Raw genomic sequence first — 72,089 nt, 5'->3', positions numbered from 1 at the left:
ATGTGATTGTGTTAGATAAGAAAAAACAAAGCAGAAGGATATATTTTTTTTCATATTATGAAAAGACCTTTTGAGGTGGATTCACTTGTGGGGTCTTAGAAAGAGCATAAACTCCCCTTCTTCTTTTTTTCATGTTAATGGGGGCAGTAGGTAGGAATGAAACCTGTGATGTCATGTTGTGGTTTTGCTCCCTTGACCATCCTAACCTCGGGCCCATTCCTATAATCTCCCAATCTTTTATCTTTTTCTTTTTGGTCGTTTGCTTTCTCCCTCTGAACTTCATCAACAATTTCTGGCAATGGCCAGGCCAGGTAGCCCATTGCCAGCCTTATAATAGTGGATTATGAGAGAGAGAGAGAGAGAGAGAGAGAGAGAGAGAGAGAGAGAGAGAGTTTTTACATGCAGTTTTTTATGGTTTATGCAATACATATGTGCATGGAACATTATACATTTTAGAAGTGAATTAGTGGTGTGAGGTTCAATGACTAGTGTATGGCTAGTGTACATGCATGCTAGTCATTTTTACTCAGCTTTGAGTTCTATATAACACTCGCTTTAAAATTTTTAGATGCATTTTAAGATACCTTTTAGAAGAACACGAGCTGTGGGTGGACCTGGCCATGGACCCTGTCCTAGGACTGGTCTCCATGCCAGATTTAGGGACCAGTGCGCTTTTTGTGTTGGGCCAGACTGGGCCAGCCGGCCCATTGCCGGGCCTCTGTTTACCACTTTTCCCATCACATTTATTTAATATCATGGGCAGGATTAATTTCCTTTATGATGGCAGTTATTCTTGTTATAACGGTTTTGAAAAACGTGAGTCATATGATATCATTAAAAGCTTTTTACGTTATAATCGACTGCTGTTCTTGAGAATGATCAGTAGTTATTGTCTTCAAGTCTTCAAGTCATCCTGTAAGTAGTGCTTAGATATTAGAAGAGCTAGTGGAAAGATTTATTCTATTGAACGATCTAAAGAGAGTTTTCCTTGTGTGCTCCAATTGAACCTATGCTGATTGTTAAATCATAAGGGGAAACGCAGCTTCCCATTCGAGTCTCAGCTGGATAACAAATCAACGAACCTAGTTAAAAGCTGGAAATGTGCTCTTTGTATTCTCTCTCTTTCTCTCTCTCTCTCTCTCTCTAGAGAGTGACCATGCCCTGACTACCACTATTTGCCTCTCCCTCTCTTTCTCATTTGATGTGTGTGGATAGGTGTTTCCTGGTGCATGGACGGCAATTTTAGTCTCTCTCGACAATGATGGCATGTGGAACTTGCGGACACAGAATTTGGATTCGTGGTACCTTGGACAGGAGACATACATGAGTATTGTCAATCCAGAGATAAATGGCAAGACCGAGATGCCCTTGCCTGATAATGCCCTATATTGTGGGGTCCTCTCAAGCATGCAAAGGTATGCTATGTTTCGGCTGCTATTACTACCATTCTAACCAGTGACATGCAGCTTGAACTCGGTCAAATTGGTTCCTTCAGAAACCTGGGCCCCAATATAAACAGTCCACTTGGTAAAACTCAAGCAAGTTTTTCAATTTATTTGATCAGTATAAAAAGGTACCGTGAGTCAGAGCTGGGGTTTCGCCCTTTGTTTTGACTCCAAGGCCACCCCCGTGTGGGCCAATTCAGTGGAACGCATTGTTAGGTGGGAATTTCGGCTGGGTCCGCATATGTGTTTGAAATGATTAAGAATAGTATGAAAGAAGGTGTAGTGTCCACCGTGGGATTTAGTTCCATGTTTTCACCATGTTTTTAAGACCTCATTACCGCTGCAGAAAGGACATATTATGTATTAGGGTAATGCAATCTTACGTTAGGGGCATATCTTTCTAATTCACATGACTTGGCAACTGGGCAACTCAATTTGACTTGGAGAGTTTATTTGAAAAAGCTTTTCCATTCAGTGATGTAGTTGCCAACTCAAGTTGACTTGGAGAGTTTCTCTAAGTTGAAAAAGCTGTTCTATTCAGTGATTGCAACCAATACATGTGGAGAACCTGGTCCTGTCTTGTTTGCCATCCAGTTTCTTCCTTTTTACTGAGTGCTAGAATTACTGTTACTACTTGTAGCGCCATTGCTACTTCTGCTGCTACTATTAATGCCAATATCTCTATTTCTACTATTTGTCTATATTTAATATGTCATGAATCGGCTTTTATTGTGTGATTGAACAATGCTGCCTCTTTCATTGTCCTACATTTATATGGAGGGCCCAACAGTTTAGTCCATATTCAGTCTAGATTATGGGGAGCCATATTGTGGTGTTTTTGTAGGCCACAGTCACACAAGTGGAGCTTCTCTCATTCAGCACCAATTCTGAGACATCGAGTTTTTATGACTGCGCTTCTCACTACAGTAGCCATAATGTTTGTTTGAGATCCTTAATTTTCATGTGCTAGCAATGTTAGTTTCGTTGTACCAATAGACTTTTTGTTCCTTATGTTTTACATTTACCAATGTACACATTTTTGAGAAATGAGAGACTTGGAGAGATTGATAATTCCTAGTTTTGTATACATTAGCATCTAAGAAACACGAAGTTGTGATGTGATTCCAAAAGGTGGCAGACATTTAAACTGTTTATGTCAAAACTTTTCTACATTTTTGCATAATCAAGATCACATTTCAACGTTCTCCCATATTCTGAGACTCGAAAGCATCTGAAGTTTAATGTATTATTTATTTTTCTTAAGGCTTCTTGTTATGGCATAAAGCAACATGACAAAAACTCCCACTACTAGGAAAGGCAACATTTTGCACAGTTTCCCAAGCGTTCATTTTCTTCGTTTATATCTTGAAAAAATGATTGCTCTATGAAGTTTTCGAAGCGATCCTCTTCTTCATGTATTCTAAGGACAAATCGAAAACTGTACCCATTAGCTTATAGCTAGCAACGTTACCAGGTAGTGTTAATTTCCAGGCCCGTGGCCGATGAAGACAACATTGATTCTTTGAGCAACCATAAACCAAGGGAGGTTGGTCTAACATACGATATTATGAGAACAAAAACAAGGGAGGTTGATATGACATACAATATTATGAGAACAATTGTGAAAAGCTTGAAACCCCTAAATCCTACGTAGGTAGATGTAGAAATAGGGTTTAGGAACAAGCCTTTTTTTTTTTTTTTGCTTTGTTTCTTTCCCTGCAACGACGAGCAACCCAATGATAGTAAGGGCCAAGTAAATGTGTTTCTTGAAATCCTAGAAGGATAGAAACAAGCGCTTGGGGAATCAGCAACGCATTGCCAATCCTCCATATTAGATCCCAATGGAACATTGTTTTTGGAGCAGTTCTTTAACAAAGTAGACCACTTAAAGACCAAACATGCATATGGTAGTAGTGGAATCGGAAAAATGATTGCCAGGGCACTCTAATTGTGTTAGAATCTGTGATCCGAGACTCATGACCCACAGTCATTTGCAGGATAAGAAACCGGTGCATCTAGGATGTGAATTATAGGATCTCCCATAAGAGCAATTCACATGCACGTATCACTATAGTACAAGGGGGATTCTGATGTAAAAGGAGTCTGGAAAATTAAATCCGGTATTCTTTCGATCTTAAACAAACAAAAAATTAATAATAAATCAAGCTATGAGAAGAAAAAGCTATCTTTCTTCATTCATAAACAAATTCTCTGTAAAAATATTGAAGTCTCTTCTAATGAAGAGGTTACCCATTTTAAATTAAAAGAAAATCTCTCTCACTCTACAACACACGTCTTAGAAGAGGTTACCCATTTTAAATTAAAAGAAAATCTCTCTCACTCTACAACACACGTCTTTCTCTCTACAACCTATGTCTCGCTCTCTAGATCATGCAAACCCAATAACTTCCATCCCATGAATGTAGGAGCCCCTTATCCTCACGTTTATCTACTTTCCTCCCATGGATCTTTATCATATTTATTATCCCATAAAATATTTCTTTAAATCTTTAACTTCCCTTGATCCTCTTTTCTAGGAAGAATCTATACTCCCACTAAATTAGGCTCTACTTGAGATAGGAAACTAACTATATCAAGAGATTAGGCTTTAGGTGACTGTCCCATGGGAATAGAAAACTAACTAAATCAAGAAGATTTATCATAATCATAAAGAAAGGGAATATTGTAAAATGACTATACAGCCCACAATAATAATAATAAAATCTTGTTTTAAACCCTTACACTACCAATATCTCAAATTTAACCCAACAATCATATAAAAAAAAAGATAATAATAAAAATAAATAATACAACGCGATTTGCATCATACTCCCTTGGTTGAAAAAAAAGCTCGTATCAAGTTTTTGTTGTGATATCGTTGACCTCCCTTAGCTAATGATGAAGTCCAACATCTCCACACAAATATTCTTTGTAAGGCATGAGATTGAACACTCTAATGAATGAAAAAATTCAGAGCATGAGATTGAACACTCTAATGAATGAAAAAATTCCCCATCTACCTAGCCATTTTCAGGACAAACATCCAAATATATTCAAATACGGGCCCACAGAATATGCTCTTCGATTAATTGTAACAGCCAATTGATTCCTTACAAAAAAACATCTTTATACCAATCGACTTTCTTCTTCTGAGGCTTCTTCTTTGTCTTGAACTCTTGTGATAACCATGCCTTGACTTTTAGGTTATCAATTTGCTTAGAAGGTTGCAACTCTTGTTGTAGATCTGATATGAGCCTCGTCATTTATTGTATCTCATTGCCACAAGGTCAACATTACTATCAAGATATGCATAGTTGACATGGTTTTGCTAAAGCCTGTGTAACCAACTTTCACATCAATCGTCTCAAAAATCTTGTTAAAGAGTGAATTCCCATGTGTAATTTCTAAAGGAGATTTTCCATGCAATAATAGCATAAAAATCACATGAATATCTTTGGTTTTAGCAATTATTAAGCCCGTGTTTTTAAGAGAATAATAACATGGAAATAACTGCATGAGTTTCTATACTGTCCCCTTGAAAGTTATCACCAACATCCCTTGCATTCTCCAACCATACAACTGGCATGTGTACAAATACGTTGTTGATCAACACCAAGGGCTTCAAGCACACATCCAATAAGCCCTTCCCATTCACATCTCAAACCAGAAGTAGATACTTAAAACTCATACGATTGTGCTTAAGCTGACAAGCTTCCTCAATGAAAAATTTTAATACATCAAGAGAAATTTTCAAAACATGCGTGGCACTTGGAGATGTTATCTTTACAATAGCAAGATCATTGTCTCTTGCAATAATTTTCTCGATCTCTACATAAGCACCTTTCATGTTATTTCCCATAGACATCAAGACTTTGATTGCAAAACCAGCCCCTTCACTAGTAGGGTTATATAAGATTTGATCAGTTCCAACAAAGCTGACAAAGAGATGACTCGTATATTCTTGTACACACATAATAACTTCATTCGCCATTTTAATAAGCTCTCAAACAATTTAATAACTTCTTTCATGCGCCAAATGCCATCAGATGGTTTCCGTACTTAACTATGAGGCTTTTTGCCTTGGTAAATAACATCAAATCTAATTCTAGTGCATTGACCAAACATCAACATACTCCCACCGTAAATTATTAGCCCCACATATCTTGAACATCCCAAATCAGCAACATTAATAGGCAGATGCCACACAAAATGCAACGGGTAGCCTAGTGCTAACGTTAGCGTATTCGTTTTCTTGCTTGCATTCGTTGGTTTGCTTTTTTACCCTATAGTTTTCTCGCATCGCATCTCACGCTTCTTTAACTTTAGGTTTGACAAGACTTCGCTACGTAGTGGAGCGAGTGCTTCCTTTGATGTGTAGTTGAGCGAGTGCTTCCTTTGATGTGTAGTTGTTGCTTGCTTTCGCTTCCATTGTTATGTTAGCGTTCGGTATGCTAGTTGTAGCTTGCTAGAGTTAAAATGAGAGGCTAGCTTCGCTTCCTCAGATTGTTGAAACCATAATTCAAAGATTTCACACCAATTATGAAATGGTTTCCACAAACAATCAAATCATCCAAATTTATCATAACGATTCCACACATCATGATTAAATTTTTTCAGAACAGACAACCAATCACAACTCACCATGTTTGTACGAACACTATCATCATCTCTATTAGACAACTCCAATGCACACACATAATTTTTACATTGGCACCAACATTAACCACATCATCAAGTAAAATGTGGATATTATCGACTTTTTCCTTTATACGTTGCCGAATAGAGAATTGAGCCACACCTTCCACTTTAAAAGATTCAGGTGGAGTCCAATCATTTAATGGCAACAAAGATTAATTCATGTCTGACCGTCGACAATTTATTTTGATAAAAAACCACCATCTTGGTTTTCTCATTCAATCCCAAATAACATTTCATTGCAGTCAGGGGTTGGTCTTTGTTCACAAGGAGGGAATCATTTGAAAATCCAATTTTGGCTTAACAGAAATAATGTTAAACATTAACATTTCATTCTGATTGATACAATACTGATTTTTTTCATTATCAAACTTAGAATCCTCCATACTTTTCATCCATAAAAATGCTAGGCATGTCCTCAATTATCCCTACTTTTTCAGTAGATTGATCTCTAAATACATCTATTCGTTTCTCATTAGATTTACGACCATTTGTGTCTTTCAAAGCATCAACCACTCTAGTGAAAACCTTAAGATTTTCATTTATCAAGAAACCATATACCTTTCTCTATTTACTTATGTGATGCTTAGGTTTTGTTGTAGGAATGAACAATCTCAGAGTTGGAAGCGTCAATCTCCTAGCTTGGGATGATCCAGCTCTAGGGGTCGATCTGGATATAGGAAAATTCTTTCTTTGCTCATCTCGATATTGATTTTGGTCTACTCCCCTATGCCAAAGCCATCGGCTTTGGGGTTGTTAGTCGCCCAACTTTTCTCTGCATTCATGCTCATTACGATGCTTTCATGCATCGAACCTATAAGTGCGAACAAGCATAACACTAGGCCGTTCTCACTCAGACTCGTACTCTGATTTACGCCGATCTCCACTAGAACTCCCACAATATGGATCGAACACCATAGATCTCATCTTGTTCGATGTGTGATGTTGGAATCTTTCTTTTTGCAACAACTTTTTAACCATATCCGTCGATTTGTCGATTTTCTTGTATATTTGGTTATGCTTGGTATTCTTATGGTTGTGACCTCCACGACAATCCATCGTAGTCACTGACCCTTTTCGAACCATGCTCTGATACCAAATGATGCAAAAGGAGTACGAAAAATTAAATTCGGCATTCTTTCGATATTAAATAAGCAAATAGTCAACAGTACTAGAGTGGAAAATATGACTGTAAATCAAACCATGAGAAGGAGAAGCTATATTTCTTCATTCATAAACAAACTCACAAACTCTCTCTAAAAATATTCAAGTCTCTTCTAATGTGAAGATTACCCCTTTTTATATATAAAATAAAAAAACTTAAAAGAAAATCTCTCTCTCTCTCTCTCTCCCTCTCTCTATAACCCACGTCTCTCTCTACAACCTACGTCTCTCTCTCCATGAATCTCTCTCTAGATCATGCAAATCCAATAACTTCCATCCCATGAATATTAGAGCCCCTTTCCATCACCTTATCTACTTCTCCCATTGACCCTTATCATATTCATCATCCCATAAAATATTTTTTAAAATCTTTAACTCCCCATAAATCCTCTTTATTAGGAAAAAAAATCTCTACGCTAATTATAAAATCTTTAACTCCCATAAATCCTCTTTATTAGGAAAAAAAATCTCTACTCCAACTAATTAGACTCTACATGACTTTTCCATAGGAATTGGAAACTAACTAAATCAAGAAATTAGGCTCTACGTGACTTTCCATAGGAATAGGAAACTAACTAAATTAATAAGATCTATCTTAATCCTAAAGAAAGGGGAATATTGTAAAATTACTACCCAACCTATAATAATAAATAAAAATCATGTTTTAACCCCTCACACTACCAATCCATCAAATTTAACTCAACAATCATAAAATAAAAAGATAATAATAAAAAATAAATAATGGGATGCGATTTGCATCATGTTCTCTCTATGTACATGTAGAGGCACCCCTCTATAGGGTTCCTCCCTAGAATGAGGCTGTCATACACATATGTCATGTGGAGATTTGTTGATGATTTGGTTGTTGCTATCACATGCCCACAACTGCACGTAGGAATTCCAATGGCTTCCTGGCCTAGAAACATCATTTCTAGGTATTTCTCTGACCTCAACAAGAAATAACCCTCCAAAAAACCCTCAACGGTAGTGCGCCTATACATAAGGGAACTGGTTTTGGACATGACTTAGGCAATAGACTGCTTAAACCTAGGTCAATCGACCAACATACACTCCCACTAAAGTAAATAATTCACTATCATTATTATTTTTTAATGCTCTCACAAACTTTAAAGGCCACAAACCCCAATACCATTCACATGTATTAACCTTTTTAGAAACATGTATATTTGGATTTTATCTGCTTCAAAATACTTCCAAACATATTAAGGCAGATCTCTAGCAAAAAAAGAGCTCAGCTTGACCAACTTTACCAGCCATAAGACTTTAATTCATAGCACAACCCTTTTGACATTGTGTGTACATGTAAATTCCCTATTATATCAGTATAAAATTTCAAGCTAACATTCAAAAAATAAAAAGATAGGAAACCATCATGTCTTGGTTAAACCATTTCATCTAAATGTTGCATGATATTTGCAAGAAATTTTTGGAATAATGTCTTCTCTTCAACCACCCAATTAAGAGTAATAAACATCTCAGCTGGGCCCTCAACCACAAAGAGGGAGCCTATCTTTTTTAACATGGCTTCATCTACAAGACTCTGTCAAGATTCATTTTAGTATGAAAAATAAAACCAATAAATCCCTCTATTCTTGAAATGCTAATTAGGGTTTTTTAGGGTTGCCTATTAATATAAGCATACCTATTTCTTTGATATGAATACTAGGTACCCAAATGAATTAGGTGAGTAATAGGGTATCAAATTTATGTGCAAAGTTTTTTATAATGCCTCCATAGTCAAAAGAATTGTTGCTTGTTCTAGACTTGTTTAGTTTCATATATTTGCTTCCTCATTCAACTCTAAAAAGCTTTCTTTGAATACGGTCACAGTTAGGTTATGATTGCAAAAGATAAAATTTGATTGTGAAAGCTAGTCATTTGAGAATGGAGTTGGGGTCGTGGTAGTAGTATTATTTATACCACAGCTAAGGTCTAGGCTTTCATTCTCACCAATGCCTTCAAAAACCACTAACGATTTTAAAAATGGGTAGGGGCTTGTCATTCAATCTAAATGGACATTTGAGATAACTTTACTAGTTTTATTTTCAAAATTTTAATAAATCATATGAGTATGAAATTTAATTTATGTGCACTTCTTATAGGGATGTACCTAATGAAAATAAAAAAACAATTTTAATAAAACAAAATGATCAAAATACTTGTTAGAAAGTATATGAACATTTGTTTTTATCAGAAAAAGCTTCTTCTTATTTCTATTAAGTGCACCCCTAAGAAAAGACGGCGCACCCTAAATTTCATGTCAAAATGATCAATAAAATAAAAAATAAATATAAAAATACGTGAGCTCTCCCTAATTCTATGAAACAACCAAAAGCTTCCTTTTTTAGGCCAAAACGAATAACCTTCTATGGCGAATCTCCTAACATTGGTTATACTTATACTACCCATTATTTAGATTAGAGTGAGATTTGTATAAGGTGTCCATCTTATATATACAAGTACAATGCACCTCTACGTATAATTTCGGTATTAGAAACCTTATGATGATTTGAAAATCTATGTTTAACCTAATTATGAAATTTAAAATTTCAAAAATGATGCAAATCGAGCAGATTTATACACTTAAAAATCTTGAAGGTGGATAGTATAAATAACTTGTTAGAAGATGTACTTTTTAGGACTTTAACCTAATTATGAAATTTAAAATTTCAAAAATAATGCAAATCGAGCAGATTTATACACTTAAAAATCTTGAAAGTGGATAGTCTAAATAACTTGTTATAAGATGTACTTTTTAAGACTTAAATTTTTTCCTTTATATCTATACATATCAAGGTCAAGATGATCAATTGGAAAGTTTTTCAACTTCATAACACTCTTTTTTACTAAATTTTTGTACACCTTACTTCTATAGCATAAGGTTGCAACCTTTTATATACTTTTTCCTTTAGATTAAGGCTTGGTTAAGTACATAATAGAACCCCGGAACTTAAAACAATAATAATAAAAAATAGACTATCGAATTTCAGCTTGGATGAGCATTTGTCTCTCATAGACAGACTCCATTCACAATATTAGTCTTTTTTGCCAACAGTCTAAGAGAGGTTGAAAAATAAGAAATACTTTGACCTTCCTGAGTTTAGAACTCTACTTAAAAATAGAAGCACGCCCACTTTGATGCTTTCTCATTAGTTGAAGTATCATGTTTCTATAAGGCCTAGGCTTTATGAAAACAAAATAAAACCTCACCTCAAATCCTCATCCGAAAAGCACTTTCAGCAACAAAAATCTCCATGATGGTTCTAAACTCAATTTCCAACACCGACACTGAAATTCAAATCCTAAACTCTAAACACGACAATAAAATTCAAAACTCAAAAAATAGTAAAGATCTTGCGGATCTATGAACACTTACTTTTAGGGCGAAACAAAAAGTCTAGATAATTTGTTATAATATACAACACTTTTAGAGTTTGAAATCCTTTTTTTTTTTTTTTACAACCATAATGTTCAAACCAAGATGATCGATGTAAATGTTTTCAAATACTTGAATTGCAATTTTTGAGGAGTTTTGAGGTGAGGCTTTACTTATTTTAATAGGGCTGCAGCCCTATCAATCATTTTCCTTAATTAAAACCTCTACTTTAATTGCTCTCCAAGTCACTTATTATGTCTTTATAGTGCCTCTTATGGATTGAGGTCACCATTTGGATTGCTTTTCAAGTCACATTTATGTTAGGGTCCTTTATGCTATTCATTATGCAACATATAGACACAAATGAGGATGTCACCCCATAAGCATGTCCTATGGTGGAGCTCATTTTACTCCCCACCGCATGTACTTGGACATAAAGGGCCCCAAGTACACTTTTGTGAGCCAATAATGGGCTCAATTTTGATCAAGATCAAAGCTTACACCAAGGGGCCATGTTATGGGCCTGCCATGAGGACGAGAGCATGGATCGATCATATTACCCACCTAGTTGATCCATGTCTAGTATTAGGAAAACTTAGTACTAGATATTGAACTAGTATATGGTCCAATCAAAAGTGGTCCACTTGTCGGTAGATCTGGTTGAGTAAAAGACTGGTTGGACTGAATTTAAAAAATAAAAAAAGATAATTAGAATAATCTAAAAATATGAAATATATTGCAAGAGAGTTACAAAACATTTTTTAGCCAATCCAAATATAGCCAAATTGATCGGCCCAACTGACTAAAACTACTAAAACATTAGTTTCACTAGTTCTTGAGAAAACTTAAGTTTTACTTTTGGGCTATACTAGCCAAGACACCTCCTAATGGGCATAGGGGTTCCTCCATTCCAATGTCAATCGTCTCAGCAACAGTGCAATTGAACAATCCATTTTAAGCACTTATAAATGGCAATTTCCTAACTTCGGTGGCATTTTATAACACGTAATTTGCTTGTTTTCCTCTCAAATGTACAAAACGAAATTTGAGTCCTCTTGCTACTATTGAATTTAAAAGGGAAATAAGAAGATTAGATGGATAATTATGTTGTGATTTCAATTTTATTAGTTTTGGTTTCGTGCCTTCGCCAACTTTAGGTATAAAATAATGCAATTGTATATTCTATTTATTTTTGGGACTACAAGGAGGTTACAATCACTTGTATTAGTTATTACAATTACTTTTAGCTATTGGATGTAAAATCCAATAGATGAAAGTGTATCACAACATTCAAGAAATTTTAGTTTGAATCGTATGCCCAAACAATGATATATCCTCAACTACCCAATTTCAAATTTAACGGTCAACAATGATTGTAACTGTTAGTCCCAATGAAAATAATAATAATTATATAAACTTGAAAATGATAAACAACTTACTCGGATGTGTCCTTAAATCACACGAGGGACCTAATGTTCCATATCAAATCCTATAAACTAAGCCATCCGGTGACAGGCTACCTTGAGAGTCCTCTTGGTGAATCTCCTTCACCTCTTTTCTATCATTCTCTCTATCTTACTTGAGGGGTTAACATCTTTTTATAGAGAAACATATTTTTGTAACTCTCACATTCATGGTTCATAAGAGTTGAGATCCAAGTATAACTCATGCCTTAATTTCCTTAAGTGCAGCCAATTAGGATTAATAAGTTGTCACCAAACTGTTAACCCTATGCAATGAGCTAAACCTGTCATTAGTGCACTAATGACTCTCATAATAGGATGTCATCCAAGCATTCTTACAACTTGATAAAAGATATTTAGAAATTAAATAATTTTGTACATCTATAATATAAAAAAAATTCTTACAAAGAATTCAAACACATCACTGAGTTTTTCCCTCCATTGACACTGGGTTTCCCTTTAGTGCAACATCCTATAAAAGCTCTAAAATGGATCCTAGTATATGCCATTGCCTCATGTCAACCACATGGGATTTTATATATACTATTCAGTATGGCTTTTGTACCATTATTGAAAAAATAAATTCCCGGTATAAAAGATAGGCCATTTTTCCAACGGTAACATCCTTGTATCAAATATAAATGGTCTCTTTAAATACATTTCCTGAACGATAATGCATGGAAGGTTTCAAAAGAAATGAGTTAGAAAATGCAGAGTACTTAAATTTGAGAGCAATACTGAAATTTAAAGGAGATATATGCCAAGTCAATTTAATAAATAATGGACGGAAAAAGCATATATAAGGTGTCAGCAAGTAAGGTCCACTCAAAAAAATCCACTATGAAGGTTTTTTCTCTACTACAAAATCCTCAAATCAATCATCTCGACTACGACATTCATAGATATGAAAAAAAAAAAAAAAAGTTGATGTTTTGGTCTTAGAAATACTTCATCTTCTAACACATTGTCTGGACCATCCATTTTCAAGTGTTCATAGATCTACTTAATCGTTACAATTTCTGGAACATTAAATTTCATAATTGGTAGTAATAATAAATTTTCAAACCATCACAATACTTTGCAACGCCGAAATTATATTTTGGCATGGTTTTGAGTTGCACCCTACTTCAATAGAATAAGGTTGATACTTTATACAAACCTCACCCATAATGGAAGGGTCAAATTTTGATTGGAGAAAGTCATGGATCATGTAAATGTTGGATGACTGTGGCCATTAAAGGCCTTATGAGTGTTTGTAATAAAACTTTTTGATATAATGGAATATGAACTCAGTGAGAGTGTGGTCATTTATGGACTATACTAAGCAAATAATGTTTACTAATACCGGACTGAGCTTGACTAGCTAGGCTAGTCAATTGGGAAAACCTATGTTACCTGGCCATAGAAAACTATCTGATACGGTTCTAATAGGTCATCCCTTGATGATACCGGAGTATGCACGGATAAGTGAGCCGAGGGACTGTATGACTCTTGTGAGTGATGGTGGCCTTCAGAGATGGGGGCCTTCAGATATGGGGCCAAAGTCTCATCCATGTACCAACACGCGGCATGCATAATAATAGCTATTTCGGGAAAGCGAATCACCTTTCAGAGTGAAGCTTATGCATGTACAAGAGGTACCCCTGTGCACCATAGGAGTTGTGGTCGCATCAGGTCTATGTGACCTTGGAACTTCTCTAAGGGAGAACCTATAATCTACAAACTAGGATTACGACCCCTTGGCTCATCGGTTGGACTTTGGTGACCCACTAATAACATCGACTGTGGGTTATGGGAAACACTGGGTCGGTTTGATAAAGCAAGTGTGGTCTGTAGTCCATAGTGGAAGGTGGAGTGCCCCAATCTTTATTGATTTAATTCTTAGACCATATTGATCATTTTCTCATCTAATGAATTTAATTATGTTTGTTTTATGGTATACATCACTTTAGAATCGTTATTTGAATTTTTATAATTATCTGGGTATTTTATTTATCAATTTTGGATTTATAAAATCAAATATGTTAAATTTACATTGATCAAATAAATTCTAAAAATTCTTTTATTAAATTTTAAAATAGTCAAAATTGTTTGGAGGCCTATTGTGTACATGGGCCCACCATGGCCTAGATGGTTGGGCCCATGAAACCCTCTCATGAGTGGCACGCCCCACCCATTTAGGGGGCTTTCTTTTTTTTTGAATAAGAGACTTTGACTTGTAGTCAAAGTATTATGTGTTTTGAAACGGAATTGGCTTGATGAAGCTTTGAATGGATTTTTGGAAAGCAAGAAAAACTTGTGCATTATTTAGGAATGCATAATATTTTATTTGAAATTATTTTATTTAATTTTTATTGATGGAAAAATGGTTTAAGAAATAGGGATAAGGGTTCTAGCACCTTCCATAATATTGATGCTTCATCTATGAATTAGAGGGTTCAAATCTCTCACCCCACAAGTCATCTAAGATCAATGGTTCATATTCAATCTCTCAAAAAGAGACAAGCCATTGAAAACCCTAAAAAACCCTAATCCTATTCTTACTCTATAAATAGAAGACATCTACCCATGAAATCTCTACACCAAAATTTTTCTTTTTTTTCTCTCTCTCTCTTGGTAGCAATAGGGGGCACACCCCAAACCCTAGAGCTCTCTCTCTCTCTAGCCTATTCTAAAGGGCACGTCCCACCTATTGGAGTTCTATCTCTCTCATCTTGCTTTAAACCTAAGTGTTAGGTAGTATTAAGAATATGATATCATTGACTAGGTCTTGAGGGTTTGAACCTAAAGTCTATAGTCTCGTGATCAAGAGTTCATAATTCCATTGAAGGGTTTGGCCAAAACTTGCTTTTCCAGTTGAGATTGAAAATTGATCATTGATCCCGCGCCATCGGATGGTGAGGACTCGGCGTAAGGTGTAATTAACCCGATTTAGGTAATCTCCAGCATATCTTCTGTTTCTTACATATTCAATTATACTGTCTTTATATTCCCAAGCTAATAGTTGTTTTCTTTATTTTAAAAAAATTGGTTTAGTGGTATTAAGCTTTTAAGATCTTGGTTTTATTTATTTTGAAGCATAATTTATTATAATAATACTTTCTTTAAAATGAAAGGGGTGAAAAATAAAAAAATATAAATATAAATTCCCCCGATTACATTGGTCTTTCTTTTAGTGAAAGGCATCCATGACAATTATGAAAGAGGGTGGTCATTTTGATAATTTCCAAAGGAAGAATGAGTTTGAATAAGAAAAAGGGCAGCTATCTTACTAAGTCTTCGTGTGTACAACAAGGAGGACTGAACATACAGTGACATGTCAGTCTCTTCACATGGGGAGGATTGCATTGCCCATTCAACAGGGAAATTATAAAACAAAAATTTGTGGAAACTGAAAGTGACTCTTAGAGACTGACACCATTAGAGAGAGAGAGAGAGAGATAGTAAGTACAAATGTGAATTTATTATGGAGAGGGAGATTTCATAAAGAGAGTGGGGGCACGCCAACTTGATGTCGAGAGAGGAATGACAATAAAAGTGAGAGAGAGAGGGAGAGAGGTTGGAGACGATGGTAGAGGTTGAAGACGATGTTTTCAGATTCGTTTAGGATTTTTTTTTGGTTTGGTGCAAAAAATGAAACAATTCGGTGCATTGGCCAATTAAGGAGAAAATTTCTGAATTTTTAAAAAATATACAATAAAAATAATATATATATATAATGAAAATTCAAAAAAAATTTAAAATATACTTTTATATAGATATTTTTTTGCTTTTGACCTTCAGGCACAGAGGCTGAAGCTTCAGCCGAATTGACCCGAAGCAGACCCATAGCTGACCGAATCAGCCCGAATCTGACTCAAGCGGCATTACCAAGCTTCGCTTTGGTCTAAGCCTATAAATCTGATAACACTAGTTGGAGAGTGGATAGGACTAGTGTCTAGGGTATCACAAACGGGTCACGTCGACCTACGGACCCGATGAGTCGACCTCCTACGGGTCTAGGTCAAGACACAAATATTGGACAGGGTATGGGTGTTGTCGGATCAGGGTGTGGGTCCATCCCAGACTTTATTAGATCAAATCTGATCCCGAATCAAGGTCAACCTAGCTCCACCAGACATGATGGATATATATAAAATATAGGATAAGGTTTCTATAAGGCCTAGGCTTTATAAAAACAAAATAAAGCTTTACCTCAACTTCTCATCTCGAAAGTACCTTTGGCGACAAAAATCTCTATGATGGCTTTAAAATCAATTTCCAACACCGACAATAAAATTAAATCTAAACAAATGATACAAATCTTGCAGATCTGTGAATACTTATTTTTAAAGAAAAATAGATAGTCTAGATAATATGTTATATAATATACATTATTTTTAGAGCTTGAAATCCTAATTTATAATTTATTTTCACAACCATAATGTTCAAGTCGAGATAATCAATGTAAAGTTTTTCCTATACATGACTTGCAAATTTCCACTAGTTATGAGGAGAGGATTTACTCATTTTGATAGGTTTGCAGCCCTACTAAACCATTTTCCTAAAATACATGTATGTATGCACTATTATTTATATATGGGTGTAATTTGTATAAGGTTGAGGCCCTAAATAATCAAAGTAAGGCGTACTTTCAAATAGTGTATAAAAATGTTTCAATAATAAGAATCTTTGTGATGGCCTTAGAATTTATTTTCGTCTCTAATTAAAATATTTAAAGCTTGGAAAATAGTGTAGATTGAGCATATCAACGAGTACTTGAAAATTCAATATTCGAAAATGTATTATAAAATGCACTATTTTTAAGACTTAAAATCAATTTTTTTTATATTCCTTACATCCAGAGGTCAAGTTGATCAATTTGAAAAATTTTGGGTACAATCTCTTCTAGTGATTTTTTAAGATACGCCTTAATGTGATTTTTTAGGACCTCACCCTTATATAAACTTTCTCAGTTATATATTGTTCAATTTTTATAGTAGAATTTGCTACTTTTTTTTTTTTACTTTACCTTGATAGACGGGTTGGGTTTGGGTCCAATGACTTAGACTTGATATGGGTCCAGGTTGTGTCTGGGTCCAATTGGGACCCGTCAGGTCGGGCATGGATCCGAGTCAACTTGAATGCAACCGGACCAGTTAACACCTCTACCATTGTACGATAAAGTGTTGTCCGAGTCTTCCCGGAGCTGCCCAAAGAGCTAATATCTATCAGTGCAAGATAAAGCGTCGTCGTCAGAGCGATTCATCGAGACATGCCAGAGCTGCCCAAAGAACTAATATAGACAAAGTAGAAGAAAATCTGAATATGGGTAAAACAAAACACAAAAACGTGGTAAAAAAACATAAAAAGTATAAATTGTGAGGATAATTTTTAAAAGAGTAATGATCGAGACCCTCCAATGTTTACGTGGGTAGGACTTCAAAAGATCACTATTAAATTTGGCACAGATCTCTAAAAAAGTTATCACATGAGTGGGGACTTGACTTTTTTTAGAGATCTGAAAAAAAAAAAAAAAAAAAAAAAAGCTACAAATTATTTTTGTAAAAAATAATATAAAAGTTAAAAAAATATTTTTTACATACCAGATCAATAATAAATCAATTATAGTTGATTTAGCCAATCACCGAATGAAACTATGAATCCTTTATAAATGTGCAATTAATTATGGGTTTTGTTATGCTACACCACTTGTGGCGTACATCCTTAAAGTCTACAACATTTTTTTACACTTAGATATTATTGAATTGTAATGCAAAATTTTTCAAACAACGGTATTTTTGGTCATTTCGATAAGTAGAATGAATATTTCCATAAAAAAATAGTGACATCCTATTAGCAGTTAAAAAACAATTAATGCATCATGACATGATATCACATCATGTTGATGATGTCATTGTTTACTGTTGTTAATAAATGTTTTTGTTCTATTATAAATTTCTACTTTATCCTTGACTAATTACTTCAAATACCCGTAGATAAAAAGCTACTCTACTATAAGATAATGGTATCTAAGTGTCTAAAAATGTTGAGGACTTTAAAGGGTCGTTTAGATACCTGGAAATATATTATGTGTGAAATATATTACTAACATAATACATTTCTACGTAATATATTACGTGCAAATGGATTGTTACTGTTTAGGTAGTATTTAGATGTAATTTGGAAAATACATTGCTACTGTTTGGCTATGTCAAGAAGAAATATGAGAAATGCTTTCTTATAAACTATCATTTCTTTCTTTTTGGTCAAAAAATTTCACTGAAATGTGGAAAGTCGTCATCATACCATTCCAAAAAGATTTTCTAATAATAACATCATCACCATTCCATTTTTAAAAAAAATAATAACTGGTACTATTCTAAAGTCATCATCACAGCATTTCCTACTTATTCCTTTGGCACTTACATGGAATTACATGTCTTCTAACATGATTAGACTTTGGTTTCAATGAATAATATGATTGGAATAACATATTTTTATTGTGATAAGCCTTATTTTTATTTATTTTTTATAGAAGTCTTTCAAATGTCTCTATCTAATTTCAAATAAGTAATAAATTTATGGTACTAAATTCAAAATATTTATGCTAAAAGTTAAAAAATAGAAAAAAGTTTGATTAGTAAACTAGAAGTTTTGGTAATTGCAATAGAAAATTTTGAAGCACTAGAGGAGACTGAAGAGGTAGGACTTATCCACACCAAAATAACTGGTTAAAAAGAGGGGTATTTTAAGCAAACCAATTATTAGGGCCCAAGAAAAAGAGGGGGCAGGCTTTAAGAGGGAGGGGGACCGTTATTAGGGCTAAGAGAGAGGGGGTGGGCTTAGAGAGGGAGTGAGCACCTATACAAACCAGTTATTAAAAAGGGAGCACTTATACAAACCAGTTACTAGGAAGGGAGCACCTATACAAACCAGTTATTATGGCTCAAGAAGAGAGAGATTAAGTCCTATTAGTGAAAAGAGAAGTGTCACTTTGGTAAGTTACTCAAACAAGTTTAAAAGAGGGAAAATAACGGGTTGGCATTTTTTTTAAGGGAAGATGGCGGGTTGGCATTTTTTTTAAGTGGGGAATAGGGGAAATGGCGGGTTGGTATTTTTTTTAAGCGTGCAATAGGGCAGAGAGACTCGCGATAGATTTTACAAAGACTGCTCGTCAATGGGGGTAATAGATTTTTCATCTCTCAGCACACGTAATGAATTTGGTGATTTTTTGAAAAATTTCGGGTAATCTCTTTCCATATTCTTACTATTAAAGTGTACCCATACAGTGTAAATCTCATATTTCCTTGTAATCTATTGTCATGTAATAGATTTTCAGATACCCAAACGGCCACTAAGGGTATACACCACCAAGTGGTGTAGCCTAACAAAACCCATTAATAATTATAGGGTTATGTTATGTTATGATGCTCACACTGTAGTACTTTACATTTTATAATTATACTCAACAAATATATATATACATATATATATATATATGGGCAATGATTTCATGCAACTATTATATAGTAATATGATGCAATAACCTTAAAAAACCATCTTATGGCCATTTGTTTGATCCAAATGTTGAAATATACACTCTTTTCCTTCTTATGAACAATCACAAAAAAAAAGAAAAAACTGAAAACACAACTTAGAAAATATTTTTTTGGCCCAATTAACATAGGTCGTTCATTTTGGTGAGATGCTTAGATCTAGGCCTTAGAAGAATTTTTTCATTTCCAATTTTTTTTTGGATGGCTTTATTATCATTAGATGAAAAAAAATTTAAAAAAAAAAATGATTTTGAGTTTATAAAGGATAATATCTTGAAACTCACAAAATGAATGGTTCAGATTCGTTTTTGGACGGGACTCATTTTGACCATATTTAGGGTTCAAATTAAAATTTTTATTTTGGGGGGATTGATTATGGAGATGAAGAGAGTGTGTGTGCAAAATTTGAGGTCATACAAATACCACAAACATGGTTTTCAAGAAGCATCGTTCCATTATATTATAATACAACCGTTACATTGGATCATTGTTATATATATATATATATATATATATATATATATATATATATATATATATATATATAGGAGAAGGATGAGATTAGCCCACTAGCTCATATGAACATATGAGCCCAACGGCTCAGATTGAATCCAGGCCGATCTGACTATCACGGATGTCCGGTAGTGCTTGAATTTTTTTTTTTTTCTAAAGATCCAAATCACTTAAAATTTTTTGTGTATGTTCTTCTCATCAATTTTAGCCTAATAAAAATATTAAAAAAAATTATTCGTGAAAAAAATGACCAAAATACCCCTCAAAATTTTCAGGGGTATTTTGGTCAATTTACTTCATGTAAAATAATTTTTTGATATTTTTCAAAGATTCACCTATTTTTTATGAACACACACTTAAAATGTCAAGTGATTTGAATTTGTAGAAAAAGAAAACTAAAATTCAAATACTACAGGACATCTGTGATCGTCAGATCGGCCCATAATCAATTTGGGACGTTGGGTTCATATATTCATATGAGCTAGTGGGCTAATCCTATATTTTCCCATAGATATATATATATATATATATATGTCCTTGTGTTGTACATGAACATTTTTTTAGTAAGGATCTTTTTGGTCAATAAGAGAGATGTGACATCATCCATATAGACTGTGACATTACCCACATGGAGCACACAAGTTATATCCATGTAGGTGACGTCACACTCTATGTGGATGATGTCACACTCTTCCTAATGACAAAAAATACTCTTACTATAAAAAAAAAGATATTGTATTACAAAACAAGAACATATAAGTTTCCAAAATTTATTAAGTACAATTCTAAAATGCTCTATAGTGTGAGCACCCTAACATAACCCTTAATTACAAATCAGTTATAATTAGAAAAAAGTTTATATATAGTCGAGGCTCTAAATAATTAAATTAGAGCCCACCTCAAAAATTTCACTAGAAGAGGTTGTTTTGAGGCCTAAATATCCTCAAATTGATCATATCGACATCAAGATGCATGGACATGAGAAAAAAATGGATTTCAAGTTTTGGAAACATTGCACCTTATAACACATTTTTGGACCGTCAATTTTCAAGGTTTTCAAGTTTTCATAAATTTGCTGGATCTTGACTATTTTTGAAGCTTTAAATTTTTTAATTAAAAATGAAACTATATTTTAGGGCTATCACAAAGATTTCTAGTATTGAAACTACATTTCTCGATACTATTTGAAGGTGCGTTTTACTTTGATTGTTTAGAGCCTCGACTCTATACAAACAGCACCTTATAATTATCCCAAGTTGGGGGATGTTCTCAACTTGGCAGCCTAATGACCCCAAATGACCCTGGCGAGTCGCAAAACCTAATTAGCTTGACTTTGTTGTTTGTTTACCAATGAGATTATAAATATAGGGTGTGGTTTGTATAAGGTATCAACTTTATTTGTCAAAATAAATATGTGATTTTCTAAACTGTTTATTTAAAAAGTTGTACAATATAGATTTGACATGCCTTTTGAATGACGTCAAAAAACTAACATGTTTTTAAGTTAGTACGAATTAGCACTATCCCAATAATTTAGCCAGTGTGAATCAGTGCAACATTACTTCTACAAATAAAATAGGATTACAACTTTATACAAACTTTCTCGATAGATCAAACATGTAATTTCAGCACAAGTATTACGCATTAAAATACATTCTGAGGTACTTCATTAAAATACGTTCTGAGGTACTTTCTGCTGGTGGGTGAGGCCATTAGGGCTCTAAATTTCTATTATATTTTCATGAATTAACTTCTTTACACAGTACAATTGTGCGTATACAAACATATTTATAAATATACATTCATGGATGGTTTATGGAAGGCATGGTGCGAAATTATACTGAGGCATCCATCTTCGCCCCAACCCCATTCCCTACATGTGGTATCAACCTTAAACCATTAAAGTAAGGTGGTACTTTAAGATGCAGTTTCAGTACTGAAAATCCCCACGATGACATAAAAATCAAGTTTTGTACCTACTTATGAGATTTAAATTTTCAAAAATGGTACAAATCAAGAAAATCTATTACCATAAAAAAATTCTTGAAAAAAGACAACTGTGATAATTACACGATGCACATAAAGTTTATATAGAGCCGAGGCTCTAAACAATCAAATTAGAGCCTTCTTAAAATATTTCATTAAAAGAAGTTGTTTTGATGTCCAAATATCCTCAAATTGATCATCTCGACATCAAAAAGCATGAATATAAGAAAAAAATGGATTTCAAGTTTTGGAAATAGTACATCTTATAACGCATTTTTGGACCGTCAATTTTCAAGATTTTCAAGTTTTCATAGATCTGCTTGATCTATACTATTTTTTATGCTTTAAATTTCATAATTAAAGATGAAAATATATTTTAAGGTTATCACATTTCTTGACACTATTTGAAGGTGTGCTTTACTTTAATTGTTTAGAGCCCCGGCTCTATACAAACCACACCCTTGTTTTTATGATTCAAGATCTTTCTTTTGTCATTTTCTTTTAATATCCACGTATCTCAAGGTCAATTATTGATTGAAGGGTTTCTAGCATTGCAACAACCTCTTCGCATAAGTGTTTGTGGTATGCCTTACTTTTGTAATATTTGGTTGGATCTATGGCTTGCAACGAGGCAGACCAACCTTGGCCTTGGAGCAGCCCTAATCCTGTAGCCCAAACCTTGGCCCGGTCCTACCGTAGTGGCTTGGCCATGGCTTATCCCTCGGGCCACATTTTGTGGCACCGGCCTTAGTTTTTCTTGGCTGGACCAAAATGGCCCATTGCCTAATTCAAAGCTCTATATTAAGGAAATGTGTCTAATGAGACTATTTATCTAGGTAAAATTACAAAATACCCTCAAGATCACACTTTCTATGCCCCTTACCCCTACCTTAACTTTTACTCTCACTTTTTTCCCCAAAACAAACTTGATGCAAATACCCCCCAAGGGAAAAAATTCATTTTTTTTAAACGGAAATGCCCTTTCCGTACACAAATATTTGGAAAAATTTGATGTTGACTTTTGGACCCCCAGTAGCACATGGCCAGAGCGCACAATCACATTGCCAGAGCACACAAGTGTCGGACTGCCCTTTGCAACTATCGGACTACCCTTTGCAACTGCCCGATTGCCCTTTTCAATTGTCGAAACGCATTTTACACAGGGTCGGAAAGGACCGCATTTTACACAGTGCCGGAGCCTTACAACCAGACCGAACTTTACACAGTGTCGGAGCACTACTACCGAACCGTACTTACATGGTGCTGGAGCGCCCTATTTTGGTGTGATAGAGGAGAGAGGATAAAAGTAAAGCAGGGCAATTTAGATATTTATTTATTTATTTATTGGTTGGGGAGTTTTTTCATAGAATGTATATTTTAGGGGAAAAATGTGAGGGAAAATATTAACTTGGGGGTAAGTTGCATAGAAATTGTAGTTTTGGGTTTTTTTTTTTTGTAATTTTTTCTCATCTTTATACAATGTCACAATCATTATTGACCGTTAGATTTGAAATCATGTCGTTAATGATGTATCATTGTTTTGGCACAAAATCCAAAAAAAATTCCTCAAATATTGCGAAACACTTTCTTCTAATAAATTTCGCATCCAATGATTAAAAGTGATTGTGGCCTCCTTGTATGATGAATAAATGGTCTCAAAGTATACAACGAAACTATTTACCATTGATACAAAGAAGTCACAAGTACTTCCAACCGTCCGATGTGAAATCCGACCTTAGAAGTGATACAAAGTTCGAAAAAATTTCTTTTAATGTTTGAGTATGGTCAACAAAATAAAAGCGACCATTTAATTTTACATCGAATGATCAAGATTAGTTGTGACCAAAGATAAATAATATTATTATATACATTTCATATATACATATATTATTTTTTTCCGTACAAAGACAAAATTATCCATGTGAGTGGGTTCGTTCGGTAGGAAGCATGTACCCCTCGCTCTTCTTTCATGTGACTCCTGCGCTCAGTCCCCTCTCTTCCCCTCCGCTTAATGCTCCCATGTGCCCCTACCACCTCCTTTCTCTCTCTCTCTCTAAATTTCGCTCTCTCTCTCTCTAAGTCTATAAAGTAGTGTCTCAAGAGCCACGAAAACTTCAAACTCCAGAAGAAAATGTCAACTACTGCAACTGCCAAATCTGCACTCTGGGTGATCCTTGCAGCTGCCCTGCTCTTCCAAGGTCTCTCTCTCTCTCTCTCTCTCTCTCTCTCTCTCTCATTTGAACTGACATTAGTATGAATGTTCAGGTGGGGGTGGGGTGAGGTGCGGCAAGAATGGTCCTTCGGTGCAGCAAACACAGGTTGGTTATGGAGCAAAGCCCAAATTTAGGGTGGAGGTTAGGAACAACTGCCCAATGTGCCCTGTTATTGATGTTCACTTGAAGTGCAATGGCTTCTCTCAGGCCTTAATCCCCCCGAAGCTCCTGAAGCTCATCGCACCCAACGACTGCGTCGTTAATGGTGGCCTTCCTCTTGGTCCCTCCCAGAGGCTCGCCTTTGCCTACTCCCATACCCACCCCATCTCCTTCTCCCCCCTCTCTTGGTCCCTCCAGTGCGAGTGATTCTCAACTGCTCTCTCTCTCCTGTTTTAGTACTGTAGACTAATGTCCTCCTCTTAGTTTTCACCATCTTTATTACAGGGCTAATGTTTTTGTGCATTCTAGCAAGTAAAGTAGGTGTTGAAGCTGCTCTAATGGTGGAGAGAGGGGAAATGATAATATTTCTGGGTGTTTATTTATGATGATGATGGTGCAATATAAAATTACAATATTTTTGACACATGATCAAAGGCGTTTCTACCGTTATATTTCAAGTCTATATTGATGTGTTGTGTTGGACGTTCGGAGGGGACACATAACGATCTTAAGATGGATTTTGATTACATAGATATATTATGTAGGTTATTGTGATGGGTGTGGTTTGTATAGACAAGTAAAGCGCACCTTCAACTAGCGTCGAGAAAGGTGGTTTCAACACTGGAATTTTAATTTCGAAATATGTTTTCATCTTTAGTTATAAAATTTAGCGTTTTAAAAATAGTATAGATTGAGCTTATTTACGAAAATCTTGAAATTAACGTTCCAAAAATATGCTACAAGATGTACTACTTTCAAAAATTGAAATCCATTGTCTTCTCATGTCCATGCCTATCGATGTATAAACTTTTTCCTGTTGGGTTACAGAAGTTGGGATTAGGGCTGCTGGACAATGAGCGCAATTAAAGTTCTGATAGAAAATTCAAATCCTCCCAAGCCGTCAGATGTCAAAAACTATGGCTAGGTGCATCATTCCACAACTCGAATTTCTTATTTGACAGTTGAGCACAATATTATTATTCCATCCAAAAGATAACCTTATTCAATATAATTCAAATTAGGGGATCTCTTTGGCAATGATTATTATCATTATTCAAGTTTTATCCCAATTATTTGGGATCGACTACATGAATTATGTCTTTCCATTCTTCTTTAACTTTTACCCAAAAAATAAATAAAAAATTATGGATACCCCCAAAATAAACTTTGTAGACATTTTAACCTAATACTTTTAGTATCACACTCATAATCTAGTCACTATTTTATCTTGCTTCTACCCCAATCAAAAAATAAATGTTTTAACAGCTTAACTACCTTTCCCCTCCCTTACTCCCTCCCTCTCTCTCTCTCTCTCTCTCTCTCTCTCTCTCTCTCTCTCTCTCTCAATCTTTCTTTATCTCTCTACCTGTGCTTTTTTTTTCTCTTTGTACGTACCTCTCTATGTCTCTCTCATAGAAAAAATGTAGTCTGACACAAAAGCATGTCGGACCTACCTTTTGCTTCTGAAAATCCATAAGCCTCATGACTGGTTCGACGTACATTTGTACCAGACCGAAGAAAAAAAAAAAAAAAGCGGTCCAAAAAAAAAGTGTGCTGGCCCGGCTTCTGGAATTCTAGAAGCCTCGTGGCCAGTCCGACACAAAGGTACACTTTAATGCCAAACCGAAGCAAAAAATTTTGATCCGACATAAAATTGTACTAGACCGACCATGAGGCTTCTGGAATTCTAGAATCTAGAAGTTGGTTCAACACACTTTTGTGTCAGACCACTTTTTTTTTGCTTCAGCCTGACACAAAAGTGTGCTGGACCAGTCATAAGGTTTTTGGATTTCCAGAAATGAGAGAGTGGTCCAACACACTTCCGTGCCAGACCGCATTTTTTCAACATATGAAAAGCGAGAAAGAGAGAGAGAGAGAGAGAGAGAGAGAGAGGGAGAGTGGTAGGTTTAATGGGTAAGGAGAGATTTAGTAGGTAGGAAGTTAGGGAGGGGAAGAATAGTGGGTCTTTAAAACATTTATTTTTTTTACTTGGGATAAAAGCAACAAAAAACAGTAATAGAGTTATCCGTATGATACAGTATTGGGTGGTAGAATGTCTACCAAGTTCATTTTGAACGGTATCCATAATTTTCCCATAAATAAATTAATACATTTCCAAGAGAAAGAACAAGTGTGCACTCATTTTATTTGAGATGCACTTTTACCTCAATTAGGTGTTAGCTTGATGTTAGGGTTATTTGGTTAGTGGGTTGGTTTATTATCAAAATGATCAAATTTTCTAAGAATCTTTTCATTATAGTGCGATTATGTCAATGCAATACCATCTAGTATAATATCAAACCCTTCTATATCTTTAGCTTCAAAACTTGAAGATAGGGACTTAGTTTTCTGTATAACCTCTATAGTACGAAAACATGTTATCTAAACGTAAGCATGTAATTACGCATACATCACCATCCATTTTACCGTGCATGCACTTTATATAAATTATAGAGGAGAAAGCCATTTGAGAGAATCACATGTTCTAATTTTTTATATCATTTAATAACTTGTTTAAGGTCTCCCATAAAGGGTTTTCTAGTTTGTATACTTTATTTTCTAGGCCGGGTACAACAAAACCATCAGGTTCTATATAGATTTCCTCATTTAAGTCCCCATCAGAAAAAGTAGTTTTGAAATCCATATAATGAATTTATAATTTATAAATGCATGCAAGTGTAATTAATTGAAGCTATTCTCGCTACAAGTGCATATAATATTGAAAAATTAAAAACTTCAGTTTTTTTTAAAACCTTTGTCAACTCATCTCACTGAGCCTAATCAATTCTTTACCAATTTTTTATTATTATTATTTTTTTAAAGAGAGTAAAAAGCTAAGGAGAAATACATGGTTAGGCTAGCTGCGCTCGTGTGGAGCTTGGGCCGTTGTAGCATTAGTAAGACATTCCTCTAACCATATTTTGTGGCCCAAGCCCTAGCTTTTAAAGCCGTAACACCCTGTTTATAAACTTTGTTTAATTCTAATGTACTTAGGTCTCCTAATTAAATTTGGGAAGGCTTTCTATGTGACCTCGTCCACATATATAGTATATGTGACCTCTAGTCTCAACCATCAGATCTGAGTAGATGGCTAAGATGACGTAAGTTACAATGTCACAAACTGGCTTTTAACCGTCGGATTTTGATCGGACAACTCAGAGTTTTTTATTTTTAATTTTAATTCTATAGATCATTTTAAAGTAAAATTTGGGGCCTGCATAGATCTAACAAGGGCACACATGATAATAATAATAATAATATATTTTTTATGATAAAAAAGTACTATAATACCCCTGAAAATTTTAGGGCCATTTTGGTCATTTATTTTCATAGATAATATTTTTTTATAGTTTTTCAGGTTCACCCTAATTTAATGATGAGAAGCGAAAAATTTCATCCAAAAATATTTTATAGAAAAAAATAAAAAATAAAGTGTTTGGCATGACATTGGGGTATGAACAATCGTAGCCGTTTGATTCATATCGAATGGCTAGGAAATGGAGTCACATATAACTTATATATTGTTGGGGTCTCATAGAAACATTTCCCATTAAATTTAGCCCACGTTTGATACTATTGACCTTGCCAAAAGAAAATAAGGCAAACACATTTAAAAATGATACCCCAACTTCCCGTTAGGGTTAATTTTTCGCCCCGACATTGAAATCAGGCTTATGACACCATACTAGAAATGGTAGCACAGGCCCTATAACCTAGAAGCTTGCTTTGTCAGTTTTCTCGAGCAATCCAGGCCCAAAAATGCCTTTAAGCCCCGAATATTAGACCTAAGATTCGGTGCCGAAGTCAGCCTACATTAGTCTCCATTGGTTCGAAAGAACTCACCCTAGAGTTTTGATAATCTATGAATTTATTTAATGCTCCCTTCATCAATTCTTTTCAACTCCTCTAAAACACATGAAATCTCTAACTCAGGGTTACCTTTCTATTGGACTAGATACGAACTCTATGATCCACAACTAGTAGTAATAATCTTAATATTAAGAATCATATGGATCTAATCACCAACCTGCTTAGGTATCAGCACATTCTGCTCAACATTCCCCACATGAATGGGCTCTCCTTTATACAACTATAATCATGAATCTTAAAAAAAACAGTGAGATCTCATACCCTTTGGAAGTCGATCTTATGTGCATTATTGTCGCTTCTGAAGAATATGGCAAGGGTCAATCTTTTTATTTGAGCTTATAATATGTTCTACCAGGAATATATTATAGACATAGCATCAACAAATCACCTTTGCTAACCGCTTCTAGGCATTCATGTTGGTCAGCATCATTCTTGTACTTAACATAGCTCTCCTAAAGGATTCCTATACCTGTTTATGAACTTATTAAAGACGCATGGCTAATGCTTTAGTGTCATCCCTAACTTGCTCTCCCTCTACAAGAGGCAAGAAATCTAATATGTTGTTTGGTTGTTGTCCATAAACTACCTCCTAAGGTCACATTATTGTGTATTAATTGGCAATATTTATAAAGTCAATTGGGGGTAAAATATGATCCCATTGTAAATGCTTGTTTCCCATAAACTTGTCAATACATTAAACTCAAGGCTTAGAACTTAAAAGAATATAAAAATACTAAGAAAACTACTGAACAAATAGTAGGTAAGACTAAACTCAAGGCTTATGATAATCTATACATTAAACTGGGAACAAGAAAAGGTGAAAAATACATCTTCAAATTGGCAAAAATGAGAGAGAAAAAGTATAAGGATCTGGACCATATTAAATGTCTTAGGAGTGAAGACAAAGGGTCTTGGTGCAGGATGAAGAGGTCAACGAAGGTAGAGAGTTTATTTTTAAAAATTATTAAATGACAAACACAAGGGGAATAGTGATAGAATGAACAATTGGCATAAATGAGGGTAGATGTTATAGATACATTCGTAGGATTAAGATATCAGAAGCGAAAAAAGCTTTGATGATGATAAAGATAGGAAAAACTTTAAGACCAGTTGATATCCCGATAGAAATTTGGAAGTGTATGGGGAAGATCAACACTGACTGTCTAACCAAGTTGTTCAACAAGGTGTTGAGAGCAATAAAAATATCAGACGAATGGAAAAAGGTAATATCGCCTGAAGCCATCACCATCATTAAATTATAAAGAGAGAACAAATAAAGCAGCAGATGCTTCCTTGAAGCAAACAAGTTATCACATTGCTAACTCGAGCAAAGGATTCAGTCTCGCATCATCATTCGCTTGGATGCAGAGCTCTTTTGGTTGCAAGTTCTAGATAAATTGTGCTATGTGTAGCAGCTGCACCCAATTCCTTTGGTTGATACTCACAAAGTACCAAGAGGTACCCCTCCGGCTACGCATTGATCCTTTCTGTTTGGCCATCATCTGTCTGTAGATGAAGACTCGTGGAGAACTTCAGCTTTGACCCCAAGGGTTTGATATAGTAAATATGTGCTGCAATTACAAAGAGGAATGAACCGAAAGGGGAGTCAACCTCCTCCTTGCTCCTCCAGTAGCACACACCATTACAAGTTGGAGAGATCTATCAATATCATACTTAATCAAATAGGTTATTTTCTTGCCTATGAACTGAAAATCCATATCCAATTGCAATCAGAATACATTTTAGTTGACCTATGCATGTTTGAACAACATCGGTTAAACATGTTTGTCTTTGATAAGAATCGATACAATCTCTACAAAATTCCTCCTCCGAATAAAATTCAATAGGACCCGTGGAGACCATGTCTTCATCCATCGGTTGCCAAGTGCTGCAATCAATCGAAAGTTTGATTGCATCTTAACTACTCATTTTCAAGTGATATCCACATTGCTCACAAACATTCTATTAATAATGTTTCTTCCCATAAATTTGTTGGCAAATGCAAACATATGAGTAATGCATTCACCATTTTGACTATAATGCAATTTTTTTCTTTCCACCAAACCATTCTATTGCGGGGTGTAAGGTGTTGTTATTTGATGTATAATCCCATTATCTTCACAAAATTTAGAAAATTCATTGGAAGTGTACTCATCTTCTCTATCACGTCTCAATATTTTGATTGAATTTCTATTTTATTTTCTAAAATCATAAAATTTTCAAATGCTTCTGTTTTATTTATAAGTAAACATAAGAACATTTAGAAAAGTTAACAATCAATATAATAAAATATATCTTACCCCCACAAGTCATGATATTGCTTAATTACAAATATCATATTGTATTAATTCAAGTAACTCAAAATTCCTTTCTACTTTAGGAAAAAGATTTCTAGTTATCTTAGATTCAACATATCTCGTATTTCTCGAATGCATGAAAAAAATAACATTTTGAAAGTAAATCTAAACTAGTCATATTTTCAATAGATTTAAAATAAACATGACTGGATCTAACATGCCATACATTCAAAGAATGTATCGTATATACAGGAGAACCACTTTTATTCATATCCATTGAGTTTGAACATATCACACGTGGTGTTTCCCTTGCCTACAATTATACCGTTCTTCGACAAGATTACCCTGTTAAGACTTAATTGCAATTTTAAACTCATATTTCATATTTATTAAGAAGGTAGATTGATAGATGATTCTTATGTATATCGTGTGGGGGAAGTACATGTGTTAGGGTGAGGACTTTGCTTAAGGTGAACCAATGTTCGGCACTCATTTCCTAAAACTTGCTATAGAGCAAAGTCCCATGCAGAATTCATGGTTTTCTTCCACTGGTTCATAGGCCTTAAACATATCCCTTATTAGAGACATAGGCCAGTGGCACCAAAATCAAACCACCACTTAATGTCACTCCCCATAAATGTTAACTCCGACATTATTGCTGCCATTTTCTCCTCAACTATTTAGCCACATTTGCTCGAGAATGTTATATTTTTCGTTTTCTACATTCTCTTGCATAGTGTCTCGATTTTTAGAAAGTAGCACTCAAGTCCTTTTTCGTAGGCTGTGCTAGGATCTGCTTGCTACTCAAGCCTTTTTTTCGCAGCTATTTTAGCAGGGTTCAAGCCATTGCCTCTGTTTCTCTTCTTTTTGTCTGTCTCTCTTCTTGTTTTCTTGATATACACACACCCTCCTTGACACTCTCTGTCCTTTGCTCTTCGCCTTCTTTTAGCACTTCTTCCCTTCCTCTCAACACTTCTTCCTCTCTTTTAACTCTTCTTCCTCTTTCTTAGCCCTCTCTTGCTCATTTTTCTTTCTCAGTAATCGAGGTAGTAGGTTGTGTGTGTGTGAGTGGATGGTTGCGGCAGGGTGGGTTTTTTGTTCCCCTTTCGTCTCTTCTCTCCACCTCTTTCACCTACTACCCCCTTTCCTTGACCTCTCCTAGTGCCTTTTACTTTTCGCCCATGACCATTTCTTTTGCTTTGGACATTTCTCTTTTTTCCTCGACTCTCAACTCTCGAAGAGACGTTAATGCCTAAGACAGGGTTTACCCTTCCTCAAGGGATTGACACCCTGTTGTGGGGCTTCTTAGGCCTTTGGGGTCTTCTCGAGGGCCTGGAAGCCCCATGTATTTGACCACTATGAGTTAACGCTGAAGATGGGGAATGGCCTGGTGGTGGGCTATTGTGAGCCCTGTCGTGGAGGTCGATACTTTCCTTTGGGAGCTTAGATCTCATTGTGTATAGCCTCATACAATACCTTTGGGGAGTTCACTGAATTTGGTTCCTCTTTCACCTCTTCTTGGTTCTCTCTATGTTCAGAGCCAATTCTTCCATCTCTTTCGCTTTTTTCCTCTCCCATCTCTCTCCAATCCATTTTTATAAAACCGTATATGTCAATCGCTGGTTGTGCTCCAACCCCCACTGGCATGTTGCCAAGCTCTTATTGATCTTCTTATGAGTGCCACCAGACTGGTGCAGGTTGTACCTTGGCCCCAACACCAGCTCATGAGGTTATTGTTTGAAGGGATAATGCTTACTGGGGGTGTTTGTGAAAGATTTGGGGTCGAGCGGAAGAGATCAAAGGGTTCGATGGCTAAGGAGGTTTTGCTTTGTTGGGGTCTTTAGATAGCTACTGATGTAGGATCATTAGAGGTCAAGGGTTGTCCGTTCTTCCAAGTTACGGACTTACATCTCTCTATTTCTTCTTCTCTTTATTTATTGCTGTACTTGTGGATATTGGCTCTTTGATATAATGGAAGTAATAACATTCAAATGAAAAAAAAGAAATAAAATAAATTGGAATCGCTGTGTTAAGAATATGAAAATCTTGATATATGCTACTCAAAAACGTGGGTATGGTTTTTATGAGGCATTTGTCTTAACCGATCAAAGTAAGGTGCACTTCAAACCCTGTCGAAAGATTGAATTTTAGGAGGTGTATGCCTAACAAGACTTGAAAATCCATTTCTACTACCAAGTACAAATTTAAGCTCCAAAAATGTTGTAGATCAAACAAATTTATACAATTCAAAATCTTGAAAATAAATTATCTAAATTATATATTACAAAATATGTCATTTTTAGGTTTTCTAGCATCCGAACGACCTTTTCCTTTGGATTTTTGAGTTGCCTCATACTTTTACAAGACAAGGTTGACACTAGATATAGGAATTCTATACTACGAGGCCATTTATTTTTTTACAAGGAGATCACAATTACTCTTAACCATTAAATGTCAAATTGTATGAATTGGGATCTCAATAAATTCTTTTTTGAACTTTGAATCTAATCAGTGACACACTCACAACCACCCAAAGAGATCAGATGGGCAAGAACATATATGATCTCCTTGTACTAAAAGTAAATAACCTTTTTTATATACTTTCCCCCATATATAAACTATTTCTTTATTTAATATTTATATAACTTTATTTGAGCTTTTCCTTGTATGAACTTTTTCCTGTAAAATAACATGAATGGGCAGTGCACTTACTGCTACAAACATAAGGTATATTTATGTAAATTATTTAATTATTAAATATTAAATTTTTGGTTGAGGTTTATCCAAGGGGGCACTTCATATTATGCAAGGCGCACCTCCAAAAAAATTTCTGAAAGATGTGGATCCACAGTTAGAAACGTTATAGTGACTTGAAAATTCCATGTTACCCTAATAATGAAATTTAAAAATTCTAAAAGCAATACAAATCTAATAGATTTATAAATGCTTGAAAATGTCGAAACTAGACCGTACAGATACAAGATGTACCATTTTTCAGACTTGAAATTCTTTTTTTCTTTCAACTCATACATCTTAAGATCAAGATGATCAATTGAAATGGTTTCCAACTTCAAAACACTCTTTTTTACTATATTTATGTATTACTTATGTACTTTTTTACTTATTACAACCTCATCTAACCGTGTTCTACTGTATCTATTATTTAGAAGGAGAACTAGATGAAAAAAAAATTTAAACACCAACACTCGTGGTGGTCTCCCTATGAAGATGGACACGCATCACCATATATAACATGAATACAGCCATAGTTATGCACACACTTCATTTATGGATGTGGGGTTTCTGTCAAATAATGAAGGAAACGAGATAAACAAATTGAAAAGATGGAAGCTTATCACGTTCGAAAGTTGGAACAAACATGATGGAAAAAGCACAAATTCAAGAGGAATTCAAAAACGCATTTTTATTAAAAGAATTAATACAACAAACCCAATTGAGGCGCCACACACTGTTGCTGTTTTTTTCTTTTGACACGGTTACATAGGAATGGAACTTGAGACGTAGTGCTATAAAAACCAGCTACCATCGTGACCCAAGCCGGATTCTATCTGCTGCTGTCAATGAATTTCAGATCATGAAATATAACAATGAGGCTGTCAATAATGATAAAAACAATCTAAATCTCCCCAGTTTGATGTCATAAGCAAACGAAATGTTATGAGCACCCACTTCATAAACAGCTCCTGTCTTGTCATCTTGCACTTTGATGCTAGAGGAACCTGTCGATCAACCAAGTATAAACATGAAATGAAAATAACTTCTTCTCTCTCTTATGGCGAGGCACTCGGTTGAACCGATCACACTGCACATGCTATAGCAGTGCGACATTTTCAATAGTAATTGGTCTTGGTGTCGAATGAGCAAGCTTGACAACAAATAGCATTTCAATTATGAGTAGCCTAGGCCGGTTCAAGGTGTTGCATAAAAATCTTCCTTGTCAAAAATATATAATCACCACCAAGGAGGTGTAAAAGCAATTAACTCAACCATGACTTTGAAACTAAGAAAAGCTTAACTCGTTTTGAGTACCATGAGGATCCTTTCTGTTGATACCGAGTACCATGAGGACTCTTTAAAGAGTACCATGAGGATTCTTTAAAGTAGGCTTTTAGAATAGAAGTTTCAGAGAATTCATGAAGAAGTCTGCTGAATCCCCAAATATTTGAGAAAAGGCTGTCATGACAGTGATGATGTTAAGTCTGCCGAATAAACGAAGAAATTGAGTTTGTTAACAGAGCAAACAAATTTCTAATCACTTACAGTTGTAGTCAGTCCAGCCAATAACTTGATTCTCAAGGTCATAGACCACCAGCTTGTTTCTCAACACCAGATCTACAAAAAAAACATGAACAGGTGAGATACTCTAAATTATCTCAGAAAGAGTTCAAGTAGTCGAGATATGAGTTTGATAATTGGTAAGAAATCAAATAAACCACACTCCTATGAAAAGGATTATGAGAGTTCATGTCATGTTCCCAACAGGTAAACTAGGGTTAGAAATTCACAGTCCATACATGTCAGAACACTACTCGAAGTAGACAACTACATTCCTAAGAAAAGGAATTAGAATTTAATATCTATATTATAAAATATTCCGTAAAATAAAGAAAAAGCCAATAATGGGACTGTATCCTAAACCGAACATAACTTCATACAGTAGCGAGAATACTAAAGAATTAAATAGCACATTACACTTCACGAAGCATACAAGTGCAAATGATAACTGTTCAGGGTAGAAAACATCCCATAATCTCTCATATGCATTATCCAGAACTCCCATCCATGAGACATGCACACGTTAAAAAGAAAAAGAAATAAATAAAGAAAAAAAAAAAAAAAAAAAAGAGCAAGGTAAATCCTTCCAACATTTTTGCCAATGTTGTACAAGATCTGTTATTATTTCTTTACTCCTTTCCCATATCTTATGTTTGGAGCTGTTCTCTATTCCATTCTACTTATCATCATTATTTTGTCGAGATGCAGCAAGTGATGCAAATCATTAAGGTTGATATCATGGATTGGTTCTGCAACTTACACTATATTTAGTTTTTCAAAAGACAAGTGTAGTCATTAGTATTGAAATCAGACTGGTAGGGGGAAATAGGTTCGCAAAAAAATAAATAAATACTCTGATAGAAATAGGGCAAATGCACAAGGAGTGGCAAGTACTGCTGATGAACATTCAATATCTACAATGACAATTCAAAGAAGAAACGTTAAAACTTCAGAACTAGGCAGGTCTTTAGAAACCCATGCTGACCTCCTAGAATGGTCATCTGTCTGCTCTCCTTGGACTGCATTCCGCTATTTTGCCATCCAATACACCAATATGACTCCTGCATGGAGGCACACATCAGATCTAATTACAATCTAAAAAATATTCAACATGAATACTAATAATGCATGTGACTTGAATCAATATTGAGTTAACTGTCCACAATCTGAATAAAATGACGCATGTTAACCAATTAACCACTGAGAATGTTAATGCATCACAAATAAAAAAGGACTCAACTTTTCAAGTCATATATTAGATTACACCATGCTCTACTAGATTCTTCAAGATCATTCATGCTCACGCAAAGTTCACGTCCAACTTAGCTTCACTAAAAGGTAGACGAGCAGCCAAATCGCTACATCAACCTATGTACACATTATTCCAGACAAGACCTAATCAGCATCATTGTTTATCTCACACGTAAGTAATCTTGTAAAACTAAAGTGATTCATCACGGAGCATATCTCTTTCAAGTCTTGCAGCTCCATCTCCCATCCCACAGTTTTATTCTTTACATATATATCACCTCATGGGAACAGGGTAATCATAACCAGTTAAAGGAAAAGGAGCGCCAACAAGGTTCTGCAAGAATATTCCAACTTGTAATAGACAGGTGAAAGAAGTCTGTGGCGACCAAGGGAAATCAGATCCAAACTATACCATAACCAATTGACAAGGGAAGAGTACAAAACGAATGTCATCTTCTAGAATATCAGGAACAACAAAAGCACATTTTCAACAGAATGGAAAACTAAAACATGTACATAAATGCAGATTTATGGAGTTCTATAGAAAACTACTGAAGAAAACATTAAGATTATCAGTTAACCAGAGAAAGAAATGTACAAGACTAATGATGCAAAATTTTATACGCAATATAACTTACAGAAGCTTCGAAGAGATAGTCACGAGGATAGACCCTCAATGAAAGAGAATCTTCAAAATATAAGGTGACGGATGGAAATGCATCATCCACACTGCAATAAAAAGAAGAGATTGTATTCCATTATCTTAACAACAAATATAAGAACCGAAGATGCTTCAAATGAAACTACATTTCATCATGCAGGAATCGCCTCAACATCGCTAATAGCAGCTAAAATCACAAAGTACATGGTTGAACCCAGTATAGTAGAAAATGCTAAGCAGAAATTGTATATTTCTTGTATTCATTAAAAAATGAATATACCAATATACTATTCAGTATACATGTAGACATAACACATTTGCTAATATCATGATCAAACGACAGCTACTTAGCATCTTTTGAGTGATATTGTTACATGGCTGCCATATAAAGTGTGTGTGATATCAAAAATACAATCACAGTTGGTACACTATTCAAATCATTAAATTATACAAACGCTTTGCCAAAAATTTTCCCCTCTGAGAAACTGATTTTAATCCCAGTTTTTGCCCTCACAAGTGTTTTCAAGGAAGGGGGTTTGGAAAATAACTATTTTACCCTTGAACCAAGGTTCCATCAAGTACAGTGTGGACCAGGGAGGCACTTGGATTCCCAGGCATCCTTACCTGCTTAAAAATGGGGAAATCACTATTTTACCTTTGAACCAAGATATTTTCGCTCCTCAGGCATCGGGTGCTGGGTCTCTAGTCACCAGATGATTGCCTATGAGGCTATGCCTACACATCTTCGTTGATAATTAACTATTTACTTTTGTGTTGTAATCATTCTCTCCATGAATGCTCTACACACATGCATTTCATCTAGGGAGCCTGACAGGTTTATAAGTAACACCGCAAGAAATTCTCTGATGATTTTAAAACGTTAGAAAGCAGAGCTTCGAGATAGGGACACATAGACGTAGCTGTATTTTGTATAACCACCTCAGGGGGCAATTAGGAGGTCACCTAGACAGATTTTGAATAACCAGCAGAATTCAATATCCCATAATACTAAGAAAAATGACTTTTACACACTTGAAGTAAAAAGTTTTCCGTAACTTCAAATCGTGGCCAATATAAAATCAAGAACATGACAGCAAAAATAAAGGTTTTGGGCAATTTTGTGTAGAAAAAAGCTAACCAGTGATGAAAAATTCAATCGCCTAGGCACCCAAATCCCACCTAGGTGAGTGCCTTGGCTTAAAATGGCAAAGAATTGTGTTTAGCAGGAAGATTTTTCTGAAATCCCATTACACTACTGTACGCAATCCAACTATAGTTCACAGTTGAAATAAGTTTCAACTGTTACTCACATCACATGATAAAAATCAGACCTAATTCTTCTTTCTGAAACCCCAGTATACTACTGTATGCAATCTGATTATAGTTCACAGTTGAAACAAACTGTTACTCATATCACATGATCAAATTCAGAAATATTTCTTCAAAAGAATTACATCTTTTTTATCCATTGAGGTTATTGGTAACCTGTACCTAATAACACTCTTTATCCTAATAATCCATTCAAGTGAAAAAATGCAAAGGGCAGTTTTACTTTTTTAATAATCATTGGCTGAGACAGGAGATTGGAACCATTAATTTATCTCCAAAAACCAATGGCAGATGTTTCATAAATTATAAAAGTTAAACTTCAAGGGAAATTCTGAACGACAAGGAATATGAAATTCAGCAGAAGTACTTGTAGAATAATAGACGATGATATTTAGGAAACAATAACTCATTTCGCATGATGTAAGGCCAAATGTATACTGGATGTAGTCTAGAATATCTAGATGTCACCATGGACAAGAACATCACTTAGCTCACACGACAAAGTGTTGAACCATCTCAATAGGAATCCTTATCAGCACATTGTTTTATTAATAGGTTGTATGTGTCTGTATGTATGTGTGTGCATGTGTGTGTGTGTGTGTTCATGTGAGTGAGTGAGTGAGTGACAGAGAGAGAGAGAGAGAGAGAGAGAGAGAGAGTAGCCTCAAGAGCAAATCGATTATAGGGCTACTTCTTTTCCCAAAATAAAAGATATTAAGCTCCTTTAAGACGCCTAGACCAGAATGCTGCAAGGACAACTAGTTAAGGCGAGGAGAATGTTAGAATTAAAATTCCATCTAGCCCACCCATAAGAGAGAAGAGCAATCCCGAATCCACAACCTTCAAGAACCAACTGTACACATTCAAATTCTGAGAGTACCTCTCAACAAGTCTTCTTCATTTTTTAAATTATTCTTTAGGTTTATGAATACCTATGAAAGGAGTGTTCCACCATGAAAATCCCTATAGGACCATTGCTTTTAAACTTGGAATTCATCATTGGCTATGAAGATCAGGTCAGGATGGTCCCTATTTGTTTATTGAGCCAAGTCCAAGTGATGCAATATAAGAATCTTTCTGAATGCAATGCAACAATGCTCCAATTACATGAACTTTAAATCAATGTATACAATTTCCAGCCACCAAACTTGGCTTCTCTTACACTTAAAATGAAATTTAACAACTCTAATTGGTCCCTTGACAAAGTTCAAACACAAGAAACAACAAGGAGATAAGAGTCAGTACAAGACTATATATGTACTCAAAATTACTGCACTACACAAATTACATTGCCAAATTACTTTTGAATTTCATCAAAATCAATCTCCTCCACCACCAGAACATATATTTACATGTCCATAATTGATTTGATCATCGGAAGCCATATATCAAGCTTATTTTGAATGGTTTACAGCCAAGGACTTAGCTCTATACCATGGGATTACTTCTATGATGCCATTAAGATTAGGCCAAAATACATCAAAAAAAATATACCACAAATATAACATACTCAATTCTCCATAGCACAAGACATTTAATAACCTAAAACTACAGAAAGTAAATGCAAATATCCAAGAGGAAGCCAATGGTCGAACCCTTTGTGCCCGGGTCACCAATCAGACCTTTTAAGGACTTAACTTTGTCCTACCAAAGATGGCTTGTAACCACAAGGGTTGATTCCACTTAATTAACACTTTCTTACCAGTTAATTATCTTCAAATGTGTGTATGTGTGTGTGTGTGTGTGTGTGAGAGAGAGAGAGAGAGAGAAACATAAAACAGTTGGTAAAAACAAGGTATAGAAAGCTCATACAAGAGGGAAGTATATGGCCACGGTATAGAGAATTTAAGTGTAATTTCTCAAAGGAAATGATCTAGGATTATAATCTCACGATGTGGTACTCACATGAACATTATATGTTTGATAATATGCATTAAAAAATACTCCAATATTCTCAGAGAAATGAAGTGGTAAAAACTTTGGGAAAATGGTGTTGAAATTGTATGAATCTAGTCTAGACTATACATATGAGGTAGGATTGATGCATAGTATCTTATGGTACTCAATACTGATGAAAGATCAAGCATGGATTCCTGGCGAGGCTACTGTGATCAATAATTTACAGCAAGTAAAAAGGATGGAAATGAGGCCTTTCAATGGAGGAGAAGGAACTACAAAAGTTACCTCACATGTGGATAATGAAATAGACTAGATACCATGCATTGGAGTGGACTTGACTTCATATGGCCATGGAGTCACCTTGCCTCAAGATGGAGGAGAATGAGGATCAAAAGAACTGCTCCTTGCTCTCTCTCTCTCTCTCTCTCTCTAATGAGTTAGGGTGGTTTAAAATGAAGCCAAGTGATGGTCATCATAGACAAGTGGTTGTGTGAGTTCATAATATAATCTTAGCCATTAATGCTCATCATCCATAGGCAGACCTCTTCATCTAGCCATGATGATCAAGGAATGTTGATGCATAAAAATTTGAGGGAACAGAAAAATCAGCAAGCAACAAAGCCAAACCCAAGCATAATTCAAAGAAACCTAGGGTTCTTCTCCATACCCTAAGCTAAGGTTCAAAAAGCCTAAGTTTTTCTCTCTTTCAATTTCGAAAAATCATGTGGAATTACTCCTTCAAGGCCCCACTCACCTCTTATATATTATAATTTAATGTTCCAAATACAAGAAGTGAAGTGTCCAAACAAATAATAAACGCATACATCCTAACCTGAACTTAAACTTTTCACAGTCATTTTCACCAAGCTCAAATCCATTGACCCATACTCCCCGTGGATCAAAATTTTCACAAAGCTCAAAACCACGGTCATTTTTTGGCCAACCAATCACCACAGCTTTAAAGGAGTTTCCACTATGGCTTTTTCCCATGATTAGAGTATAGTACTTAGGCATAGTTGCAAATGCCCTGCCTGGGCTTCCCTTTGGATTCCCTTCCCACAGGGCCAGCTAAAGCTTAAATTTAACGAATGTTCCCTTGGAAATCCAGGACCATCCAGAGTGGGAGGCATCATTTAAGACCATCTAGACACTACTGTGGCTTCTACTTCCATACATATCGGCCATGCCAATTCAATGGAGGCCAAGGCGATAGCTCTCTTGGAAGGACTCAAGCTCCTTCAACCACTCTGACTGAACTGCTTCATGATTCAGGGAGATTCGAAGAACACCATCTGTTAGGCCCAGAGACCTTCACCCCCCTTGGTCCCTTGCGAACTTCTTTGATCAGATTTATTACTTGTGCAGGGATATGGACGTCTCTTGGACGCATACCTGGAGGAAAGGAAACTAGGAAGTAAACGCCTTGAGCATCAATTGATGGATTTTAGAACTTTCTTCGTTGGTCTTTTTTGGATTTTCTGGATCAGTTTCTTCTTCTAGGTTGTTGTTTCTATACTGTAACCTTCAAAATGAAGGCTTTTGGATTCCACTTTTGTTTTTACTTGTTCCCCTAGAGCATCCGCCCTTGTGGATTGCCTAGGTCTCATGTACTCATCTTTTTACATAATTTAAGGTTAAAATTATCAAAAAACTTAAACTTAAAATTAGTAATGACATATTTAGCCCTATGAATAGTACCCATAAACAGTACTCATGAACAGTAATTGTGAGTAGTACTCATGAATTAAAATAAAAATAAAAACCCTAGAATCCTTAAAAAACTTAAAAACCCTAGAAATAAATCCCAAAACTAAAATTATAATATACATCCTTTGAAACTGAATTAAAATTTAAAATAAGAATAATTTTTCCTTTCATCATTCTCCCCTGGTTGGAAACTCGTCCTCAAGTTTTAAGTGTGCTAAGATGATCAGCATCTAAACCACCTACTTCAACCTTCTTTTTCTTTATCGGCTCAAATAGTAGTCGGCGAAAAAAGAACTTCTCAAGAAATGAATCCTTATATGCATTTTGGTGAATCAATGCAAATTTATCAAGTATGGTTATCTATAAACTCCTATTAGAAATCGTGTAGGCAACTTCAAATCCAATTTTCTATCCTCTGAAGGCTTTCTTCACATCTATTTCATTACTCTCTAAAACCAGGGCCACAGTTCACGGTTTATCAGTTGACCACACTTCCACTGTGCTACTCTGAATCCAATGCCCTAAATTTCATAAATGCTCTATCTCTTTGATGTTAATGAGATCTTCAATGGCCATGATTTGGATCAGTCCTCCTGCTGCCTTCTCTCTAGATTCTTAACCCTCTTCCAAAATCTCTTCAACATCATATTGATCCTTATCATAGATCAGATCTCGTTGTATATATCGAGATTGGTGGTGAATCTCAATTTATAACTAGCTGATTTTCGATGCAATGTATATCAAAATCAAGAATCTCATCCTTCAAATAAAAAACCCTAAAGTGATGTTTCCTATGTCTAGGCCTTTTGTCACTATCCTCGTCACTATCCTCGTCACTCAACTCTCCACGCAAAGCACAAAAGTGAAAAGGCTTGTACTCGAGATCCTCCATCACTGCCTTGCACATTATTAAGGCTCGTGAATTGTTGCGTCAGCTATTGAACTTGCCTTTTAAGTTCATCAATTCCCTCATCTCTAAGATCATAGATAAGGTCGCTGCCATGGGGTCCCCGAATTCATAAACGCAAGTCAAATAATCAACAAAAAAACTCTTGAAATCAACAAGATTTAGGTTGTTTTGGCAAAATTTTAGCTAAAATTAGCAAACCCCCCCAAGATCCCATTGTAACTTCCCCGCTTTGTTGTTGATCCAAGGCACCAAAAATCGACACTACAGAACTGTCCGTACAGTGCTACAATACCTTTCGTGCATATCGTGGGCTCTAATACCAATTTAAGGCAGGAAAATTTGGGGGAGCAGTAAAATCAACAAGAAGCAAAGCCAAACACAAGCATAATTCAAAGGAATCTAAGATTTCTTCTCCATACTCCAAGCTAGGGTTCCACAAGCCTAACCTTTTCAATTTGATGTAGGAAAATTTGTCGGAATGGTAAAATTAGCAACAAACAAAGCTAAACACAAGCATAATTCAAAGAAACCTAAGGTTTCTTCTCCATAACCTAAACTAGGGTTCCAAACGACTAACATTTTCTCTATTTCAATTTCTAAAAATCATGTGGAATTACCCCCTCAACGCCCCAATAACCTCTTATATATTTAATGTTTCAAGCACAAAAACTGTCCAAACAACTAATAAATTGACCCATATATCCTAACTTAAATTTAAAATTTGTATGACAATTGCCCCTATGAATTATACCTATGAAAAATACTCATAAACAGTAATTGTGAATAGTACTCATGAAGTAAAAATACATAAAAACCTTAGAATCCCTAAAAAACTAAAAAAACACAAACTAAAACAATGATATACACCCTTTGAAATTGAATAAAAATTAAAAATGCAAATACTTTTTCCCTCCATTAGATTTCACACCATCAATACCCCATTAAACCCTCGATTTTTCCAATTGACCTCATTGTCCATAAGTCTTAAATAAATCTCCAATGAGTCATTTAACATGCCAAAATTTTCCATCTTAAACTTTGAAAACTCAAGAAGAATCAAAGTGAGAGGAGCATGCCCTTCATGGTATTTTTTAAATCCTCACTTTGTTTATTACTCAAAAATAAAAAATCCACATAGCTCATCCAATCGAATTGTGCCATTGTGTAAAAATCACATGGTTTCAACCAATGATATGATGCCATTAAAAAAGGTTGGTTAATCAAGGTTTCCAACTAAATTACAAGGCCTACCATTAACCCTAGGCACATGGGATCAATGGCATATATGTGGCAATTTAAGCATGTGACTAATACTATCCACTTAAAACAATTGTTTGTTTCAAACTATATAAAACACCATTTAAAACAATTAAACATATACCACAATCAACATCCGAAAACTCTCAGGCATCAGTGGATTATAGGTGCACCCCTAGGGACATGGACATACTCATATATAGTAGTCCACTCAAGGCACATGTGCACTATCTCTTCTAAATTGAATCATAACACATCAGAAGAGTGGCTTCCCGTGCAACTGTGAGCGGACATGCCACAGTGTGGTCTTTTGTCAGGGTTTCAACTCATGTCCCTTGAGTCATGACCATTCTATATAGGGCCATTACTCTTAATATATTCGGTTCTAATTTTTTTTTTTGTTCTCCAAGCCTTGGCCTAATCACCATCCCATGAGGCATGTTCTCTTAACGTATCCTTGACTGAAGGTGACCCTCACGCCTCTAAAAGCGGTGTCTCTCTCACCCGTATGAACTCATTGCCGCATGTACCCGGGGTATATGATTCTAGGCCCTAGTGCACCAAGCACCTAGAATCATGTTCTCTCACTCACTCTCATTGAGTACGAGAATCTTGGTTTTAAGGCCTTGAAAGGCCATAACTCCAACAGTCCCAACTTCCTTGAGATGAAAACACATTGGTTTTCTCAAATTGGTAGTTATGATCCAAAAATATAAATTGGAGGATCCCATCAACAAAGAAGACACATAGGATTTAATATAAATGTGCAATATGTGCATATCTTATTATGTGATTGTTTGGAAGTTCAAGAAAGAACATTCTATTGCCTATCCAAGTTTTAACCCAAGTACCTTGTCTCCTCCTGCCACCCTTTGAAAACCTATTATCTCCAAATCTAAAATCTCATTTTACAGCATTCTCTACAACAGCAAAAATCTAATTAAGTGTTCTGTTTTTTAACAGCGTGATCTTACCATCTGAAGCTATTTGTTTTTTCACTAAGCAAAGAGACTAGCAGGTAAGAAAGGAGAAAAAGAAAAAAAAAATCACTGTTTCTAATGAGCCTCAAAGCTATAAAAATGTCAGTAGAAGCTAAAACAAATCACTAGAAGTTAAAAAAATTACTTTCTAGTGAGCCTAAATATAACCCTTTCAATGATTTGTTCCTTTGCTGGCAAAGATTGCTGACAACAGGGATTTCAATAGTCTTGGTCAATCATCTTCCAGTATAGAAATTTAGGCACTCATTAGAAACAATGAACATAAAGATTTTTTATCCTGTAAAAATTGCAAAGGAAATGTTAGTTTCATCTTTTTGCGCAAGTTGTTACACATTTATTCCAATGTAAATCTGAATCCGGCCATAACATGACAAAAACAAATTTCTTTGTTCATTCTAACATAAAAAGTGTATCCATCCCCATAAACATGAGGAATATTTGAGACTTTATTGCAACCAGATTAAATTTAGTCCAAGCTAATAAAAAATGAAATGAAGAAATACCTTCCAGTATATATAAAGCAATATGACCCTTCTAGCATAGAGAATTTCAATTTCGGCCCGTACGACATGATCTAAGAACAAAATGTACACAAGTCATTATTCAGCAGAACATATTCAGATTATAAAGTGTACAAAGTTAGTTCATACCGCACTCATCACAGGTTTGTAAGCTCCCTCTGTTATGTATGCTAAGGTAGTGCCACTATCGATTATTGTTCCTTGTCCATCTCCACTACCAAACACATTTGAAGGTAGGTCGAGTACACTTCCACCAACATCTATCGCTTTCAAATTTACATTGTAATGAGGCCTAAGATAAAAGTAGATCCATCAATTTAACATAACTCAATTCAAGCAAAGAAAATGAAAAACCTCAATCAAAACAACCACCACTTGAGAGAATGACAATTCTGAACAACTCATGAATTTTAAAGAAATGCAGCATAAAGAGATGACAATCATCAAAAACAGATTAATTGCTACCAATAAGACATATAGCATTATGTGGTCAATCAATCCAGGTGAACTTGAGAAGTGCAAGTTGAGAAGTCAATCAATCCATACAGCATTACGTAGTCAATCAATCCAGCATCACAATCTCAAGTAAATCTAGCATGTACACAAAAACACAATCTGTATAATCAGTTACAAATCATCTTGAAAAGTGCATGCGAGATACTTTGGAGGAATTACTTAAATCATGTTGTGCGGTGCATATCATGGAGTTTATATTTTTCTTCATCAGTAATTACATGACAAATATCTCAAAACAAATTGCACGTATGTATCCTATTCATTTACCAGAGTTTATGTACATTAAACTCTATAGATAAACTTTTAATCACTTAAAAATTCACTATAAGGCCCCTCTTAAACAGCCCTTCTCTCGCCAAAATGTCCTATTCCAAATTGGGTTCCCTAGAGAATGCACCATGCCTCACAATGAGTGAATCAATTTCATCAAACACATTTCAAAGATCCCATGGGCGAGTTTCTGCTAGGAAACCCAGCCTACAACGTTAGTTGTGACCCCTTATATGATAAGCTTCAGCAGACAATGCTGCATGTTTATTAATCCATGCAAAAGGGACCATGCCTCCGCCCAGTTTGCATCACTAAGAAACCAGTCCCTAGTATATCATCGAAACTTTATGCCAGTGATCCCACAAAATTCATCCCACCCATGCAGGTACAGGGTTGCCCATTGAACTACTCTCAAAATTCAACTTGACAAAACCCTGTGAAGAGAGTCCATTTGCATCGTCTCATCAACTTTGGTAACCTATCATTTGCAATTTCTTTCACTAGAGTCTCAAATACCAAACAGAATATCGTCAAAACCCTTTCTAGATCTAGCCAATCTATGTTGTGTTCTAACCTTTTATGATCTCTATGAGCTCCAAAACTTCTCTTGCTAAAGCATCTATTGTTCTATTCCAACCAAAGTAGTCATGGAACTGCTATGATTGTCAGTCTCCACAAGATAATGCCCTTCTTTGGCAGCAGAGGGGCCAACCATTGCACCAGTAAAGCATCTACAGAGGCTGATTGTACAATAAAATCAAATAAATTTAACATATATATTTATGTTGCGAAGAGACAATGTATGAACAGATGTCTGATTGTTTCCACATCCCTTAGATGGGCATACCTTGAGCAATAAAATGAATGATAGTCAGCATCCCAACTAAGGTGGCAGCCACATATATGCTTGTGTCCCGTGACGACAAGAAGAACTCCAAACCAGTCTAACAGCAGATACTGGTTTATCTGACTGCAAACTGATTTGATACATTCATCGAAATGTGAATCTTCCTTCAGTGATCAGGACCCAAGATCAGTTCCTCTTCCCTACTCTAGTTTGGTCTTTCTTACAAAGCATCTCAAAACTCCTTTTTTTTTTTTTTGTGGGGTCCCTCAACGCCCTGATATTCCATGAAAGATCTTTTTTTTTTTTTTGTTGATAAAAGTTAACATTGTATTTCTGGGTAAGGAGTGTACAAGAGAGAGGAGGCCAAGTTCACCCCCTAAGGGGTGGGCCGGAAAAATACAGTCAGTGTATCATATACAAGAAGGGCTTATAAGACAGCCGAATGTGAAACTTTTACATGAAGCTTTCAAAAAATAAAAAAAATTGGGAGGCCAAGAGAAGCCAGGTGAAGTGCTATGGAAGTGAGCTGCATCAAAGATCTTGTGCAAAACAGGAGACGACCCCGGCTTGATCTTGTGATTGCCTATTAGCTCCTTCTTTCGCCAAGCGATCCGCGAAGTCGTTGGACGTCCTCCAAGTATGCCGCCATAAGACGTCCATATCCCTGCAAAGATAATCAATTTCATCAAATGTAGTGGTTAGGTACCATGGCCGAGTGGAGGCCCTACTAGCCCAAGAGAGAACATTCTTTGAATCTCCTTCAATGATGAGGTGTAATCCCCAAGAGTGATTAAACTTTTTCAGTCCTTGAAGGAGGGCCAGGGCTTCAGTAATGTGTGCTCCCATGATGCAAAGGTGCTCCAAGTAAGAAAGAAGAACATTGCCTAGGTGGTCTCTGAAAACCCCCCAACCCCTGCCGGCCCGGGATTCCCTAAGGAGCAACCATCAAAATTAAGTTTGATGGTTCCTGCTTAGGGTGGTTGCCAAAAATTGGATCTTTGTGGCTATCGCGGACAGTGGAAGAGAATATTCTTCCATTGGGGGAGGAACTGGGTCCTTTGTAGCCCCGAGAAGGTCTTGTGATTTGAGGCCCAAACGGTAACCAAGGATATTACCTTGTACAGGAGAGTTGAATCCTGAAGTTTTGCACCTCGGAAAATACAGTTGTTTCTTTCCACCCAAATGGTCCACAGGGTTGCCGTTACTGCTGCCTTCCAAAGGGCTCTACCAGCCTTTGGCCAAGGGGTGTGGAGCTCGTAGGAGATGAGCACTTTTACCATGGGTGGAGTGACCCATTCGATACCAAATAGTAGCAAAATGTTCCCCCAAAGTTCAAAGGAGAAATCACAGCGTAGGAAAAGGTGAGGGTTTGATTCCTCATCTTTTAGGCATAAAGCACATCTGTTAGGGATAGGAATCTCTTTCTTTTGGAGGCAATCAACAGTGAGGGCTTTGTGAGAGTAGGTAAGCCAGTTGAAGATTTGGACCTTGTGAGGAGCAAAAATGGACCACGCTTTCGAGACTGCCGAGATGGGGTTGGCAGGAAAAGTGGGGGGCTGCGAGAGGGTTTTGTAAAAAAAGGCCACCAAGAATTCTCTTGAAGGAGTGGGTGTCCAAACCAAAACATCTCTCCCTTGGTTAGGAATGAAGTGGGAATGAAGGCCAATTAAGAGAACTTGAAAATTGTTAAACTCTTCATCGGTTAGGTTTCTCCGAAAAAAAGGATTCCATACTCTATGTTCTCCTGTAAGAATCAATTCCTCAGGCACAGTAGCTTCTTGATTAAGAGCCAACGAGTAGAGATCTGGGAAAGCCTCCCGCAGTGGTGAGGAGCCTAGCCATATATCTGACCAGAAGCTCACCCAGGAGCCCTCTCTCGGATGAAATATAATGAGTTTTTTGAAATGTGGCAAGACCAAGGAGAAAGATTTTCAAGCTCTTGAGGTATTAGGTCTGTGGGACCTCTCCGGTACCCAACCTCCTTCAGGTATCCTATATTTGTTTCTCAAGACCTGAGCCCATAGGAAATCAGGCTGAGACGCCAGTCGCCACAACCACTTGCCTAAGAGGGTGAGGTTATGCTTTCTGAGGACCCTGATACCTAGACCACCCTGGTTTTTAGGAAGGCAAATGTTGTCCCAAGCAACCAGATGGAATTTAGTCTTCTGAGCCTGCCCTGACCATAAGAAATTACGCATGAACCAATAGGTGTGGTCTGGATATAAATGATGTGTGGTCTGGTGAACCAATAGGTGCCTGACTTTTTGTTTCTAGTCAGAGCATCAACTTTTGCCATGGATGATATTGCAAGTTAAACTCTCGAAGTTTGTATTGCCTAGACTATCATTTAGTTCGCTTGCTACTTCTCAAATTGCCTCCATTCTTGACCCTTTTGATGCATTAGCTCTAAAGGCATCCAAAATGTTATCCATTTTGGCACCATATGGAAATTCATTGCATGGATCATATCTCCCATATATTTCTCTGGTCTGAGAGAAATTCTGTATCCTTCAGCAGAGTCTATGAAGGCTCCATTATAATGGACCATGCCCCTAGTTGCAATGGTCATCTACATGCGAGTTCTGTTTTTGAGGTGAGGAGCCTAGATCTTCTTTTTCAACCCATGGTATGCACTGTAAGGGTCTGAAGTTAGGACCTTCAACAAATAAAGACAAGAGATTGATAAGTCTCAGCAATGGGACAATTATAAGTATCCAGAGACTCATGAGACCCATTTGGCAACTCCCCTTCTATCTTCAAATTTCCTCACCACGAACTACAGCCCTTTCCCCAGTAAGTCTCATCTTAATAATGTTGGCACTATCAGTTCTCCAGCAAAAGATAAATATAGTCGTCTCTGGAAACATCCATGGGGAAGGCCATAAGTGGATGTTGTAGTATTAACTCCGCAATGAAGTCCATTCTTCATTAGGCTCTTCCAGGGCTTCCTTCCTCAACCTTCTATAATCCATCTTAAACATTTCATTGACAAAACTCCTGCTCATCCATACTTGCCATTGTATAATTTCTCCTTGGTTGTTGGAAGGTAGCCCACTCAAACAACAGCACCCCATTGTGGGTAATACCCATGCTTGATGTTGTCTGCTCTCATTTCTCATATCACATTGCCCTGACTCGCCAATTGGGGAAACGATCTACACCAGGGACAAACTCATGCTATGGCCTCCTCTTCTTTTTCCTTCTGTGTAGTCCTACTATTTCTTCTTTCAGGACTCTACCCAGTTTCAACCATCCTCTCCGTCAAGCTCATTTGGCCCTTGCATTGAGCTTCTCTACTCCCTTTTGCTGTTAGGACACAACCTGATGGGTTTCTCTTCTTGCCAAACAGACACCGTGAAAACACAAGTCTCCAACGAAGGTTTATATGGCTAGGCTAAAAGCAATACTGAAGGGAAAATCCAAGACAAAAAGGAAAGCATGCCAATCATAAGAAATCAAACACAGATTGCAACATACAGTATATGTGGGGACCACTAACTGAAGGACTATATTTGGGCTACTTTTATCTCGACAAGCTTTTCTTCTAACAACCACTTCTTGAGGAAAATAATGAATAGGACCATATTATGAAACTAATTACATCCGAAAAATCCATTTCCTCCTATTCATTTCGGAAAAACTAATTATTGCAATAAGCCATCATAAACAACAAAAGAAAAACCACTTCTACAATGTCAGCTCTCACATAATAATTTGAAGGAACTGTATGGATATCCATAAACTGACTTTCACAACCACACTTCATCATCATCATCATCATCATCATCATAATTTTTTCTTAATTGATTGAGGTCGGCTACATGACTCCCAGACCGCCATTCTGCTCTATTAGGGGTTATACCCTCAGTGAAGTCATAAGTCCCCATACCTTTTCTTCCTACTTCCAAACATGCCCTTTTTCAGCCTACCCCTTACCCTTTTTGAGACTTCCACTTGAACCAACTCGCACCTCTTAACAGATGTTGTACTGAGTTTACCACACATGGCCAGACCACCTAAGTCAACTCTCTCTCATCTTAACGCCTATCGGTGCCAAACCTAAATTTTTCCCAATGAATTCATTTCGAATTTTATCTCTTCTTGTCTTGCCACTCATCCATCTCAACATCCTCATCTCCACTACACTCATTCTCTGGACATATTGTTTTTTTTGTCCACCAACATGCCGCCCGTTGAGCAAAGCTGATGTTACAGTTGTCCTATAGAACTTGTTCTTCAGCTTCATTGGTATGCAACTGTCACACAAAATTCCGATTGCACATCTCCACTTCGCCCACCGAGCACTAATTCCATGTGCAACATCTTTCTCGATCTCTCCATTTTTTAAGATTGTTGCCCAAGATATCAAAAGTGCGGTCTTTTTGCTATTTCATGCGCCGTCAATCTTAACTACTTCCTCGTCTCTACTCCTATTATGACTAAATTTGCATTTGATATACTTTGTCTTAGTCCGGTTAATTTTAAAACCTTTAGATTCTAGAGCATCCCTCCAAAGTTCTAACTTTGTATTGACGCCATTTCGGATCTTATCGATCAAAACTATGTCAAACAACATGCACCACGGTACCTCATCTTGTAGGTGCCTAGTTAAGTCGTCCATAACTAAGAAAAAGAGTATGGGTTCAATGCTGACCCATAATGTAGACCTATTTTCACTGAAACTCACTCGTCTCTCCACTAGTTAGCGCTCCATCATACATATCTCCCACCAAGTTGATGTAGTGTTTGAAAACTCTTTTCTTTTCCAATACCCGCCAATTCAAATCTTGAGATACTCTATCATAAGTTTTCTCTATATCGATAAAGACCATGTGGAGGTCTTTTCCCTTCATCGTAAACTTCTCAATCAATTGCCTAAGTCGAAAAATAGCATCGGTTGTTGACCTACTTAGCATAGAACCAAATTGGTTTTCAGATATACTTGTTTCTTGCCTTAGTCGTTGCTCAATCACTCTCTCCCAGAGGTTCATAGTATGGCTCATATGCTTGATCCCTCGATAGTTCGCACAATTTTGTATGTCTCCTTTGTTCTTGAAAATAGGTACCATAGCACTTTCCTCCATTCGTCTGGTATTTTCTTTGTTCTCGACACCTTGTTTCACAGCTTTGTATGCTTGTCAATGCCAATCTCCCTCATACACTTCCAAAGTTCTATCGGGATGCCATCTGGTCCTAAAGCCTTTCCTATCTTCATCCTTTTCAAAGCTTCTTTCACTTCCAATATCCTAATCCTACGAATGTATCTATAACCTCTACCCTCATTTATGCCAACGGTTCGTTGTTCCTTCTACCACTATGTTACCATTGTATTTGTCATTTAATAATTTTTTAAAATAAACTCTCCACCTTTCGTTGACATCTTCATCCTTCACCAAGACCCTTTGATCCTCACTCTTAATGTATTTAATATGTTCTAGATCCCTACACTTCTTCTCTCTCATTTTTGCTAATTTGAAGACATCTTTGTCACCTATTTTTATTCTCAGTTTACTGTATAAATTATCATATGCCTTAAATTTAACCTTACTTACCATTTGTTTAGTATTTTTCTTAGCAGTTTTATATTCTTTTAAGTTTTGATCATTTCTATTATTATGCCAAGTTTTATAACATGATCATTTTTCGCTAATGGCCTTCTGAATCTCATCACTCCACCACCAAGAGTCCTCATCAGAATCTCTTTTCCCTCTAGATTCTTCTAAAACTTCTTCGGCCACTTTCTTAATACAGTCAACCATCTCATTCCACATAACATAGACCTCAGGTTCAAAGTTTCATTTTTCTTTTTTAACTAATTTATCCCTAAATAAGTCGATTTTTTCATTTTTAAAATTCCACCACCTAGTTCTTGAACACCCATTACTTTCACCCCTTCTCTTCCAATGTCTTTATGCAAACATCCATAACTACGAGCTTATGTTGGGTAGTCAAACTCTCTCGTGGGACAACTTTGCAGTCTTTACATGATGGTCGATCTACCTTCTGAACTAGAAAGAAGTCAATCTGGCTTTTATGTGATCTACTTTTATAGGTTATTAAATATTCATCTTGCTTTTTAAAGTATGTTTTTGCTATTGCTAGGTCGTATGCCATAGCAAAATCTAGAACAACCTCACCCATCTCATTTCTTTCTCCAAACCCATATCTCCCATGTACCCCTTCATATCTTCTACTATCCTTCTTTACGTGACCATTTAAGTCCCCTCCTAAAAAGGTCCTCTCTTCATTTGGTATGTCTTGAACTATTCTATCCATGTCCTCCCAAAATTATCTCTTAATTTATCCTCTAATCCTATTTCTGGTGAATAAGCACTAATTATGTTAATTATCTCTTCCCCTAACACACGTTCAATTAATAGGAGCCTATCACCTATTCTTTTGACATTAACTACTTTGTCTTTTAAATAATTTGTTTACTATTATGCCTATGCCATTTCTATTATATTTCTTTCATGTATACCAAAGTTTATATCTATCTATTTCTTTAACTTTTTCTCGTTTCCATTTAGTTTCCTGTAGGCAGGCTATGCTTACTCTCCTTCGTCTCATTATATCCACTAACTTTATACTCTTACCTGTAAGCGTTCCTACACTCCATGTGGCTAGACAAATCCTATTCTCTTGGACTAGCTTCTTTACCCACGTTCGTCAAGAATGTCGCGTGAACCCTTGCATATTTTCACACCAACTGAGCAGCATTGCGACGCGTTGCTTCTGGGGAATGCCCTAGCTAACCCTTGCTCATTTCACATTGTACCCAAGTTTCGGTACAGCGCGTCGCTTCTGGGCGCCCCAACTAACCCGTGCTCATTTCTCACTATACCTGAGTTTCGGAAGAACACATCGCTTCTGGGGAACGCCCTAACATAATCAAATAATGTAGGTTCAAGATTCATGATAAGTTTTGAAAAAATTTTAAGTTAGCTACCCACCTATCACAACCCAGCCCCTTTACTCGGGCATGGGACAGGTTAAGGGAAGGAAACTTTAAGGTCCTCACCCTTCTTAGACCATTTCACAACCACTTGCTTTAAGAAAAATCTCTATTAATGACTGTCAATCACAAGAGCATACAGAATCAAAAAATACTACACCTTACCATTGCGTCGGAGTAGTAGCCCTCAAAGAGGTAACAGACTCTTACAATAGATGACACAAACTTTCTCTAATGGAAAAGTCAAGTTATGGTTGTCGTATGCAACCAACATTTCCTCTGCCGTTCTGATAGACAGAACTAACCTACCTGGTTTACCGGCGAATTCGACTCTACTGCAACTGCATCCAGCAAGATAATACCTCATAGGAATCCAACCCCGCATAAAAAGAACTTTTTCAAGATCTTCTGCTCATCTGCCACAGACCAAATCTTGAATTTTTACATGAACAAGGAGGTTTAGGACATCCCACTCTCAAGACTCAAAAGCTTGAATACTGCAACAACACCCAGAGCTTCAACAAAACGTAAAATACCCAGCATGATGACAAATTATGTGCATGATGCAGCAGCAGTTAGAGCTCATTCATTCTCTACAAGACTTCAAGTCTCTTCTTTCTTGTCAGCCTCAGGTATGCCTTTTTTATAATGATTGGAAGATTGATTATGGTGGATCCATTCACAAGCAATTTCTTAGTATCAAATGTTCCAAACTGTTTGACTCTTCAAAGCAATTTTTCAGATACGAACATTTGGTTCATCATTACACATTCATTTTAGTGGTTAAAAAACTGTATTTATTTGCCTCATTCCTTTTTGGTACCTGGAATGGCGCCTCAGTGTCTGTAGACCAGCTTATGGATCATAATGGTAATACTACTTTCTCTATTAATATTTGTTCTGTTCAATATGGTGTCAACACTTGAGTGGGATGACAGTAGAGAGGTTGAAATGCGTTCTCAAGATTGAGTACTTCTTTCCTCAGCAAATATACAAGTACAAATTCCATAGAGGTTGCACCTATCCCTCAATAACTAGAACTTCCTTGTTATTACAAGTTCCTTCAGTTAATCAAAATTACAATAATGAACTTTCCAAAGACTTGAATTCACTTCGTGAGATAAAAAATATGAAGTCCGTAAATATTTTAAGGTATAGCGTATCCACATTTTTTAGACAACTTGTGCTGAATTCAAAATTTTATGCTAATATTCAAGGGACCATTATTGGTTAAAAAGTTTTCAAGAACATGATTAGTCAGGGGGTATTATTCATCAATATTTCATGTCACCAAGTTCATTTAAAATATAACTGCTTGGAGACATAGCAAGAGTAAAACAAAACCCAGAAAGCCCAAAAGGAATGGAGGACCCCCCAATTAATCAAAGCATCTCCTGTTGCCTCCCAAACTAACACAACATTAAGCTCTTTCTTATCTTCTTTTCTTCTCCTATTGCATTAACAGCCCTATCATGGCGATAACATAAGATTATATCAACTACCCAAGAGAGAAGCACTATTTAACATTTTACACATATGCAATCATTCCAAGTAATAATCATGTGCCGTCTGATGGGTGTTTTGAAATTAAATCAAATTGCATGGATGAGATGCTAAGTCGTTCATCTTTCGAGGGTATTTTCATAAATTTCCCATACAAATTTAATGAACTTTCGTCACCCACAGGAAATAATCGGTGCCTTCTCTCTACATGTAAAATGATATCAGGAATTTTTCAGCAATACCACCCTATTGAGATCAAAATTACAGTGGTAAAATGAAGATAAAAACCTACAAAGAATGGGGAAAAAAAAACGTATATCCAAGCAAACTATGAAAGTCAAAATTGATCATGGAATCAGTAATTCTCACAGAAGAATTTGAAATTTATATATAAAATCATGAAGAAAATGTAAAACTTCATGAGGAAAATGCAAACATACTGATTTGGTACCAAGGGTGTTGTCTTCAAGCTAGGTTGCACAACTTGTCCAATAGAGAATATTCCACCACCATGTATCCCATCCAAGCAGTGAGCAAACATCTTCTTGACCTTCCCAGATGAAGCTAACTGTGAAATCACAGATGAGTTTGCTTGCCCAAAACCAAAAATGCCATCCAGTGCTTGGTCATCTTTGCCAAGCTGTCCAGATTGATGAGCTCCACACCTTTACCAAATTTAAAGAAAAACTTATTTTAAAATATGAAACAAAATTCATTTCTAATATATTGATTTGAATTCAGAAGGAGCAAAACTAGAAATTACCAATAAAGACTAACTCTTGCTGATTAAATGCCAATAAATTAAAGCAAAGTTTGCAATACATTTTCATAAGATGAAGACGAAGCAACAGCAGAAAAACAAAAAATACTTCATTGTAGCTTGGTTTTATTGCGCACCACCTTTTGCTATGACTTAAATAAACATGGTAGTTCCCAAGGCCACCCCATTTCTCCACAGTTATTTCATTCTGAAATAAAGTATTGCTTTAAGCTAAATATTCTTAGACAAACTATTTACAAAATCCAACGCATGCCGAAGATATAATAAGATTGCAGCATAACAAAGTCAACCAAAAAATACTTATATCAAGTGCTAAACATAGAGCTAGATTAAAGTGTATCAAGCATAAGAATGTGCAATCCTATATCCCCTGAAAGCTGAAGACTTGAAGTTTAGTAGCAACCACACCCATTTCCTATCAAAACATATCCTCCTGAAAGTTATTTCATTAAATAATATTGATGGGTCATCAGTAATTATTACTTCCAAGCTACAACAAAGAAAAGCAATACAGCTCACACTTTTTTTTTAACACCTTCAAAAATATAAAATAAAATAAAAAATAAGTTAAAAGTCCTTTTTATCATTATTTCTGTTTTATTAAGTTATTAGGACCTATATGTCCTATTTCCGGTTTGTATGGGCACTATTGTCATTTTGATTATTTCATTAAATAATAAAAAGGGTTGAGAGGTGTGTGAGGCCTAATTTGGATCCTCATATTGCTCTCTTATTCCCTCTCTTTTTTTTCATCTCTCCCTCCCTAAGGCTGTTTCCTAGGGTTTAGTGTGCAGAAACCATGGGTTTTTTGTTTAATATGGTGATATTGTTGTTTGTGTGATTCCTCTTTAAAGATTGAGATAAATAGTGGAATCGTTTCCTAACTTCAAAGTTCATGGGTCATCGTGGATGATCCATTAGAGTTTTTTCTCAAGAAAAAAAAAGCCTAAATTTTTGTGTGTATGGATGCTGCCCAACTACTCAAGGAGTGGCAGCATGGTGATACTCAGATTTGGATAATGTGGTATTGCCCTTCTTTGTTTAAATGTGAGAAAGTGACTATGTTCAAATCTAAATGATAAGCATCTCTCTTCTTCTTTTTTAAGTTGTTTATAACCATCTAATGGCTTCCTTTATATTTTATTTCATACAGTCATGCCCAATGAAATTAAACCCTGAACCTTCAGCCTTCCTGAACAAGAGGGATACAAATTATTTAAATAAAATTAAATGAGTCCAATTATATTGTCTGGGCTCAATCTATTAAACTATCTAATGAAGGAAAATTGATTCGTTAGTAAAATCAGTAAGAAAACAAGCAAAGCCAAACACAAGCATCTATTCGAAGAGGCCTAGAGTTTCTTCTCTATACCCATAACCCAAACTAGGGTTCAAAAGCCTGGAGTTTTTACTCCTCTTTCTGAAAAAACAAGTCACGTGAATAAGCCTTCAGCCCCCCATGTACCACTTTTATATCCTTTTTAATGTTCAAGAGATAATGATTGTCCATACAAATAATAAATCACCTAGGCGCCCAGGCTAACTAGGTGGCCCAATGAAGCACCTTGGTGAGGGCAAATAAAGGCCCTCATCCAACGCAAAAAATGTCAAACCCCCCACCCCCCTCTCCCCCACCCAACACATACAAAAAACAACAAAAAAAAAAAAAGGTGGGGAGGGGGGCATCTTAGTCCCCCCAAAACCCATTCGTGTGAATTTGGAGATTTGAAGAGAGCTTGACATTGACCCAAGTCGCAGGAAATGTACCCCTATATACAGCAGAGAGCTTAACATGGACCCTCATTCATGAGGCAGCTGATATTGCATCGACCCTTGTGCAGACTACAAGATCTCAAGCTCAAACAAAGGGGGAGGGGAAAAGGCCAATGAGAGTAAGAGAAAAGGAGGATGAGGCAAACTCAGAGGAGACGAGGGAAGAAGATAAATATGAGAACGAGGATAACTCTGATGATGGCTTGGCATCATCATCAGATTCAGGGGCATTTGATGCTGGTCATAGAGATGGACCTGTTGTTGCTAGTGATGATGAACTCAACAGTCTCAACTTCAAATTTGAGTTTATCATATTTGTTTTCTCGTTCTAATTATGTTACCTTATGTCATGTCAGTTGTGATTGTACTGGAAAAATAACTTGCGCTAGTTATTGAGATTTTCTATTGTTGCATAATGGATGAATCTTAGACAATTTTCCCTCATTTATGCCAATCATTCAATTTCCCAATTCAAAGTCATGTATGTTCAAGTTTGAGCTGCAACATAATATTACAAGAAAAAACTATGAAACAATGGCTTTTTGAAAAAAAAAAAGAAATAGATGTTATATGCACTCAATCAAGCAGGTCTACTAACCAATCGTACATCCCAATATAATCCTCAAGGCCCTAGAGCAACCCATCTCTACATGTTGCCCAAGTATCTAGGCCCCTGCCTAAGTTGACGCCCAGCCACCTAGGGGGCTGAATCTGCCTTCTTGAACACTGATCCTTATTTAGCTCCCCTTTGAACTTCTGCAAGAGTAGGTTGGACCATGATGGAATGGAAGACAGCAAGCACAATAAAGAGCAGGCTCATCTCCCTCATTTTTAGGATACAGAAAGAAAAGAACAAAAGAATTTACATTAAGGATCAAGCTAAAAGTAGGAAATTGTTAAAGTGATCAGGGAAGCAAGATTAAGTTGGGCAATATCAAAATTTGGCAATGCAAAAACCCCCACATGCACAATTTCTAAGAAATCGACAATCAGGCCACATGTGTAGTGAGGGCCATCAAGCTAAATTTTTAAAGATGCTTACACTAGGTCCAACAAGCTACCATTGGGTCTTCCTGGAAAAGCAATGCCAACATTCTAAATTGCTTTGCGGGCCCAATGAGAATATGGATGAATAAATACCTAAAACAATTTCACAAGAAAGGTGGAAGAAAATATTTATTTCCATTACTAAATTGGATGCAGAATGACTATGTCATATCCAAAATAGCTATCATCATCATCATCATCATCATCATCATCATAGCATTTTCTCAATTATTTGGGGTCGGCTGCTACACAAATCCTGGTCTGCCAATTTGCTCTATTAAAAACCATACCCTTAGTAAGGCCATAAATCCCTATATTTTTTTGGACTACTTCCAACCACATCCTTTTGCGCCTACCATTCGCCCTTTTCAATCCTTCCACTTGAACTAACTCGCACCTCACAGGTGTTGTACTAGGTTGGCGCTAAATTTTTCCGAATGGATTCATTTCGAGTTTTAGCCTTCTTGTCTTGCCACTCATCCATTTCAATATCCTCATTCTGCTACACTCATTCTATGGGTATACTCGTTTTTGTCTACCCAACATTCCTCCCCATAGAGCAAAGCTGGTCTCATAGTTGTCCTATAGAACTTGCCCTTCAGCTTTGTTGGTGTACGGCAATCACATAAAATTCCAGTTGCACATCTCCACTTCGTCCACCCAGCTCTAATTCTGTGTGCGACATCTTCCTCAATCTTTCTATTTTCCTGGATTATTGGCCCAAGATATCGAAAGTGCAGTCGTTTTTGTACTTCTTAGCCGTCAATCTTAACTATTTCCTGGTCTCTACTCCTATCATTACTAAACTTGCATTCCATATACTCTGTCTTAATCCGGTTAATTTTAAAACCTTTGGATTCCAGAGCATCCCTCCAAATTTCTAACTTTGTGTTAACGTTGTTTCAGGTCTCATCGATCAGAACTATGTCATATGCGAACAACATGCACCATGGTACCTCATCCTATAAGTGCCTAGTTAAGTCATCCACAGCTAAAACAAAGAGATGCGGGCTAAATGTTGACTATTGATGTAGACCTATTGTCACGAAAAACTCATTTGTCTCTCTCCACTAGTTAGCACTCCATACATATCTCTCACCAAGTGTCTGGAGACCCCTTTCTTTTCCAACATCCACCAAATCAAATATCGAGGCACTCTATCATAAGCTTTCTCTAGATCAATAAAAACTATATGGAGGTCATTTCCCTTCACCCTAAACTTCTCAATCAGTTGAAGAAATAGGAAAACAAATATTTGAGCATAGCCAATGAGTCCAAGTTTAATTGAACCAACATAAGGGATTAAAGAATGCTCAAGTTTCAAAGTACCCTTAAAATCATCCAAATGGTAGGATGTTTCAGATGTATTTTCCAACCAAGGGCAGTTTCAATCTTGTTGATCCACAATTACCATAATCCAGAACGTATTCAGTGTGGCAGTGAGTCTCGAACAAAATTCCAGCTGACCATAAATTTGGGATTTTTTTTATGAAAAATGGCATTCATTACAGGCTCTTTGACCATTTTACAATTCACATTTAACAGGCAGGGCGTCACTCTATTGTGCATATTACAAAATATCATCGAAACAGGCCCTTAACACTTCACCAGAATTGATAAAAGATGAGAATTCCACCAAAGAAAACATCTTTCTTTTTATAGCAATATATATGAATAAATAACATTCCATTAGCGACTCCATTTCTAATTAAATTGAACATAAGGGAGAAAGGAACATCAAAGAAATTTATAAAGCGAGAGGATCTAACCCAAATACAACACTCGCATTTGCTGGAGTGGTTTGGAAATTGCCAGAGACCCGTTCATACTGTATGTAATCTTGGACATAGAATCCAGAAGTTGTGCTTCCATCTCCATACTCAACCCCATATGGACAAGCCACATCTGGGGTGCAATCTTGAATCGGACCCTGATAAGCAATGGAGCAGAATGGGTCTGCACACGAAATCGGGTTCCCACTGCTAGAACCACTAGGATCATAGAGGGTAAGATGGACCTGCATGTTTTCAATGAGAACCAGTTTTATGAAACTTGCAAAATTCTTAGTTCTCAAACTTGCAGTACATAAAGCAAAGAGAAGAACGATACAAAACAATCAAAGAGTCTCAGAAATAGAAGAGATACGCTGTTATGAAGAAAATGGGCAGTCAAGTAATTATATAATAATGAGGAACACCAGAAAATGTGTAGATGAATGATACTTACTACACCCTTCACGTTTTCCACCAAAGAAGCTAATGGTCATGCTAATAGCAAATCTTGAATTGACAATACTACAATTTAGTATTCACAGGGAACAAAAAAGTAAAACCACCAACAAAGAAATATTTGTAGAAAAGAAAAGGCCAGCAATCCCTCCTACAAGGTCTAAATTACAAATCCCGTGGATCCCTTTTTTCTCTCTTCGATAAAATCGATCGTAAAATTTTCAACAGCAACATAGAGATGAAAATAAGGCTGCATATTCCAATTATAGCAAGTGTGAACATGAAGCAAAAGAATTTGAGCGTACCCCTAGACCACTTTTCTTGGGGCAGCGGGTGCACTGAATGCAATTCACCCATAAAATGTCACTTCCAGTGTCAATCTGCACATAGTAATCCTTTGCTGGGTTCCCAATCTTTATTTGAGCATAATACAACCTAAAATGGCCAAATGATTCAAAAAGTCAGTATCCAAACACCCCAAACTAGAAGAGTGTAAAAAATCAGAAATATTTTCAAGCAACAAAAAAAGTGAAAAATGAATGCCCCAGAATGAGAAACACAAAATAATGAAATCCCAGAAAAGAGAATAAAACACAGAAGATTTCGGAAACAACTTCAAATACTGAAAACCAAAATCCAAACACCCCAAACCATAAAAAATTTGAAATTCTAGGGAGCTAAATAAAAGAGAGATGATTTGAAGAGTAACTTCAAAATAATAAAAGCGATACCCAAAAAAGGAAATATCATAAAGGAGAGAGTAAATGAACTGCATAATTAACTACCCCCAAAAAATGAACAGCATAATTAATATAGCATGCCCAATCCTTTGGCTTCATGCCCAATCCTCAGAAACCAAACATGGAAAACGAATAAACCATGATGAAGTAAAAAGATAGGAAGTGAGAGGGGGGAGCGACAGAGCGAGATACCCTGTATTAGTGGGATCACCATCTCCACCCAAGTGTACATCAATTGCAGAGAGGATGCGGCCATGGCGCCTAGCATCGTGAGATTTCAATTCCGTAAGGTTCTTTCCAAGCCCCTTAAACTTGTGTTGAACCCTGAGAACACCAGGAGAGCACGACCCACCCCGAAAGAAAAGCACAACAAAGAGAACCGCACAAACCTGCCCACGTTGAACCAGATCCATGGAGGCCGAATGAACCAGAGCCCAATTCCTCAACAAAAAAAATATATATATATATATATATATATATATAGAGAGAGAGAGAGAGAGAGAGAGAAATAGAAGAGGGGAACAAGCCAAGAACCCAAACCCAATGTCCCCAAACCTGAAGCAGAAAAAAGGACGGGGAGAGAAAGAAAATGGAGAAAACACGAACCCAACTTTTTCAAAAACAGGATATAGAGATGAGGTGGAAAGAAAAACTGAGGACCAATACTTCCAAGGAAAAACAAACAAAGGGCAAAAGGATGAGGGAGAGACAGATAATGGGCCAAACAAAAACCCAACTTTTCAAATGAGAAAACAGATACAGAAGAAGAAGAGGAGAGAGAAAGAAGAGAGAAAATTAATGGAAATTGGGGGTGGAGGGTGATGTGGGGCAGAGAAAATGCGACCCCAAGCGAACAGGGGAGGGGCCTTTTCTCTGCCTTGGGAGTTTGGAAGAAAGAGAGGGAATTCACCAGAACAAAGAAGTCTCTTTGATTTTTTAGTAAATAACTTCCATTTGTGTTCTGTAAAAACAAAAACAAAAAAAATTCTCTTTTTCCTGATTATTAATTGATCCTTCGTTTTGTCGTTGGCTTTTGGGTGTTGTGTTTGTCACGGAAGTTGCCTCGTTTCCACCTTTTCAACGCCTCACAAATGTATAGTCAAAGTTAAGAGAGAGAAAGCAAAAAGTTTAGAGAGAGAAGAGACCAGACAAGAAGTCAGGCTTAGAGAGAGAAGTCGGGCTTAGAGAGAGAACAGACAAGAAGTCGGGCTTAGAGAGAGAAGAGACAAGAAGTCGGCCTAGAAAGAGAAGGATGAAAAAGACGATAGAGAGTAGAAACAGGAAGACTCGAAGAAGATGAGGCTCAGATAGATTAGAGAGAGAAGAAAGAGGGGAAATGGGTAGAGAGAGAAAGATATGAGGGGAGAAAATGAAGGCCACCGTACATGTACAATGATGGACGGCTGAGATTAATATCATACAGATGAGTCCCCATCTTAAGGATCGGATTGTATGAACGTTGCGTAATATTCCATTCAGGTGTTTTGGATTATTCTCGTTTATAGAATGAAATCTCCCTATCTTAATAAGTCAACTGGACTGGTTCTCCACTTGTCAATGGATTGGCGCTCAGAGGGCTGCCTACGGAACGGTTCCGGCCCGTGAGGAATTTATGGGCCCGGATCGGACCGGACCAACTGGAATCAGATCCCATTAGACCTCACCCAAAAATCATAAAATATATTTAATTATATATATATATATATATATGAAAAAAGTTTATATAAGATTGCAACCTTGATTTTTCCAAATTTCGGTTACTTTTCTCTCTTAAATTGTTGAATTCTTTGCATTCTTGTAAATAGTTTCTCTATTTGTCCCTTAAATTGTTGAATTTTTGCATTCTTGTAAATAGTTTCTAAAGATAGAGAGATGTGACAACAGAGATCCTTGTGGCCTTGCCCTTGAAGTCCATTTCAACATTCAATGTCATTTCTAAATGATGGTATCAATTTTTTCTCCTCCCATCAGTTTGCTCACATCCACTCTCTCCTCTTCCTTGCTTGCGTTCATGGTAATCAAATGTTTTATGTTTGTCCTTATGATATAGTCAGTACTTTTTAATATAAGAGAATCTTCTTTTCACATAGGACCAAGAGTACGTGGCCTCTAACAATGACATGGTATGCTCTTTGGGTTACCCTTGGAAACCCAATAACCCAAAAGGAGATCACCCCTCTTCTAAAGTTTGATTTCAATATTCTTAATTTTGGGACCCAAATTCACTCAAAACTTCAAGATATTGGCTAAAACTTCTACTTAGACATCCATAGAGGTCCATGGTTTAAGCATATTTCGATTATTTGATTCATTGATAGGGAGTTGGAGACCACTGCCACAAATTCAACTGGACAAACGAAAGAGGTTAGTGTGCATCGGGTCTACGTGTTATGTAATTTCTGGCAAGGAGCACCATCTAATGGATTTTAATATGGAGAGAGAGAGAGAGGAATAGGGAAATATTAATACCCCAGTTGGGGTTGTAAAGGGATTCGTTAGAATCCAATAGCGCAATGGCAGGCTTTGCTTATTGCCAGTGACCCGAAATTTAAGTGACAAGATATGGGTTTTAAGTGAAGAGAGGAAATGGGTAGAAGTGAAAGTAGTAAAAGCTAATTTGAGACAATTGAGAATCAAAAATGTCTGCGCAGCTCTCTGGATTGGAGAGACTTTGATTTTGTACAATTGGATGAGATATATAACGTGCAATGTGAAGAGTGGCAAGAAAGATAAGTTGACAACTCTTCCTTATTTGATCATTGGTGTTTTCGCTTATCAACCAAATCTAGTCACTGGCGAATCCTAATAACAGAAGCTCAAAGTTTGCATAGTTTAGATAACAAAGTAATTTCATCGTTATTTCTCACTTTCGTTATTAAAATTCATGAAAATGCTTTACATGTAAGTGGCTCGATTTATTTTGCCTAACGGTGAGTAGATTGAACCTTGTTGCGTTATTGAATTGCAAGTGGCAATTGATTGAGTGTTACATTGTATTCTTAAAATGTGAATCGCTGGTACTTTGCATATCATAGATTCAGTTTGTATTATTATTAAGAGCTTTATGCCTTTCAACATCTTAAAAGTGTTATTCATTTTATTCATTACACATTGTTTGTGGAAAGAACCATTTGTTAATATCGTTTGCAAAAGTTATATGCAATTTTCCCTTGTTATCCCTTGCAAATGTTATTCATGACTCTTGGTATATGCAATTTTCCCTTGCAAATGTTATTCGTGACTCGTGTTATCCCTACAATGCTCTATCTACTTCAACCACATACTATTTTTTTTCTTTTCTTTTTTGGGCAGTCAGTGAATAATTATAACAACATAAACCAACTTTTTGGGTAGTCGGTGAATAATTTTGCAGGCTAAGGTATATAATCAAGGCATCCCTGGCTGCAGCAGCATAGTGGAGTAAAAAATGAGTATAATTCAACAAGCCATTAGAATTTGGACAGTGATAGCAATCTTGTTCTTGAATTTGTTGCAATGTATAAAGTAATACCTTCCTTATGCTAGAAAAATCACACATGCTGGAGATCGGCCACTAGAAATCTACCATGGAGTTTATTTCCATTTGACAATCTATTTTTTCGCTTGCTGCTAAAAGGCTTAGCAAGTTAATAACATTGGGATTGCAGATGTGTTCAACCCTGGCACAAAATTTTGTCCCTTATAGACATGAGTTTAAGTGAAGAGCCACTGGTTATGGTGGTTTTGGATCAGGCCTCCACCTTTTTATTAACCTAAATTATCTTTGCAAGCCCCTGCTGTCTTTTACAAAATTGCACCTGTCCTTGAACTACAACATAACTGTCATTATTTTAGGTGCACGACCGTGATTACTTACCTATTGCGTCTATAGTGAGCATTATCCCTATGTCACCAGACTTTGTTGGTCCTTACTTCATTATGGTATTAGCTAGTTGAAACTTGATTATGTTGAAAAAGGATTTTCTCCAACTTCGAGTTGTCATAGTTCTCCAAGTTCCTTGAAATGCATGCATGAGATTTTATAGGCTCCTGAAATATTAATATATTTGATTAATATCGATGAATCTTTATGGGATAATTATGTAATGGTATGTGCATGTTTAGCATCTATCTAATTTTTTATTATTTTGAACAAATATAAATTAGTTATTTAAGTTAATGCATATTATATTAATCATGCAGTCTAATCCGCTTGTAAAGAACTTCAAAGGGAAGTCCTTTGAATACTGAAAGGAGTTGAGCAAAATTGTTGGCAATGATTTTGCCGAGGGTACTGGTGTTAGGACGACAGCACATTGAGAGAGAGACATTGATGATGATGTTGAGGATGTTCGAGATACGATTGTCGGCTTAGATGATGATGATGGTGTTGAGGAAATAGGTGATGATGGGACTTCCCAGAGACACCGGTCCCATAAAGGACGAATGGAATGACCACCAATCCATTAGAGAAATCAACATCGGTTATGCCATCGAAGAAAAATTGTGGAGTCAATAGGTGTAGCAAAAGAAAACCATGATGATGAACTTCTCTATCAGTTTCTATATCTATAATAATATTAGTAAATCTTGTCGCATCAATGACAATTTTATTTCACATTCTCATTCTCTCTTTAAAATGGTGATGATTAAGATCAATACTTTGCACTCTCTATCTTTACAATGGTGATTATTAATACTTTTATTTCTATCTATCTATCTATCTATCTATCTCTCTCTCTCTCTTTCTCTCTCTCTTGCTAGAATGGTGATGTTATTATTAGAAAAATCTTTTTGGAACGGTGTGATGATGATTTTAATTTCACATTTCAATGGAATTTTGTGACAAAAAAGAAAAAAGTGATAGTTTATAGGTAAGTGTTGGTAAAATGTTGGTAATGCATTTCCTATATTTCGTCTCAACATAGCCAAACAGTAGCAATGTATTTCCCAGGTTGCATCTAAATACTACCCAAACAGTATCAATCCATTTGCAGGTAATACATTACACAATAATGTATTACGCCAATAATATATTTCACAGAAAATATATTTCCAGGTATCCAAACAACCCCTTAGATATGAGATTTAAAAAATTATAAATTAACATAGTTGAGATAAAAGCCTAAAAGCATTCATTGTGTTTCCACTTCTAAATCAAGCAAAAATCAAGAAGACTCATACATCCATACATTGTACATCCTAGATTGCCCATAAAACTTTTCCTTTATTTTTTGAATATTTGTGTGTGACTTTTTCTTTAAATCTATTATTTGGTCATAAAAAGAATTAGAGCAAAGCATATAATAAAGTGGCAGTCCCATTATTACCAGCCAAGGAGAAAATATAGAATGAGCATGGGTAATAATTCCATGAGAAATTTACGTACGGACCATATTGGGGCATCAATTGCAAAATGGGATCATATTTGTCCTAAATTAGAGGCGACATTCTCCTCGCGGGTTTTTTTTCTCCACATTATCCCCTGTCCAGTAATGCGAGCACCGAACATGTGAGGTTCAAAGCAAAACAATTGTCCGATGTTTGAAACACCGAGCAACTATCTGTTATCCTCAAAACGAGCAAGCCCTCACTCTCTCTCCAAACAAAAATGGAGATACAAACTTGTGATCAACAACAAATTTTTTGATCAAATTTCAAGAAATTTCTTTCACTATCTAGCTACAACTATTATCCATTGCTTTTGGATGGATACACGATCAAAATCAAAGTTCAAATAATGGTAACTGATGTGGATTTGGGGCTATTATAGCAAATGAGAAACCTGCATAAGCCTAATTTTCGACGAATTTGGGGCTTCGAGATCTTTATTTTGGCTGAAAATTTCATCGAAAATAATAAAGCTTACATAAATGCGATCTTGAAATCAAGTAATGGCGTCCTCGAAAAAATGAGGCTCTATCTGGAGCTTGTTGCCATGGCGCCTAGGGTTTCAAATGATTCTAGGGTTTTGGATAATGTTGTTTTTTATGGCCATTGAGGAAACAAGTACAGAGGAGGTGAAGTACATAAATGATTATGTTTCGACGATGTATATGGGGATGCCAAGAGACTGAGTTCTATGTGGCGCTTAGGGTTATGCTGAGGTCTCTAAAACAGCTCAAAGTGGAGGCAAATCTCGTGGTTATAGCGCCTAATGATGTTCCTCTTCGATGGATCGATGACCTGTAAGTGCCTGAAGTTTATGCTCGTTGCCTCTCCTTTCAATTTTCTACATAATTATAAAATTTGAAGTCCCAAAAATGGTGCAGATTGAACAGATCTATAATACTTAAAAATCTTGAAAATGGATCATCCAAATAATACATTACAAAAAGCACTATTTCATATTCTAAAATCCTTATTTTTCCCATATCCATGCATATAGAGGTCAATATGATCGATGGTTTTCTAGCATCGAAACAATCTTTTCTTACTTGTGTACTATGAGGTCAACACCTTATTTTTTCTTTAAAACAAAATTTGGATAAAAATTAAAACCTTTCAAAATATATACAAAGTGATAATATCACATATGTTCACAACTACAGATTGTTGTTATAAATTGATAATAATAATAATGGTCATTTGTATTACATTAATTTAAACTTTGGATTAAAATGAAAGCCTTTACGGGTCCTGGTAAAAGAAAACTCTCAAAACGCTAGAAAAATGCTTTGGCCACTACATTATCACTTTCCCATGAAACAAACGTGGAAAGAAATAATTCAATGGGAAAGGGAAAGTTAGAGAGGCTAACTACATTTAGAGCAGAGGTCCTTCTAATTTACATGTACACATTGGTAAATCCCACTTGCAGAGATAGTAGTCTATAGTTATAAGTGGTGTCACAGTCAACTAATATCACAAACATGTTTCTACCTAGGAATTAAACTAGAATCTACTGATGAAACAATAACAATAACAATAATAAGAACCAAACAAACAGACATTTTCTTACCTTGCTACATAAGTGCCAAGACATACTCCCTTCAAGAAATGATGACTATCAAAATTCACCTTGCAAATCTGCCCTTGAAATGTATTCCATATATTTGTATCAACCCATGCTAAACAAGTTCTTGTTCCTGCCAATTGCACCATCACCTTTTCATTGTCCTTCATATAACTGATTCCAATAAATATGTTTTACAATAAGGGTAGTAAAACCATGATTATGATGTAATGGTCTCATCATCTGTCTTTGAAATGTGGCCCAGTCGAATCCAACTAGGTCAAGTTACTCCAACTTGGCACCTTGCTAAGCTGTACTCTTGGATATAAACATAGTAATATAAAAGAACCTATAACTACTTATATAAAAGAATTATATAAACCTATTTATGAATTAATGCTAAAATTCTTATATATATAATTTTGATGTTTTTTATGATGATTTGTGAGTTTTTTATGTTTTTTCCTCTTTTTTGGATATTTGAAAAATTTAAAAATCCAAAAATAGAGGAAAATAGAGAATATAAAAAACCAACCAATCATCATAAAAGCCATCAAAATTGTATCTTTTTTCTAAAAAGAGGCTATTTTTTATATTTTTAATTTTCCATTTTTTTGATAAAGCTATAGTATCTTTTTTGGACTTTTAATGTTATTTATAGTTTGTTTGCTTTTTACTTCTTGTATTTTAACAATTTCTTTTTCTCTTTTTTTTGTGTTTTTTTTTTTGCCTTTTTTTTGGGCTAGTGTGATACTCAGGCAAATGAGAGTCGAGCAGAGCATGAGTCCTAAGCTGGAGCCCAGTAACTGAACCTTTTGTTATCACCCTAGACTGGACCTTTTGGGTGATCATTGAGTGTCTCATCCTTTTCATAAGACTTAAGGCTAATGTGCAAAAATGCGGATTCGACTGCCTAAGCGTTTTGGGTGTCTAACCGCGTAGACGCCTAGATACATGGGTGCAACATGGCAGAATTAAAAAACAAATACTATAGTTATCAACCAAACAACTCTACGGCATCAGCAGCATCACCACGCAGGGTGTCCAATTGGATCATGACGAGAATATGATGATGATGTTTTCATGTCATCATCATCAGAATCGCCTTTCTCAACATATTAATCGCCATGTCTCATTACCTTTTAATCTTCTTCATCCTCTCTTAATGTCACCACCATCTTCCTCGTCTTCGCCACTACTTCTTATGTTGGGCCTCCTCCTTCCCCTTTCCCTTCCTTTGCCTTTGAGTTTGATCTCGAGTGGTATGTGCAAGGGACCTTGATGTCCCGGCAGCCTTACAAACTTGATCCATAGTCAAGCCCTCTCCAGGGACTACCTCATTATCACTGGCATCAACCAGTCACTCGCATGTATCATGAATATCAAAAGCTTCAATAGCCTCCCTTTCATTGTTGTGGATGGGGCTCTAGCAACTTCTAATTATGTTGAACAAATTCTAGGTCGTTCAGTCTTCTTTGTTGTAGTCAATTCCTCTTCTTTGTATGTACCTAATAGAAAAAAAAACTCACTTAAGTATATATGACATTAACTTAATAAGTAATATTAAGTAGTCAATTCCTCTTCTTTGTACTAACTAGTCCACTACTCAGTATGTGTGACATTAACTTAATAAGTAATATTATCATTTCAAAGGTGCTGAAGTTGCACTCTTCCAGAAGAGTTACAAGTCAGATTTAGCATTTTCATGGCCATCTGCCTCAAATGAGGGGTGCTTCCACCATGGCCCATCCACCATGCAGCTATTTTATGTACATGTAAAATTGTGAATGTAGTAATTTAGTAAATTAGGTATCTGGCCATTTGGTTAATTGAAATTAAATACTCAATAAAATTAAATCAAAGAAGTACTAAACTTACCATGAGGAATCTTGAATCGTTGCTTAATTGCCATCTCCTTACCTAGAGATCCAGTAGTGAGCCAATACAAATCTAACTCCATCATTGCCTTATCCCGTACTTCAGGATCAGGGTTGAGCTTCACATTGCACAAGTTGAAAGCATACATTAACTGAGGCCTACTATATACCTCAACATCGGTGTAAAACAGAGCAGAGTTCAGTTAGTAGTTTGCTAACTGTAGGAGCCTCTCAAGATGGTAGTTCCATTTGTCTTCAATAATCTTCAAAAACTCCTCATACCTCTTTTCATCCCCCAAATATCTCTTGATTTCTTCCTTTGCATCCTCCATAGCTTGCCCTATAGCAGGTTTCTTCTCAGCATCAACCATCTTGAGGACCTTTACCAAAGGATGAAAGACTAACAAGGCATATTGGACCTTGTTCCAAAGTCTTGAGTCCATAATAATGTCCATAAGAACTCTTCCATCAACTTTTTGGGACCACTTGGACTTGGTCCAATCCTCAGACACAAACATGGTCCTCAATTTTTCCTTTTGTTGAAAGAAAAATTGCAAGGACATTTTTCCTTTTGTTGAAAGAAAATTGCAAGGACATTTTTCCTTTTGTTGAAAGAAAATTGCAAGGACAAGTACGAGATGGCAAATCTATTCACTCTAGGTCTCACCAAGTCTCTGTTCTCATTAAATTTCTTCATCATGGCTAGGACCTGACCAACATAGAAATCCCTAAGTTAAGTAAATTACCCCCAAATCCTCAATAAATCAATGCATTAAATATGCTCAAAATAAGTAACAACTAACAAATTACTAAATAAACTAGTATAGTACTAAAATATATACTTGAGTGTGACTGTATACATAAATTGCAACTTTCTTTGCCTTTTCGATGGTTGTCATGAACGTCTTCCTCTTATCAATGGCCCCAAGCATGAGGTCTATGCAATGTGTTGCAGAAGGGGACAAAAAATACGGGACCTTTTCTCCATCAATAACTTGGCGGCTGCCATATTAGCTAAATATCTATCGATCACAACTTGGACCATT

General features: G+C 36.1%; 3 protein-coding genes across 8 annotated transcripts in view; 2 read left to right on the top strand and 1 right to left on the bottom strand.

Annotated features, from left to right (window-relative positions):
* Nucleotides 1-2,575, top strand: part of LOC18437204 (monocopper oxidase-like protein SKU5) — an 11,930-nt gene extending 9,355 nt beyond the window's left edge. Inside the window, exons 8-9 of the mRNA XM_006847420.4 lie at nt 1,216-1,415; nt 2,290-2,575. Coding sequence (XP_006847483.1) covers nt 1,216-1,415; nt 2,290-2,392 — 303 coding nt within the window. The 3' untranslated portion in view covers nt 2,393-2,575. The remainder of the gene's footprint in view (nt 1-1,215; nt 1,416-2,289) is intronic.
* Nucleotides 2,576-24,324: 21,749 nt separating this feature from the next.
* On the top strand, nt 24,325-24,997 carry LOC18437205 (PHD finger protein). The gene is made up of 2 exons (XM_006847421.4): nt 24,325-24,399; nt 24,467-24,997. Exons 1-2 carry the CDS (start codon nt 24,333-24,335, stop codon nt 24,778-24,780), a joined length of 381 nt encoding a protein of 126 aa, XP_006847484.1. The 5' UTR covers nt 24,325-24,332; the 3' UTR covers nt 24,781-24,997.
* A 9,141-nt stretch (nt 24,998-34,138) lies between these two features.
* LOC18437206 (aspartic proteinase 36) lies at nt 34,139-63,209 on the bottom strand. 6 transcript variants are annotated; one of them, XR_016058317.1, is made up of 10 exons: nt 62,425-63,143; nt 61,798-61,927; nt 61,034-61,281; nt 56,115-56,328; nt 45,702-45,864; nt 45,555-45,625; nt 36,926-37,016; nt 36,022-36,097; nt 35,022-35,093; nt 34,139-34,934 (listed from the first exon to the last, which is right to left on the bottom strand). XR_016058317.1 is itself a non-coding variant. In XM_006847422.4 (10 exons), exons 1-10 carry the CDS (start codon nt 62,643-62,645, stop codon nt 34,329-34,331), a joined length of 1,449 nt encoding a protein of 482 aa, XP_006847485.1. In that variant the 5' UTR covers nt 62,646-63,209; the 3' UTR covers nt 34,139-34,328. The 6 variants fall into 6 exon arrangements, 2 of the variants coding, with proteins under 2 accessions (XP_006847485.1, XP_020524705.1); XR_016058316.1 differs by having other exon boundaries at nt 34,139-34,480; XM_006847422.4 differs by having other exon boundaries at nt 34,139-34,480; nt 56,104-56,328; nt 62,425-63,209.
* Between the last annotated feature and the right edge of the window lie 8,880 nt (nt 63,210-72,089).

Source organism: Amborella trichopoda, chromosome 6 (genome assembly GCF_054954075.1).
Source record: "Amborella trichopoda isolate Santa Cruz 75 chromosome 6, AtrichopodaSantaCruz75HAP2 v2.0, whole genome shotgun sequence".
In the NCBI taxonomy this organism is placed as follows: domain Eukaryota; kingdom Viridiplantae; phylum Streptophyta; class Magnoliopsida; order Amborellales; family Amborellaceae; genus Amborella; species Amborella trichopoda.
The sequence above is the reverse complement of the archived record's forward strand: the minus strand, read 5'-3'. Positions and strand labels throughout refer to the sequence as shown.

Excerpts from the sequence above, each read along its gene's own strand:
- LOC18437205 (XM_006847421.4), top strand. The coding sequence starts at position 24,333 with ATGTCAACTACTGCAACTGCCAAATCTGCACTCTGGGTGATCCTTGCA. Across the intron at positions 24,400-24,466 it reads AGCTGCCCTGCTCTTCCAAG|GTGGGGGTGGGGTGAGGTGC; the intron begins GTCTCTCTCTCT and ends ATGAATGTTCAG.
- LOC18437206 (XM_006847422.4), bottom strand. The coding sequence starts at position 62,645 with ATGGATCTGGTTCAACGTGGGCAGGTTTGTGCGGTTCTCTTTGTTGTG. Across the intron at positions 56,329-61,033 it reads AATGCGAGTGTTGTATTTGG|GTGTGGAGCTCATCAATCTG; the intron begins GTTAGATCCTCT and ends AATTTGGTAAAG. Across the intron at positions 45,626-45,701 it reads ACAAACCTGTGATGAGTGCG|ATCATGTCGTACGGGCCGAA; the intron begins GTATGAACTAAC and ends TTTTGTTCTTAG.